Source organism: Oncorhynchus masou, chromosome 18, assembly GCF_036934945.1.
Source record: "Oncorhynchus masou masou isolate Uvic2021 chromosome 18, UVic_Omas_1.1, whole genome shotgun sequence".
Lineage (NCBI taxonomy): Eukaryota > Metazoa > Chordata > Actinopteri > Salmoniformes > Salmonidae > Oncorhynchus > Oncorhynchus masou.
The window spans coordinates 25,215,958-25,276,905 of NC_088229.1; the positions used below are offsets into that span (position 1 = coordinate 25,215,958).

The 60,948-nt window shown below is 44.1% G+C and overlaps 2 protein-coding genes and 1 pseudogene across 9 annotated transcripts; 2 read left to right on the forward strand and 1 right to left on the reverse strand.

Moving 5' to 3' along the window:
- Positions 1 to 7,130: 7,130 nt before the first annotated feature.
- Positions 7,131 to 39,059, forward strand: LOC135504289 (uncharacterized). Of its 7 annotated transcripts, none has more exons than XR_010450123.1 (25): positions 7,131 to 7,396; positions 21,051 to 21,248; positions 21,461 to 22,901; positions 22,990 to 23,166; positions 23,270 to 23,393; positions 23,490 to 23,583; positions 25,232 to 25,318; positions 25,450 to 25,566; positions 26,482 to 26,580; positions 26,680 to 26,831; positions 26,936 to 27,074; positions 27,160 to 27,282; positions 27,403 to 27,597; positions 28,924 to 29,867; positions 30,050 to 30,299; positions 30,411 to 30,500; positions 30,611 to 30,829; positions 31,013 to 31,183; positions 31,387 to 31,564; positions 32,191 to 32,307; positions 32,400 to 32,657; positions 33,023 to 33,270; positions 33,430 to 33,487; positions 38,450 to 38,729; positions 38,812 to 39,059. XR_010450123.1 is itself a non-coding variant. In XM_064922709.1 (24 exons), exons 1-23 carry the CDS (start codon positions 7,394 to 7,396, stop codon positions 33,469 to 33,471), a joined length of 5,466 nt encoding a protein of 1,821 aa, XP_064778781.1. In that variant the 5' UTR covers positions 7,131 to 7,393; the 3' UTR covers positions 33,472 to 33,487; positions 38,812 to 39,059. The 7 variants fall into 7 exon arrangements, 5 of the variants coding, with proteins under 5 accessions (XP_064778781.1, XP_064778780.1, XP_064778782.1 ...); XR_010450124.1 differs by having other exon boundaries at positions 38,450 to 38,615; XM_064922709.1 differs by lacking the exon at positions 38,450 to 38,729.
- Positions 39,060 to 50,039: 10,980 nt separating this feature from the next.
- LOC135504292 (regulation of nuclear pre-mRNA domain-containing protein 1B-like) lies at positions 50,040 to 57,490 on the reverse strand. 2 transcript variants are annotated; one of them, XM_064922713.1, is made up of 8 exons: positions 57,311 to 57,490; positions 56,781 to 56,992; positions 56,521 to 56,650; positions 53,235 to 53,374; positions 52,953 to 53,074; positions 52,538 to 52,664; positions 52,173 to 52,348; positions 50,040 to 51,388 (listed from the first exon to the last, which is right to left on the reverse strand). In XM_064922713.1, exons 2-8 carry the CDS (start codon positions 56,929 to 56,931, stop codon positions 51,239 to 51,241), a joined length of 996 nt encoding a protein of 331 aa, XP_064778785.1. In that variant the 5' UTR covers positions 56,932 to 56,992; positions 57,311 to 57,490; the 3' UTR covers positions 50,040 to 51,238. The 2 variants fall into 2 exon arrangements, with proteins under 2 accessions (XP_064778785.1, XP_064778784.1); XM_064922712.1 differs by having other exon boundaries at positions 56,781 to 57,489.
- On the forward strand, positions 56,611 to 60,252 carry LOC135504291 (TELO2-interacting protein 1 homolog; annotated as a pseudogene).
- The last annotated feature ends 696 nt before the right edge of the window (positions 60,253 to 60,948 follow it).

Below are 60,948 nucleotides of genomic sequence, written 5' to 3' on the forward strand. Positions count from 1 at the left end.
GCTTGGGCTCATACCCACCTCTTTTACCACCTTGATGGGGCCCATGTCCACCTCTCTGAGGGGCCCCTTGTCCACGAGCTCTTTGATTTATTCCTCTTCCTTGTTGTCTATCCTGTTTCAATGTTCACACATACCCTTTTATATGGTGACCAATTGTGGCCACCACTATGTGAAATCAATTAGCGATAACGAGTAGTCATTATGTATGGTTATCATATATGATACATGTCATTTAGCTGTTTATACTTAACAAACACACATATTATTTTTGTATTTCCCCAAATCCATATATAGTAGACAAGCCAGTTTAAAATCTATAGGTTTACCAAAGCGGTTATGTGATTAAGCATTAAGCACAGTTTAATTAAGTGATGGTCAAGTGTATTTAAGCAAATGAGAAGATAATCATATGAAACGTAGCATGAGCATTACATTGTAAAAGGCAATTTCTTTATATGAATGGTATTTCTATCTGAATTTGATTAGGTTTGGTGAAAAAATGACTGTGTAATTTGGTGTGTTGTACCTAGTCAATTGAAAATGTGCTCAGAGTTGTGAAAAAAATGACCTTTTTGATGATCTGTTTAGAGTTTTGTGCTGCATTTTACCACATACAGTACATGTGAAAATAGTACCAAAGCATTAAAAAACGGTAAAACGGTAAGCCCGTTAGAGGGAGCTACACTTTCCCTATAACCTATTACAACCAACACCAGAACTGTCCAGGTATGAGAAAATTAGTCATTTGCTTCACGAGCTCAGCTAAATATTATCCATCCTTTTCTATTTCCATTACATATCTTCCATCCCTCCAATGGTCCCCCACTGTACTGCTTTTTCTCTGTTCCTTGCAGGCTGTTGCTGTCCGTATCTCTCCACTAGGACTGCCCCTGTGCAACAAGTTATAAATAAAATGCCAAGAAGTGCATCCCAGCAAGACATTCAGCCATTGTGTTGTTTAAGCAGCTGCACACTGTCAGTCCAATCGTTCTATTAGAAAAGGAGGAGAACAGCTAGGGGTGGGGGAGTGGAGAGAAGGAGAACAGCTCGGGGTGGGGGAGAGGTGAGGAGGAGGAGAACAGCTAGGGTTGGGGGAGAGGAGAGAAGGAGGAGAACAGCTAGGGGTGGGGGAGAGAAGGAGGAGAACAGCTAGGGTTGGGGGAGAGGAGAGAAGGAGGAGAACAGCTAGGGGTGGGGGAGAGGAGAGAAGGAGGAGAACAGCTAGGGGTGGGGGAGAGGTGTGAAGGAGGAGAACAGCTAGGGGTGGGGGAGAGGAGAGAAGGAGGAGAACAGCTAGGGGTGGGGAGAGGAGAGAAGGAGAAGAACAGCTAGGGATGGGGGAGAGGAGAGAAGGAGGAGAACAGCTAGGGGTGGGGGAGTGGAGAGAAGGAGGAGAACAGCTAGGGGTGGGGGAGTGGAGAGAAGGAGGAGAACAGCTAGGGGTGGGGGAGAGGTGAGAAGGAGGAGAACAGCTAGGGGTGGGGGAGAGGAGAGAAGGAGGAGAACAGCTAGGGGTGGGGGAGAGTTGAGAAGGAGGAGAACAGTTAGGGTGGGGGAGAGGAGAGAAGGAGGAGAACAGCTAGGGGTGGGGGAGAGGAGAGAAGGAGGAGAACAGCTAGGGGTGGGGGAGAGGAGAGAAGGAGGAGAACAGCTAGGGGTGGGGGAGAGTTGAGAAGGAGGAGAACAGTTAGGGTGGGGGAGAGGAGAGAAGGAGGAGAACAGCTAGGGGTGGGGGAGAGGAGAGAAGGAGAAGAACAGCTAGGGGTGGGGGAGAGGAGAGAAGGAGGAGAACAGCTAGGGGTGGGGGAGAGGTGTGAAGGAGAAGAACAGCTAGGGGTGGGGGAGTGGAGAGAAGGAGAACAGCTAGGGGTGGAGGAGAGGAGAGAAGGAGGAGAACAGCTAGGGGTGGGGGAGAGGAGAGAAGGAGGAGAACAGCTAGGGGTGGGGGAGAAGAGAGAAGGAGGAGAACAGCTAGGGGTGGGTGAGAGGAGAGAAGGAGGCCAGAGTGAGTCAGGGAGGAGACCTGCCCCTGGCAGCCTCCACAGAGTGCATGCTGGGCGAGCCAGACAGTGAATGTGTGTAGGGATGAGACCAACAGCAGGGTTGGCAGTCTATATGATCCATGGGTCATATTAGATTTAGTTTCGGGTACATGAGGAGGGTTGGGGTCATAGTGAAGCCTTATTACCAGCAGACTCTCCATGCTGTTAAAATGTGATTGGGTTGTCCATGGGTGAGTCATAATAGAGAGGGCATCATTAGAGATAACCTGGAGGACATGTATGAGTCAAAAACAAGGCTGTCAATTAGCCTGAAGGAAGACAGTGATGACTCATAGTTACCTTGAAGTAAATTGTCTTCTAATTCAACATGGATTCTTTATTCATCAGTAACCCTGCTTAGATAAAGGGTTATGGTTATATTCAGCATTTCAGCTGGATATTTAGAGTGAGTGAAGATTGCCCAATGCCTCCCCTTCCTCCGTACTTAGCTCGTCTAACTTGTCTTGTAACTCACCATCATTACATTCCTATCCATCAGTTTTGTCATTTATTGTGTCATCTAGAGTTCTGTGGTCTCTGAGGTTTTTTCCAGGCGGTTCCCTCTGATGCCTCAACTACCAACTGTCTGGATGCAGCTGGACGTGACAGTTTAACAAACATTTCTTATCAAGTGGCTGAACTCCCCTCTATGTTGTTCCAGACCAGACACAGGTCAGTTCAAAAAACAAAGTACATGCACAGCAATGTGAAGACTTACAAAAGGGATGCAGCTGCTTTTCAAGCCAGACCTTTTGAAACAAACCAAACAGGCGGGTGATTTACAATGACAGGGTCAGAGTTCAGCCTAAGAGGCTGGGTCAGGGTTTCACACAGCCAGTTAGATGAATGCCAAAATAGACCTCTCCCACTGAGTCTATCTATCTCACTCATCATATCTGTCATAGAAAAACAAATGTAAATGTTAAAGTGCTTTCAGTTTCCTAATTAGGCCTCTATTGTAAATAATACAATCAGCCACTGATTGCTTATTCAAGGCATTTTGTCTCGTATGTTAACTGCTTTGTTAAATGATAATGTCGCGTTAGCTGCTTTAGCCAAGTGTTTGGTTCATACATGCCATACGTTCAATGGATTCTCAAGTCAAAAATAGTGTGGAGGTGCAAGGTCAGTTTGTTTCTGAAGGACCAGCATTAACAACACTATGACCATAAATAGTCCATTCCACAGTGCTACTGTTATAGACACCTGCAGACTACTGGCAGTGTTCTTTGTGTAGACTGTCTGTGACTGTCGACTCCTGTGGGTCACAGTGGAACTGTGGTCACCCGTGGGATATCAGGTCAATGATACAAGGTCAACCAAGACTTGGCTAACTAATGCATAAACCAGGGACAACTCCCCTGGCCATAACATGCTGGTCCAAATGCCAGAAATGTGGCAGGACATTCTCCATGTTGGCCATGGGCCTAGCCAGAGATGATGTAGGGAGAGAGTGAATGTTTTTATGCCCAGTATGTGTTAGTCAGAGCAATGCACTGCCTTCTAGCATGAGCAAACAAGCAAAGGCCAAGGAAAAGTGAGTAACGTACTTATTACACACATATTACAGACAACAGGAAAGCCTGGTCACTAGGACACATTGGCTGGTGACCGTCACAAGGTAGCCTGCTGAAATGCAACCATAATGGGAGTATAAACTTGATCATATCATCCTCACCATGGATTAAGATGTCTCTCTGATGGCTATGGGGGTCAACATTTACTTCATCATCCCGTGGCCAGTCTCTGGATTGTTTGATAGGATAATGGAGAATTACTATATGCTTTGTCTCATGTGACTGCATGTATAGTACTAAGTCAGGTAATACTTAATAACGGCTAATTTCATTTTCATTTTTGTGAAAGAATGATTTTGCTATTACACTGAATAAGCCGTGACAAACACTTAAACATTCTCCACAAGGGAGAAGCTGACTCCTTTAATGTGTTTAGATATTAGCGCATTATAAGGCCTGTGGAATGAACCTGCAAACTGGGAAACGTGTAGATATCTATCCCTTACATATACTGTAACCACACACACACAGACACAAACACACTTCCTGTCCTTTGGATGACCTGAGCGGTGCTGTAAGCTGTAGAGGAATGTGCCGGTTGGGTCTTCTCTCCCACGGCCAGGGTCAGATTCAATGCTCTCCCCTCCCTGGCTGGCTCTCCAACTACTCTCTCTGGCCAGGTTTGCTTATTCAGCCGTACGGACCAGATACATGTTCCACTTCCTTTAGAACAGTTACTCTCAACTGCTGTGAGTTATTAGGTATTTCATCACACACCCCTTTCTGTTTGTACAGTTCCACCCTTTAGACCACAGAGTTAGGACAAGGAAATGGACTGATGACTTTCTCCACTCCTCCCCAGTGTGTCTTCCTGTCTGGAGTCTCTACGTACATATTGTGTAAAGGATTGGCCAGAAAACGCTCCTGGTATTCTAAACTCGATCTATCCACATAATGAAAATGTACATTTACCGCAGGGAAAAGGGGTCCAATCAGTGCACACTAAGCAGAGAGAGAGGGATGGAGGCTCTGTTAGAATGTAGTCTTAGAGGGTTATCTTGTTTCTTCAAAGTATGTTTCTTCAAAGGACTATAATTTATCTCTCAACACACTGTCATTAAGTTCAGGATGTCTGGGTATAAATTAGAGATCTCTCTCCCTGTGTGCTCTGCAAGAGCTGGTCCATGGGAGAGTGTGTTTGCACACAGCTTTCTATACAGAGATAGTATAGGGCCGCTGGGAGGGCAACAATGACTGTCCAAATCCACATACATTTGCAAGAAAAAGTATGTGAACCTGGATTTCTGCATCAATTGATCATAAAATTTGATCTGATCTTCATCTAGGTGACAACAATAGACAAACACAGTCTGCTTAAACTAATAACACACAAACAATTATATGTTTTCATGTCTTTATTGAACATACCATGTAAACATTCACAGTGCAGGGTGGGAAAAGTAGGATTGACCCTCCTTTGGCAGCAATGACCTCAACCAAACATTTTCTGTAGTTGCGGATCAGACCTGCACAACGGTCAGGAGGAATTTTGGACCGTTCCTCTTTACAAAACTGTTTCAGTTCAGCAATATTCTTGGGATGTCTGGTGTGATCTGTTCTCTTGAGGTCAGCATCTCAAACAGGTTGATTTACTTCTGTGTTTTGGGTCGTTGTCCTGTTGCATCACCCAACTTCTGTTGAACTTCAATTGGCAGACAGATAGCCTTACATTCTCCTGCAAAATGTCTTGATAAACTTGGGAATTATTTATTTTTGTCGATGATAGCAAGCTGTCCAGGCCCTGAGGCAGCAAAGCAGCCCCAAACCACGATGCTCCATCCACCATACCTTACAGTTGGGATAAGGTTTTGATGTTGGTGTGCTGTGCCTTTTATTCTCCATACATATTGTTGTGTGTTCCTTCCTTCCAAACAACTCAACTGTAGTTTAATCTGTCCACAGAATATTTTTTCCAGTAGCGCTGTGGAACATCCAATGCATTTTTGCAAACTTCAGACGTGCAGCAATGGTTTTTTTAGACAGCAGTGGCTTCTTCCGTGGTGTCCTATCATATTTTACGTATCATAGACTCTTCAACAGAGATTTTTGCATGTTCCAGAGATTTCTGTAAGTCTTTAGCTGACACTAGGATTCTTCTTAACCTCATTGAGTATTCTGCGCTGTGCTCTTGCAGTCATCTTTGCAGGACAGCCACTCCTAGGGAGAGTAGCAACAGGGCTGAACTTTCTCCATTTATAGACAATTTGTCTTACCGTGAACCGATGAACATCAAGGCTTTTAGAGATACTTTTGACTTTTGTAAACCTTTCCATCTTTATGCAAGTCAACAATTCTTAATCTTAGGTCTTCTGAGATCTCTTTTGAGGCATGGTTCACATCAGGCAATGCTTCTTGTGAATAGCAAACTCAAATGTTGCGAGTGTTTTTTATAGGGCAAGGCAGCTCTAACCAACATCTCCAATCTCAATCACTCCAATTAGCTTTTGGAGAAGTCATTAGCCTAGGGGTTCACATCATTTTCCACCCTGCACTGTGAATAATTAAATGATGTATTCAATTAAGACAATTAAAAAAATACAATAATGTGTGTTATTAGTTTAAGCACACTGTTTGTCTATTGTTGCAACTTAGATGAAGATCAGATCCTAATTTGATGACCAATTTATGCAGAAATCCAGGTAATTCCAAAAGGTTCACATACTTTTTCCTGCCACTGCAGATGCCATGTATCATTTTAGTCTTTGTCAGGACCTGCAAGTGCTTGTCCACAGTAAGGATACCTTGTCCAATGGCAGGACATCAATGACAGCAAAGTTCATCAGTGGCTACATTGTTTGTCTGTCTCACTCTTAATGGTGAAATTAGTATAGTTTCTGGTTGTTTCTCTCTCACCTCACAGCTGTGATAGAAAACCTGGTCATATATTGTCCATGAGTTTAATGTGCACGGTAATGTGAGCTTGAGAAAGCTGGTTAGAATGCCAATATGAATAAATAAAAAGAATAAACCACAGCTTGGCCTCCTGAGTGAAATCACCTGTATCTACAGTATATCCACCCTGTTCACCTTCTCTATGCTCATAGTGCCATACCAACAAGCAAATGTAGTTAATATGCAGACACCCAAAAGAAGACAGGAATGTGGAATGGGATGAGAGCCAAGGAATGGAAAAGTGAAAAGGTGCATGTGTGAGAGAGAGAGAGAGAGACAAGAGGATAGGTAGCGATAAAGAGAGAGAAAAAGAGACAAGAGGATAGGTAGCGATAAAGAGAGAGAGAAAGAGACAAGAGGATAGGTAGCGATAAAGAGAGAGAGAAGGAGAGGGAGAGGTGAGATGGAGGTTAAGAGTAATGCCAAAGAAAAGTAAGAAAGAATCTTGATGCGATTTCCTTCTCCCCTCCCCTCCCCTCCCCTCCCTCCCCCTCCCCTCCCCTCCCCTCCCCTCCCCTCACTCTCTCTCTATCTCTCTCTCTCTCTCTCTCCCTTACTCCTACATGCTTTTTCTCATACTCTGCATGGGTCATGCTGCCTCCTCTCAAACTGTGGGCAGACAAACATAGCACCAGGGAGAGCTATTAGCAGCAGCAGAAGATCACCCAGGAGCTCTAAGATGTTTATTTATTAGAGTTTTCCTGTTGCTTAAAGTCCTGACCTCCTCACTAAGCAATTTGGAGTCAATGTGGATAGAATGGCGAATAGTGTGATCAGTTTGTCAACTTCTGAGACCCGTCGGTCTAATGATTATTCTCCTGACTGGACTCCGTACTCACAGTCGTTCCTGCTTGACTGGACAACCAACACATTGTAGGAAACATGGTAATGTAACTGTTGCTCAACATGGCCTACTTTGACTTTATGCCATTCCATTTCATATGTGTTTATTATCAGTATTTGCTGTTTTGATATGATTTTCATCATTGTCCATCATGTTTCTACATATGTTACATTTACATTTACATTCAAATGTCTAAATTGGCCCTATAATCTCTGTCATTACAAACACACGTGTAGGTTTGATGCTCCTGTGCTCCCACTTAACATAGCTAGCGACACAGCAAAATCTTTTGACTCAAGGTGAGGGTTTCAAATTACTGTGCATTCCCAGTGATTTCACAAAACACTCGCCGTATTGGTTGGCCTGCATCTCCCCTTTTAAAAGCAAGGCATGAGTCTAGCACATAGAATTACAAGAAGGATCCCTTTGGGAAAAAATTACTGAATTAATGTTTTGCTGTTTCAAGTGCTACTCAGACTCTGGAGAGGGGATGGCTATATGTTTATATTCTTTATAGCTCTGGATGAGAGTACATTGGAGAGGTAGGCTTAGGAACTGAAGTGACCATCATACCAGTATGTTTCCACTGAATCACCACATGAAAACAAAAGTTCTCTCTTCAGCAGTAAAAATGATGTACTGTCTTGCCTGGTTACCTCAGTAAGCTCTCAAACATTGAGGTCACTCATGGAACATCATACAATTCAGGCTTTAAGTTAATGCTCTCTGTGTACTTGTTATATCTGTGATTATGGGAGGGAGGGAAAACTGGCAGTTTGAATAACACTATGTTCAGCTGTGACTTAATTACAGGTAGGACGTTGTGCAACTGATCCCCCACTTTTAATATAATGAAGTGTTTTTAAGATCACTGCTACTGCTGGACTACTGGTTTGCCACCAACTTCAAGCCATTCTGCTGCTCAAGGCATCATAATTAGCATTTGCACGCAAGAAAGGCCACATTTGCAAAGCAAACTGAATATAACATCTGCTTTAGTGGCTAAGTGATGGTTTACAGTAGAGCCACAAGATTAGGCCTGTGTTTATTTTCTCTCATGTCATTTGGCGTGTTCTCATGGAGGGCATTAGCACGTTCTAACCTGAGGTGGTTAACTAAGATGTTTAGGAAATCTGCTATGTAATTAAATGCTGTAGAATCTGTAAATTTTGCTGTGTAATGCAAGATACTTTTATTTTACCTTTATTTTACTAGGCAAGTCAGTTAAGAACAAATTCTTATTTTCAATGACGGCCTAGGAACAGTGGGTTAACTGCCTGTTCAGGGGCAGAACGACAGATTTTGTACCTTGTCAGCTCGGGGATTTGAACTTGCAACCTTTCGGTTACTAGTCCAATGCCCTAAACTAGGCTACACTGCCGCCCCTTCAGCATGTCATACTTCAGCATGTTATGCGCCCCTGGCCAATTTACTTCAGGTAACATGTAGCATGACTTTGTTCCGGTATTATCAAGTAGAAGTTATCTTTAAATTCTACCCTCTATTTAATAATATAGCTAGTTCCATTATTATGGGGACAAGCACAGTTTTCAAGGAGACAATTTACCTGGAGAGTTGAATTAGTGTGTAAAAGTGCAGCAGTCAGTCTGCCCCCCTGAGGGTAACCATTTATGGAACCCAAAAGACACTAAACCTAGACAGCTCCTGATTAAGTGTCTGTAATGATTCGGCCGTGTGTCTTTAGTGCAGTTGGGCTGAGTTTTGTTTCAAATTATGCAATGAGATCATTCTGTTAACTGGCCCGCATCCCCAGTCGCGCCCTCAGAGCATGCGCAGACCAGCTGGCTGGTGTGTTTACGGACATATTCAATCAATCCCTATCCCAGTCTGCTGTTCCCACATGCTTCAAGAGGGCCACCATTGTTCCTGTTCCCAAGAAAGCTAAGGTAACTGAGCTAAACGACTACCGCCCCGTAGCACTCACTTCCGTCATCATGAAGTGCTTTGAGAGACTAGTCAAGGACCATATCACCTCCACCCTACCTGACATCCTAGACCCACTCCGATTTGCTTACCACCCAAATAGGTTCACAGACGATGCAATCTCAACCACACTTCACACTGCCCTAACCCATCTGGACAAGAGGAATACCTATGTGAGAATGGTGTTCATCGACTACAGCTCAGCATTTAACACCATAGTACCCCCCAAACTCGTCATCAAGCTCGAGACCCTGGGTCTCGACCCCACCCTGTGCAACTGGGTACTGGACTTCCTGATGGGCCGCCCCCAGGTGGTGAGGGTAGGTAACAACATCTCCACCCCGCTGATCCTCAACACTGGGGCCCCACAAGGGTGCGTTGTGAGCCCTCTCCAGTACTCCCTGTTCACCCACGACTGCGTGGCCACGCACGCCTCCAACTCAATCATCAAGTTTGCGGACGACACAACAGTGGTAGGCTTGATTACCAACAATGACGAGATGGCCTACAGGGAGGAAGGAGGTGAGGGCCCTCGGAGTGTGGTGTCAGGAAAATAAAGTCACACTCAACGTCAACAAAACTAAGGAGATGATTGTGGACTTCAGGAAACAGCAGAGGGAACACCCCCCTATCCACATCGATGGAACAGTAGTGGAGAGGGTAGTAAGTTTTAAGTTCCTCAGCGTACACATCACAGACAAAATGTATTGATCCACCCACACAGACAGCATCGTGAAGAAGGCGCAGCAGCGCCTCTTCAACCTCAGGAGGCTGAAGAAATTTGGCTTGTCACCAAAAGCACTCACAGACTTCTACAGATGCACAATCGAGAGCATCCTGTCGGGCTGTATCACCGCCTGGTACGGCAACTGCTCTGCCCACAACCGTAAGGCTCTCCAGAGGGTAGTGAGGTCTGCACAACGCATCACCGGGGGCAAACTGCCTGCCCTCCAGGACACCTACACCACCCAATGTCACAGGAAGGCCATAAAGATCATCAAGGACAACAACCACCCGAGCCACTGCCTGTTCACCCCGCTATCGTCCAGAAGGCGAGGTCAGTACAGGTGCATCAAAGCTGGGACCGAGAGACTGAAAAACAGCTTCTATCTCAAGGCCATCAGACTGTTAAACAGCCACCACTAACATTGAGTGGCTGCTGCCAACACACTGACTCAACTCCAGTCACTTTAATAATGGGAATTGATGGGAATTGATTTAAAATATATCACTAGCCACCTTAAACAATGCTACTTAATATAATGTTTACATACCCTACATTATTTATCTCATATGTATACGTATGTACTCTATGTCATCTACTGCATCTTTATGTAATACATGTATCACTAGCCACTTTAAACTAAGGCACTTTGTTTACATACTCATCTCATATGTATATACTGTACTCGATACCATCTACTGCATCTTGCCTATGCCGCTCTGTACCATCACTCATTCATGTATCTTTATGTACATATTCTTTATCCCTTTACACTTATGTGTATAAGGTAGTAGTTTTGGAATTGTTAGCTAGATTACTCGTTGGTTATTACTGCATTGTCAGAACTAGAAGCACAAGCATTTCGCTACACTTGCATTAACATCTGCTAACCATGTGTATGTGACAAATAAAATTGGATTTGATTTGAATTAAAACAATGTTACAGCAATATTGATTTATTTAGATCACAGATATGAATGTCACTGCACGCCAGTACATTTAAATAGTCGAAATCTGGGCACAAAACCCAAACAGCACAGATGATTGAGCTTACAAAGAAAACTTGTTAAGTACTGTGTTAGTTTGCATTATTTGCCTTAAGACTAAAGCACATAAGACTAAAGCACATCATCAACACAGGGAACGTAAAATGAACGCCAGTGTACTTTTCTTACGTATTCACTCCCATATTGTATTGAAAGAGGTTCCTTCTAAATACAAGCGCTGTCGCTTTATGTTAAGATCTTATACTTTGGATACATGGTAGGTGCTTCTTAGCTTCTCAACTGAACAGATGTATAGCATCTTGGTTGGTTATTGACAGGCAGCTCATCCTAACTAAACAATACACACTTTTGTTCTCATCTCCAGTGTGAAGCATTCCTAAAAAGCTAGTATGTGTTGGTTGCTTAGTGGTTGCCACAGCAGGCTATAATTTGATTCAAAAGCAGTCACACAGAACTGACCCACGTGCTAAAATGTTGAATAGAAACGTGAATAATGTAACAGAATGTAGGATATCAGAGATACACAGGGACGGATGCTATAGCAACCCTCTATTTGTCACGCCCTGGTCTAAGTATTTTGTGTTTTTCTTCATGTATTGGGTCAGGCCAGGGTGTGGCATGGAGTTTTTGTATTGTGGTGTGTTTTGTCTTGGGGTTTTGGTGTGTATGTATTTGGGATTGTAGCTAGTGGGGTTATCTAGCAAAGTCTATGGCTGTCTGGAGTGGTTCTCAATCAGAGGCAGGTGCTTATCGTTGTCTCTGATTGGGAACCATATTTAGGCAGCCATATTCTTTGAGTTTGCCATGGGTGATTGTCCTTAGTGTCTTGATGTCCTTGTGCTGTGTTATTTGACACCAGTTTAGGCTGTTTCGGTTTTCGTTTATTTGGTTTGTAGTGTTTTGTATTGATTCGTGTTACGTTTGTTTTATTAAACATGGATCACAATAGACACGCTGCAGTTTGGTCCGACTCTCCTTCACCATATGAAAACCGTGACACTATTGGTCAAGCTGCTATTCCAGATCACCATTCATTTTGTGTGTTTGTGCCTGTCTGCCCTGGAGAATCACTGAGAAGGATGTGTGGTATTTGGACGGTCATCCTGGGGGTGGCTGACAGGACAGTGTTATCTCCTGATGACCATTAGAGAGCTGTTGCTCAGACATCACAAAGTTAGTTGGTCTGGTCTGGGAGAATCTGGATCCGATTTGTTGAACAGACAACACAGGAAATGTAGCTTTTGAAGTTACATTGGTGTCAGAAATGGCTCAGATGCTCTGCTAAATTACATAATCCATGGGCTCGCTATTATACATAGTATTTCTCCCAGACATTATGTATACAAGATAATTTATACTGAAATACTTGAAGATACTTCAAAGTCTGCCCCCGGCTTAGAAGGAGTTGTTTGGGTAAGCTGGTAAGTGAAGAAAAATGTTAAATATCAGAATGTACTCTACCCACACTGGGATATCCTAATGCAATAAACTGCAATCTGAGACAAGACATTTATTTTAGTGACCGAGTGTGAGGGATGTGTATTTATTTAGTCCCCAGTGTTTCTTCAGCAAAATGTCAGCACTCAGGAGCAGACCGTTAGGCAGGCTTGCTGTTTACACCCACAGGGTGCTCTCTTGTTGCTCAGACATAACAGTAACCATGAGTCATGAACCTGCTAGCCCTGCTAATGCCACTTTCCCACATTACAAACCCTTGGATGCGCTCATCTTTTTTTCATTTCAAACCAGCAGTGACCTGTCATGCTTTTCTTAGAGCTTGTCATCATGCCTTGATAAAATAGCACTGTAGGGCAGGTTACTTATGTGCAGAGATCAAGAAGCATTCAACCATAGTATGACATAACACGAGCTTTATTCAGAACCCCCTACAGGTGCTGGAAAAGTGTTTTCAGGTCAGTGACATGTTCCAATGGGTCAGCCCAGGATATGATTTTCTATTGACCCAACATCAAGCTCCATCCTGCATCACATCCCACTTGGCACAGATGTCAGTTTAACGTCTAGTTTGGATTTACACTCGGTTGAGTTGTGAACTAACGTGAATTCAATGCGAAATCAACTAAAAATGTCTCCCCATCATTGGATTTAGGTTCAAAGTTGGGTGAAAAAAAGACAAAAATTCCCTTATGACTTTCTGCAAATCCAATCAGTTTTCTGCGTTAATTCAACGTCATCACATAGAATTTTTGGGTTGAAATGACGTGGAAACAATGTTCAGACTATGAAGAACATAACAATCTTTCACAGAAACTCTCTGGACCCCGAAGAAGGTGTTTCTATCACCTTCAGGAGAAACACAGCTTTCCAAGACAATGATCCAAATATTTATAAAATGAAAATCCCACATGTACGGAATCTCCACCACATTCTGAATTCTAAATACTTATGAGCCCACCACCGGATACAGGGGACCCCAGTCCAGTGTGATGTCCTATCTCCTCTACACTTTACTGGGGAACGGTCTGAACTGTGGTGACCCAGTCATGCCAGATGGTTGTTGTCTTTGGAGGTATCAAGAGGGAGTGTCCATGTTGTTTGCAGAAATGGTCCTGAGATTTAGGAGAGGGTTTTAGAGGACTAGTCTCTTGTTTCATAAAAGTGTACAAATTGAGTAGCCAGAATGCAGATTTGGTTACTGGGTGCACTGCTGCCAAGCCAGCAGCTACTCTTCCTGGGGTCTGGCAAAATTAAGGCAGTTATACAATTTTAAAACATTACAATACATTCATAACAGATTTCACAACACACTAAGTGTGTGCATTCAGGTCCCTACTCCACTACCACATATTTGCAACATAAAATCCAGGTCTGCGTGTGTTGTATGAAGACTGCCCAAATGTGCTTAATTGGTTTATTAATACATTTTCAAGTTCATAATTGTGCACTCTCCTCAAACAATAGCCTGGTATTCTTTCATTGTAATAGCTACTGTAAATTGGGCAGTGCGGTTAGATTAACAAGAATTGAAGCTTTCTGCCCATATCAGATATGTCTATGTCCTGGGATATTTTTTGTTGTTATTTATAACCTCATGCTAATCACATTAGCCTACGTTAGCTCATCTGTTCCGCGGGAACGACACCGATCCCGTAGAGGTTAAGCGTTGCAGTCATTTCAGTCGCTGTAGTAGCTGACGTGTATAGTGTTTAGTCATCTGCCTTTACTCAAAGCCAGTGGCATGTCGTTAGCAAAGATTGAAAAAATGAAGGGGCCTAGACAGCTGCCCTAGGGAATTAGACAGGTAACTTTTTATCCACAATATAGCAGGGGGTGTAAAGCCAAAACACATACTTTTTTCCAGCTGCAGACTCCGATCGATAATGTCAAAAATCACACTGAAGTCTAACAAAACAGCTCCCACAATCTTTTTATCATCAATTTCTCTCAGCCAATCATCACTAATTTGTGTAAGCTTGTTGAATGTCCTTCCCTATAAGCGTGCTGAAAGACTGTGATCAATTTGTTGACTGTATAATAGCATTGTATCTGGTCAAACACCATTTTTTACAAAACTTTACTACAGGTTGGTAAGAGGCTGATTGGTCGGCTATTTGAGCCAGTAAAGGGGGCTTTACTATTCTTAGGTAGCGGAATGATTTTTGCTTCCCTCCAGGCCTGAGGGCACACATTTTCTAGTAGGCTTAAATGTAAAAAAAAATAAAAAAGGGAAATAGGAGTGGCAATATCGTCCGCTATTAATCTCAGTAATTTTCCAATCAAGTTGCCACCAGAGACTATGGGTTCGCGCCCAGGCTCTGTCGTAACCGGCCGCAACTGGGAGGTCTGTGGGGCGACACACAATTGGCCTTGCGTCGTCCAGGTTAGGGAGGGTTTGACCGGTACGGAAATCCTTGTCTCATCGCGCACCCATGACTCCTGTGGCGGGCCGGGCGCAGTGTGCGCTAACCAAGGTATACGGTGTTTCCTCCGACACATTGGTGCGGCTGGCTTCCAGGTTGGATGGCGCTGTGTTAAGCGGCTTGATTGGGTTGTGTATTCGAGGACGCAAGACTTTCATCCTTTGTCTCTCCCGAACCCGTACGGGAGTTGAAGCGATGAGACAAGATAGTAGCTCCTAAACAATTGGATACCACGAAAAAGGGGGGTAAAAATTCAACAAACAAAAAAAAAGTTGTCAGGTGTTTTGTCATTATTGATAGACAACAATAATTTTTTCACCTCATCTACACTCACTTTACAGAATTAAAAAATTTAAAAAATTTCTTTCATCATTTGGTCAGATATACTTGATATGTAGTGTCAGCATTTGCTGCTGGCATGTCATGCCTAAGTTTGCTAATCATGCCAATTAAGAAACAATTAAGTAGTTATATCAATATCAGACGGTTTTGTGATGAATGAGCCATCTGATTCAATTAATGATAAAGCTGAGTTTGCCTTTTTTCCCAAAATGTAATTGAAGGTGGTCCAAAGTTTTTTACTATCATTCTTTGTCATTTATCTTTGTTTCATAGTGTAGTTTCTTCTTCTTTTTATTCAGTTCAGTCGCATGATTTCTCTGTATGTTTGCCAATCGGTTGTGCAGCCAGACTTATTTGCCATTAATTTTGCCTTATCCCTCTCAACCAACCAATTTTTCAATTCCTCATCAATCCACGGGGAGTTTTTACAGTCATTTTCTTAATGGGTGCATGCTTATTAGTAACTGGGATAAGCAATTTCATAATTGTGTCAAGTGCAACATCTGATTGCTCCTCATTACACACCATCAACAAATATTATTTACATCAACAACATAGGAATCACTACAAACCGTATTGTATGACCGGAAACCTGAATACACTATATTAGAACCAGCTTTGGAGCTTTGGTTTTCCTAGATATGGCTACTATATTGTGATTGTTACATCCGATGGATCTGGATACTGCTTTCAAGCACATTCATAAAGCATTAGTAAATATGTGATCAATACATGTTGATGATTTCATTCCCGTGCTGTTTGTAACTACGCTGGTAGGTTGACTGATAACCTGAACCAGGTTGCAGGCACTGGTTACAGTGAAGCTTTTTCTTGAGTATGAATGTCATACGTTACAAGCAAGTGATTAATTTCATGAACCTTGTTTCTTAAGCTACATATGTTAACGTGGGCTATTTTTTGCACTTTTCTGGGATGCTTGTTTGTTTTCATTGCTTTACTGGGAAGCTTAGTAGATATTGTCATGTTATTTATGTTAGTGCAGGGTGACCTGCACACAGTGGACCTCCTACTAGGGCACACAGCCTCAGTGCTAACAGCAAAAATCTGGTTCATAGGCACATGATTGCTGCATACCATAGCTGTAGGATCAGCAGAGGCATGCAGGGCAGTTAGAGGGACATAAATTACGTTACATGTACATTTGCTAAAGCGTTGCAATGACTCAGCGACATAATGGTAGGGATTAACTGAGCTGGGCTTGGGTCATTGATAAGTCATTGTCTCAACACAGCCTTATAATGCCCTGAAAGGATCCAGGAACCCAAATGATTTGGGTGGATCCCATCCTCCTTATAAAACATGTTGTTTCCAAAAGGTATCAAAATTGTCAACAAAAGTTACAACTATTGAGCTTCAATAATCACGTAGCCAGTCATGAAGAAGAAACCTGCTAAAGTGTTCAATGCCACAATTCAGAGAGGGTATAGGGCCAGATATGATGGCTATTTTATTAGTGTCTAGCAGAGAGTCAATCAGCTCTTTGATATCCAGTTTCAACTGCTCAGAGCTGCCCTTCATAATGTCATTAAAACCCACGTAGACTATGATAGAAACAATGTCCATGTCCTGAAGTAGTACATTCTGGAGCAGCTTAGTAATGCTGTTTCCTCCAGCTCCAGGATAGGACATTGTTTTTGCACCAGTCACATTCCTTACCATGGAGCTTCCCAAAATCAGGGCTGGCAAGAAGGATGAGGAAATCTGCCCACTCCCATGCTTCACAGGATTCTGAGAACCCTTTAAGGACGGGCAAGAGGCAGGATAACTTGAGCCCGTAGTTCCCGGCGCCTGGTGCAGGACTCCGATAGATGGAGAAACCCGCTCGATCCAGAGCAGGGACAGAAGGTTGCGACGTCGACTTTGAAATGGTAAGGGAAGGAGTAGGAGTAAGCCATGCGACCACAGACACAGGTACCCCCAGCGACCAATGTGCAGGAAGATCAGGCTCCAGGGCGATGAAACTATTCGTTGTTTGTATCCACTCCAGGACTCTCTTGCTATGTTCCTTCGACTCCGGTATCGGATGGGGGAAGAGAGGCAGGAGATGCCTCCCCTGGCGAACGAACTCTGGGCAACACCGGCCAGCCTGATAACAACAAACGACAAAGGTTAGATTTTTCTCCTGTCCAACATAGACTAGTAGATGGAGTAATGACGGAGAGCTTTAAAGGAAGTAGGCTAGTCAGCCAGACAAGGTCCAAAGGGATCATTCTGATCACGACCTGATATGCCCAGACTCTCCCTCCATCTCCACACCGGAGCTGGGATGCACTGAGTTCTGTGGAATGATCTGTGGAATCATCACAGTGGTATTTCTCCATTCAAGGTGCATCTTCTTTGATGCACCTTATGTCTAAACGTCTTTACAGTGGAATGATCTTGATTGGTGATCTCAACTGGTGTTGGTTAAAGCCGGTGTCTGATGAATTAAAAATGTTTTGTAATTCTATGAATCTTACCCAGTTGATTAACTCACCCACTCGCCAGAATCTTAAATGCCCAGATAAATCTACCCTGATTGATTTGATATTGACAAATGTTCCACATAAATATTCTGCGGTTGGTGATTTTTGTAATGATTTAAATGACCATTGTGCAGTTGTTGCTGTTAGAAATAATAAGGTTCCTAAGACAAACCCACATTTTATTCGTAAGAGAAATTTGAAGTGTTTTAATGAGCAGGCTTTCTTTCGTGATTTGTTTTATTTTGACTGGAGCAAGATTGAGCTTATCCCTGATGTGGAAACTGCCTGGAAAAGATTTCATGATGTTTTTTTCCAAATAGTAAACAAACATGCCCCATTCCGCAGGTTCAGAGTTAAAGGGCGGTATAATCCATGGTTTTCTTCTGAGTTGTCTTGTATTATTCACGACCGTAATCTAGCCTGGGCTAAAGCAAGGAAATCATTTTCTGATGGTGATTGGCTTATTTTTAGGCAGTTAGGAAACAAGTGTTCTTCTCTTCTCAGTAAGGCCAAGTCTGAATATTTTATGTCTGTTACCACTGATAACCTGAATGACCCTAGAAAGTTTTGGAAGGCTATTAAGTCTATGTCTGGTAACGGTAATGTTCATGAATTATCGTCATGTGTTTTGAAGGACTCTGTTGCTGTATATGACAAAACTGAAATGCTGAATTGTTTCAATGAGCACTTTGTATCATCTGGTAGGCTGTTTGATTCAGTGTCCTCTGTCTCTGTACAACCCTGTGTGGATGAACCAGTGAGAGCTGGTCAAACTTTTAGCTTTTTGCCATTTACAGTGCAGGTGGTACATAAAACCCTGAAATCCTTAGATCAGAGAAAGCCTGCAGGTCCTGATCTTTTGGATCCCTGCTTTTTAAATCTGGCAGCTGATTTCATAGCTGAACCACTGACATATCTGTTCAATCTAACCCTGGAATGTAATGCAATTCCAAAAATCTGGAAATCAGCATTTGTGCTACCACTTTTAAAAACTCTTTTAAATAATTATAGGCCAATCTCAAAGCTATCACCCCTGGTGAAAATACTTGAAACCCTTGTGAGTGAACAGCTAAAAGAGTTTTTATTTACTAACTCTATTTTATCAATGTACCAATCGGGCTTCAGGAAGAAGCATAGCACAATTACAGCAGCCATGAAGGTTTTAAATTATATCACTGAAGCCCTTGACAAAAAACAGCAGTCTCACTTTTAATTGATCTCTCTAAGGCTTTTGATACAGGAGATCATGCTATACTAAGGCAGAGATTGTCGAGTGTAGGTCTTTCAGAGCATGCAGTTGCATGGTTTGCTAATTATCTGTCTGATAGAACTCAGTGCACTCAATTTGATGGGCTTATGTCTGTTAAATTGTCTGTCTTTAATGGTGTGCCCCAAGGCTCTGTACTTGGTCCTTTCTTATTCACTATTTTTATAAATTATTTAGACAAAAATGTCCAAAATGCGCCACTTCATTTTTATGCTGATGATACTGTCATTTACTGTTGTGCCTTGTCTCTTACAAAAGCTTTCCAGAACTTGCAAACTGCTTTTGATACTGTTCAACATATCTTGTGTCAATTGAAGCAAGGAGATTGAGGTTGTAACCTCTTATAAATATCTTGGAATTTTAATTGATGATGGCCTCTCTTTTAAATTGCATATTCAGCAACTTACAAAATAATTGAAGCTGAAATTGGGATTTTATTTTAGGAATAAGGCCTGTTTTTCTTTTGAAACCAGAAGGAGGCTGGTATCCGCTACATTTATGCCTTTACTTGATTATGGGGATATTTTATATATGAATGCTTTCGCTCAGTGTTTGAGATCAATTGACACCCTTTATCATGGCACTTTGAGACTTATTTTAAACTGCAAAACCCTTACGCACCACTGCATTTTGTATACCCCGGTTGGCTGGCCTTCTCTAGACACTCGTAGGCTCAAGGCACGGGTATACTTTCATTTACAAAGCCATTTTGGGTTTACTACTTTTCTATTTGGGCATTTTTATTGTTCAGATATGTGGTGGGTACTCTCTTCGTTCGCTCGACTTTATCCTGCCAACTGTTCCAAATGTCCGAACGTAATTTGGTAGAAGGTCTTTTATGTACTCTGCACCATCGTCTTGGAACTCCTTACAAAATACTTTTAAACTGGAAGAACTTGTCCCGATTAGTATTTTAAATCACTGATGAATGATCTTGAGACTGATTCCCTGACCTGTCAATGTTTTTGAATTTGCTGTTTTTGATTTTGTTATACTCTTGTGAATTTTATGGTTTTTACTAGCATACTTTTAGTTTTTCATGTTGTTTGTCTGTAATTTTTGTAATGACTTGGTGCTGCCTATCTTGGCCAGGACGCTCTTGAAAAATAGATTTTAAATCTCAATGAGACCTTCCTAGTTAAATAAAGGTTAAATACAATTTTAAAAAAAACAAAAACAAACTCATCACTATGAGCAAGTAGGCAACATATTTTCCATTGAGGAAAATGTGTATTGTTGATTAAATGGCTTCATAACTCTATTGTGTAAATGAACAATAAAGAGGGTGGTGTCTAGTAACATTTGCCAGTCATAATATCCCTACAATTATATTGAAATCAGTCTACGTAGCTTGGCAAGGCATGGTAACCACATTGCACCAGGGACCATAAGAACCATGTTTCCTCCTACAGAGACTCTCCATTGAGACAAGAAACATCCACATATACATTTACCTCCCACAGCAGATGCATGGCTTTCACAAAGCTAAATTAAGCAGGGCCTAAAAGTGGTTGATGGGCCACCACGGAGGTCAGAGAGAATGTGAAACCATAAACCAGGCCTCTCCTCTAGCAGAGACCCCCAGTCTGTTTATGGATGCTTGGTATCTGCCGAAATGCTGCTTATGCTGCTCAAATATCTCATGTGATACTGTAGCCACCCTGACATCCACAGCAACTTTGTCCTTGTCAACGTCTCTGGTGAATGATTATGGATTGTTCTGTGTGAAGGAAGAAGGAAAAAGGTCTGAGGTCTTACTGGAAACATACTAAGAGATGCCAGGAACAAAGGATAGCAGACAATGGTGTTTGTGTGTTTTATGACCTTATGGATGTCAATTAAGCTTTTCTTTAAAGGGATGCAGAACTGCTTTAAGATGTTCAAAATTCGATATGTGATGCAAATGTACCGCAGCCTATGTATGTGAAAAACAACTCCTGTCTGTATCTAATCTTTATCTCCATCTTTTCTTGGGCCAAAAAAAACGTTTGAATATTTTAACTTATGTTTGTGCTGACCTCAGGCCTGTCTCTTATGTTAATAGAACCCTGAGTCTCTGGACAGGTCCATCCAGAACACCCTCTCAGACCTCTACCCTCCTTTCGAGGCCACAGCCCCCACTGTCCTGAGCCAGCTCTTCCAGGTCATAGAGGAACGTTACCAAGGAGACGCACTCAAGTGTCTGCTGGACTTCCTCATTACAGCCAAACACATCCTTGAGAGTGTTCAGCAGGCTGCCTGTGTGAGTCAGCAGCCTCTGAGTTATACACATCAACACAGATGCTACACAAAAAATACATAACAGTTCACCATACACATTATATACAGGCATTTAGGCTCAAATAAAGACCACCTATACAAAACAAAGTTACCTCAATTACAAAGCTTGCAAAGTAATGCTAAGTGTAAAGACAAATGAAATGGTAAAGAAATGTCTGTCATTTTTCCCATCAGGCCCAGTACTCTGATGTGGTGTTCCGCTGTGAGGGCTGGCCTCTGTGTCTGCATGAGAAGGTGGTGATCCAGCTTGCCTCCATCAACCCCTTATTGCTGCGCCCAGGGGACTTCTACCTGCAGGTGGCACCCTTTTCTGAACAGTCCGCCCGCATTGTGGTCCGGAGCCTGCTGGGGGAGGAGGAGGGACAGGGTCGGGAGGTAGAGGAGACACCCATCCCTGAGACCTCCTACCCCTGCATCTTCACTGAGGACTGGCTGGGGGAACTCAACCATGGCCGCCATGGCACCCTTCTCAGCCACTGTATCCTCTCCACAGACCAGGGCATGGTGAAGGTGCCATGGGCACAGGTGGCTCTACCTGAGTTTGTGGATAAACCCAGAACTATGGCCTTGTCATCTCCTAACCCTGCTGCTATTCAACAGGAGAAAGTGGCAAGGCCAGTGCCCTCGTTGGCGCTGCCTCCCCCTGCCTCTGGGTACTCTGTGGAGACCAGGATCTCTCCTGCTAAACATGGCATTGCGGTGTCGCTGTGTCTGGTGGACAGTAACTGCTCCAGGCTGGTTAAGGTGGATCAGGATAGGCCTGTGGCTAAGCCAATCGGCTGGGTGTCTCCCAACACATGGGACAGCCGCAGCAACAACACCTCTGAAGTTGAGGGGGAATACATAGACTTGTTGGAGTTCACTAAGCAGAAAGAAGCGTTGCTCAGTGGGGCTCACAGTCACACACACCCCAGAGCACCCATATTTAGGCCTGTTACCCTCAACAGGCCTGGTGTTCCTTCGGCTCCAGCCCTGCCCCCGCCCCCGGCCTTGGCTCCTGCCCCCCACCGGCCCCTCAGGGAACCGTTACACTGTGGCCGGACCGTCCGATTCCCCGAAGACTCCCCCTGCACCCCTTGCATGAGGAGGAGAATGGGCCAGGTGTCCAAAGCACAGGAGATCAGGTGCCGGTACAGAGAGTCTTACCATTCAGCGCTGCAGAACCCTGTTACCTTTGAGAGAGACAATAGACTGAATACACTGGTGGTTCTGGAGGAGGCTAGTCTATGTGAGGGGAGACTGGGACCAGAGGGTAAAGAATTATGTCCTGGTCCCTCCCAGCAGTGCTACTATCCAGACCCAGGTCACCATAACCAGACTCCCCCTGTTAGCACGGTTCCCTGTTGGAAGTCTGGAGAAAGAAACACTATATCCAGTGGAATTTTACAAGGCCTGAATGACACCATAGAGGATGATGGGAGATGTCCCTCCTCTCTGTCGACCACTATTGTGGACATATCAGAGAAGTGTGAAGTTGCGATACAAGGAAGAAAAAGAAGGGACATTGACTTCAATACAAAGATGATTCCCAGCTTACATGTAGTGAAATGTAAAAACACGACAGCTTTTGGACTGGTTTCCCAAAAGATGAACAGGCGGAGACTGCCCAACCAAGGTAAGAGGTCTACAGCATGGCATGTTGTTGTTATTCTGTAGTATATTAAATATATCACATACCTCTGTATGATCCCTCCTTCCTAAAGATGTCTCCCAGGCTGGCCAACCCTTCATACCCGTTACAAACGGACACCAGACCCCTCCACTTGAAATTACCCAGCAGCCCCTGGGTCACTATGCTGTGCCCAGTTCTAAGGTCCTGTTACCAGCCTCAGCAGAACACAGCACTCACCATCTCCAGATGGGAGTCGCATGTCTAACTGGTATGGAAAACCCCCTTACATGGTTTGCCTCAGAGACAGAGGTGTATGATATCTGTCCAGGGAAAGTGTATCAGATCCTCATGTTCCCCTCTCCCATACTCAGGTGGCAGAGACAGGACAGGTCGGTTGGTGGTTGAGGTGCACGGAGACAAGGAAGGATGGAGATCTCCTTTGGTGTCAAGTCTGGAACTCAGCAAACTTCTGCTCTATCTCCACTCTGTAATCAAGTATGTATGATACCCCCTGGGCGGGTCCCTCTCTTATGTAGCCTGAACCATTGGATTGTATTCTTAATTCATTGTTTTCATCTTCATAATTTATAGGCGAGAACTAAGAGAACTTGGAATGACACTAGTTATTGATGCTCGGAAGACTCCACCTCCACCACAGTTCAATAAGGCCTTGTTGGTGGTTCAGGTAAGAAGACTTGGCATCTTCCTTGTCATTTTGGAATCATCACTACACAACATCACCACAAGAGGGTAGCAACTATCTAAAGAAGTATTCCCTTGTAATGTCGAGATCACAATTTATTTATCTCAGTTGTTATGTCGAGATCACAAGATAATGAAAAGTACCACGCATCATCCATTCATTTGTTCTGATGCACAACAACCAATTCATCAAGGAGCCTTGTGGCCGCATTGATCGCAATGCACTCCTGGGGCATGTCTCCCAGGCTCCGTAACAGATACATTTAAAATTATAAGAGACACTTGTTTTGTGGATAATATTTACATTTACTGTGGGTGAGCTCCATTCAAGACAGGCTGATCAGATTCAATTTCAGCCTCTAAGGCTGAAAAGTCAGGATGCTGCGTTGTAGGCTGTTTTATAATTAAGGCTCCTTGCCGGCAGATTAACTGTCTAAGTGCTTTATAGGCAGATGCATATAATCCAGAATGGGTGAGCTCAATTCCTGGCAGGTTGATCAGATTCAATAGTTGCCCCAGAGGCTGATCAATCCTAATTGTGCCTTTGCTGACAGATTCCAAGGCTAAAATTATCAGCCTCTGAGGCTGAAATTTAATCTGATCAGCCTGTCAGGAATGGATACAGCCACTCTTTAAATGTAAATATAATCCATAAAACATTAAGTGTCACTTACAATTATACACATACTGTATGAGTTATGCAAGCCAACAACCAGAATAGTTAACAAGCTAGTCTAGCTAACAGAACTCACTAGCTAGCTCGTACTCAGTCACTCATTCACTCACAAATCTAGCCAAGTTAGCTGTGATGTTGCTTGGGGGTGGCAAACAGGCTTGGCCTGTCAGACATCGTTCTGGGGTTAAACGCCTCAGGTAAGGCCTCAGGTAAGGCCTCAGGTAAGGCCTCAGGTAAGGCCTCAGGTAAGGCCTCAGGTAAGGCCTCAGGTAAGGCCTGAGGTAACGCCTCAGGTAAGGCCTGAGGTAACGCCTCAGGTAAGGCCTCAGGTAAGGCCTCAGGTAAGGCCTCAGGTAAGGCCTCAGGTAAGGCCTGAGGTAACGCCTCAGGTAAGGCCTCAGGTAAGGCCTCAGGTAAGGCCTCAGGTAAGGCCTCAGGTAAGGCCTCAGGTAAGGCCTCAGGTAAGGCCTCAGGTAAGGCCTCAGGTAAGGTAAGGGAAATTTAACTTGCTAACATTCTAAGTTATACACTGATAATGAGCGGCAAACACAAATGAAAGTGTGATGTTAGCATGAAATGTACCATCCCTTAGTGTAGCAATCAATATAAACGTATGCGCTGATCCACCATGGGCTCTGCTGCCTCAGCCATACTGTCAATCTGTCATCAATACATCCACAATATGTCCACTCCTATTTTGCTATGTCGTAATCATGAGAAAATTATTGTGATCTCAACAAAATAACTTTCGTTATGTAGTGATCATGAGATAAATAAGTTGTGATCTTGACATAATGAGGGAATTATTTTATTCCTACCCGGACTCTAGACTATTCCCTCTGTTCATTCTTGTCTTTACTCCCCAGATTGCTCAGTTTTACCTGCAGTTATAGGCTACTGTATTTACTCATACCTATTTATTACTGTGAGGTCTCCTATTTGGATTATGTTACAGGAGCAGATTCCCCATGCAATACACAGTGTCTTGATCCTAGTGGAGAAGGAGAGCTGCCATCGCACAGAGAAATGTCCTAGACTACAGGTCAGATCTCAATCAAGGGTTTCCTCTAATGATTTCCATCAAGCTTAGAATTTTATAAATAGTTAATGCATTCATTCTGGGTGGCTTGCTCTCTGATGTCACTGAATGTGCCATTCTCTATCTATAAGTAGATTGCTGTGGTGACCTCACTGAAGGGGTTGCACAAGCTAGTGGAGGGGAGTCAGCTGACCTCAGGCCTAGAGGGCACCCTTCCCTACAACCACATTGACTGGCTACAGCTCCATCAGGTAGGCCACCCTGTCCTAAAGCCACCAGGACTGGCTGCAGCTCCATCATGTAGGCCCCTAGAGGGCACCCTGTCCTAAAGCTACCAGGACTGGCTTCAGCTCCATCACGTAGGCCCCTCGAGGACACCCTGTCCTAAAGCCACTAGGACTGGCTGCAGCTCCATCATGTAGGCCCCTAGAGGACACCCTGTCCTAAAGCCACCAGGACTGGCTGCAGCTCCATCATGTAGGCCCCTAGAGGACACCCTGTCCTAAAGCCACCAGGACTGGCTGCAGCTCCATCATGTAGGCCCCTAGAGGACACCCTGTCCTAAAGCCACTAGGACTGGCTGCAGGAGGACAGTCAGGTAGGACAGTCAGAGCATCAAAGCAACCTCAGACTAGGTTCTGTTTGCTCCTAGCAGAACTCGTCTAGGCTTTAGTGCACGACTGTGATTGCATACTCCCTTAGAGACCTTCCCTTGAAAAATGACCAGTTGATCAATCACCAACTGTGATTGCATACTCCTTAGAGACATTCCCTTGAAAAATGACCAGTTGATCAATCACCGACTGTGATTGCATACTCCTTAGAGACATTCCCTTGAAAAATGACCAGTTGATCAATCCCCGACTGTGATTGCATACTCCTTAGAAACATTCCCTTGAAAAATGACCAGTTGATCAATCTCCGACAAAGGGGCTGATTGGACATACATTTGACTAAAGTATACTTCGGCTACCAAACGTCAACTTGCCTTAAGAAAATAAATTGTGTGCGCCGAAGAGCAACAAAAATAACACCAAAACGAACAAAACTGGCACAACATTTAGTCACGTTTCGACTGGATATTATGCCACGGGCTTTTAACACACACTACAGAACTCTTGTTTGTTCTGCTTTGACGTCTGATGTTCAGAACATTTATCTTTCAGAAACTTCATCCCTTTATGTCAGATCTCCAGGAGGCCTCAGGTTTGCTACTAACAGCCATCAGGAAACTAGAGGAAGGCCGTAAGATTGACACAGTGCAGGTATTGGATTTAACCTTGACGACACTGTATTATTGAAAACATGTTGGAATGGACTAGGGGTTCTTATTATCCTCAAACCCTTCTCTCCCTGTGTGGCAGGATGTACAGAGGTGTATTCTAGAACAGAGAACTCTGATGAAGGATGTTCTGGAGGACAGACGGTTGGTCGTTTTGCAAAGGGAGGGAGGAGCCATGCTGGCTAGACTGAGAAGGGAGAGTGACCTCAGATACTCTCACTGTGAGGATTACAGGTATACTACCTCTCACTGTTTATTATGAGCAGGATAATTGTGGGCCTTCTTCAAAGGATGCTTATCAATATATTATTCCCTTGACCTATGACCGCTTTGTGCAGTGTTGCAGTGGATTCTGTGACCTGCATGTACAACCATGTAGAGGAGCAGGCCCATGTGCTGGTGCACAGATCCAACATTTCCCTGGAGCACCTTGAATACCTGCTCCAACTCAGAGAAATGGAGGGCCATTTCTCTAAGGTACATTCAGAGGCTCCTCATATGGTATACATACTTTATATCCATTAGGTAAACACTTATTTAGTAACCCCCCTCCCTTCTGTAGATCAGGGAATGGTTTGATGCAGAAGGGGAACGGCGGTTGTTGGAGGCAGAATCCGTGGAGGACTCTAGAAAAAGAGTGGAGCAGACTCTCCGTAGTTTCAGTGCATTCCTCACTAAAGCCAATGTAAGTCATCTCCACTCACCCAATGACGCAAAGTGGTGACACTGTTTCATGCAGAAATTGAAGTGCACATGAAAGTCCATGTTTCAATTGAATCACATATTTACTGTAACTGTCCATTAGGAGCATAAGCACAAGGCTATGGCCCTGGTGACGGAGGCAGAGAAGATCCAGGGCCCATCCCCATACCCTGAGACTGAGGTGTTCAGGACCATGGTCTGCACCTTCAAATCTGGCCTGGCTGACTTCCTCTCCCGGGCAGAGAGGTGCTGTAGTGAGCTGGAGACTATGGTCACTGTGTGCAACTTCTGTGAGCAGGTTGGTGTCTATACTGAAAACTGGATTGGTTGTTGTTCCACATTGTTTAGTAAACATTTCTGTCAACTCAGTTGTCTCTTTCAAGGTTTTTGAATAGGCTGAGTTTCATGGGGATATGCATTTAGATCTTCTTCAGTTACAGGCTACAGTTCCGATGTAGTCTACACTGTTGTTTTGAATTATGTACAGTGAGCGAGGCATACCCGACCTGTGTTTAGTTTCAATCGAAGCACATATTTGGCCTGCTGTCGCGCGCTGTTGAGTTTTGTCCACATGAAAGAAAAATGTGACCATTTGATCTCAATTATCCTAAAATCAGCCTCCCGGGTGGTGCAGTGGTTAAGGGTGCTGTACTGCAGCGCCAGCTGTGCCACCAGAGACTCTGGGTTCGCGCCCAGGCTCTGTCGTAACTGGCCGTGACCGGAGGTCTGTGGGGCGACGCACAATTGGCCCAGCGTCGTCCGGGTTAGGGAGGATTTGGCCAGTAGGGATATCCTTGTCTCATTGTGCACCAGCGACTCCTGTGGCGGGCCTGGCGCAGTGCACACTAACCAAGGTTGCCAGGCGCATGGTGTTTCCTCTGACGCATTGGTGTGGCTGGCTTCCGGGTTGGATGGCACTGTGTTTAGAAGCAGTGTGGCTTGGTTGGGTTGTGTATTGGAGGACACATGACTTTTAACCTTCATCTCTCCCGAGCCCGTACAAGAGTTGTAGCGATGAGACAAGATAGTAGCTACTAAAATAATTGGATACCATGAAATTGGGGAGGAAAATTTCATTTTTTTAAAAGAATTATCCTAAAATCTTATAAGAAATTAGGTGGTGTTTTTATCTTACAGTAGCAAGGTTATGCTATTATATTCGGTTCTGTTATGTAGAATACTATCATTATGTGATCTTGCAGACATTGATTCAGCTTTGATCTAACTTTATTAAAGGGATACTTCTGGAGGCCCCTTGTCTATTTCCCCAGAGTCAGATGAACTCGCGGACACCATTTTTATGTCTCTGCTCGCAGTTTGAAGGAAGTTACCAACTAGCTCTTGTACAATTGCTAATTGCTGGACACAGGGAAAAAAACATGTTATCTACAAGTTCATCTCACTCTGGGAAGTAGATAAATGGGCTCATTGCCAAAATCACAAAGGTTCCCTTTAAACAAGCACCATTCACCAGAGTAGCCTGTTCTCTACGAGTAGAGCAGAGACTGTGCGTAAAGTAGAGAATCACACAGACACTTCGGTAACTTTAGCTGTCGGGGAGAAAGTTCCAGAAAGTGGGATCCACAGCCACTCCATTTGGATAAGTATTTTGCCTTTCTTCCAGGCTACTGAGCTGGCCAAAGACTGCAGACAATACCTGGACCAGGTTGTCAGACGCCCAGAGACGGATGATGTCTCTACACTCCAGGTGTACCAGGAGAGCTTTGTCCAGTTCTCCCCAGAGCTCTTCCAGGAGGTGAAGGGCCAGGCGTGTGCTTTGAGGGGCTCCAGGGGCATGCGGGTGTGGAACGTAGCGTGGCTAAAGTGTCAGGAGGTCAGGCAGCAGCTAGAGGAGAGACTACAGGATGTGGACAGGGCCTTGCGGAACACAGGCCCCTGGCATGAACAACTTAGAGCTCGTGAGGATGAGGCCTTGGTTCATACAGTGACTCATCGTGGTGGAGTTCTGGTACTGCCCAGACCTGGTCTACCACACTGGTACAATCCGCCATCAGGCTCTATGATGGGAAGGTATCACGGGGCCTTGGAGAGCAGGAACAACTCTGTGACCTGCTGTAATATAAACTTCAAGCCTGAGAATAACAGACCTTGTAAACGGTCAAAGACCACCACAATGCCGGCCTCTCCCCATATCAGATCCATTAGGAGAGCGGAGAGAGAGCCCAGTGGGAGAGAGGCCTGCCGAGGGAGGAGCAGAGAGGACGCCACCCTTGCCGACTTGCACACTGTGGGCTGTGAGTGGTTCCCGTGGCAACGCGGGGGCCTTGTCCGGTCCATGAGCGAGGACTCGTGTGCGACCGCCACTTCCAGTCAGTCTGAGTCTTGCGTCCAGACGCCTTCCTGCTCCCACGGGAAACCCTCCTGTCGGATCCTGCAGGCCGCTCAGAAGTTCCAGATCTCACGGCATGGCAGCTTCTGCTCAGAGGAATCCTGTAGTGTCCGAGAGGGGGCAGAGAGGACCTCTTCAAGGAATGTTAGCCCATCAGTGAGGAGGTGTGAGGGAACAACATCATTGGCAAGTTCAGAGGAGAAGGCTGGCAATATTATGTGAGTTCCTAATGGAGCAAGACCTTCACCTTAGATTGACTCAATGTGTTTTTACTTTTGCTTCATCTACTCTAAGCTTGCACTATCTTGACAAAGGTACATTTCAATGATTCATTTTCTGTTATACCCAGAGGACTGAAAATGTGTGTTTGGCTGTGTTGTTGATGTAACTTTATCTGTAGAAAGCTACAGCGGATCATGGCGGAGCTACTGTTGACAGAGAGGGAGTATGTGCGCTCCCTGGGTTACATCCTGACTCATTACCTCCCCCTGCTGGAGAGGCCTGACGTGCCACAAGACCTGCGGGGCAAACGTGGAGTCATCTTTGGGAACCTGGAGAAGCTGTATGACTTCCATGGCCATTTCTTCCTCAGAGAGCTGGATGCCTGTCAGACAGAGCCTTTACAAGTGGCTCGCTGCTTCCTAAGACACGTGAGTTACATGTTTGTGTCCTATAACTCTGTTGTTTAGCTGAATTTGCTACTGAAGTTGAATACATTTAATATTCCTGTTGTGACTGTAAACTCTTCCTCCTATATGTAGAGAGACAGTTTAGGCCTCTATGCTCTCTACAGCAAGAACAAGCCTCAATCAGATGCCTTAATCCTTCACCATCGCCCTGACATCTTCAAGGTGAGTTACTCCCATCAATGCTCAATGTCAAAGATCAATGCTCACTTCGTATCAATGCTCTCGCCATCCCTACTGTGGCCAATCCTCTGTCTCCTCTCCTTCCACCCCAGAGGAAGCAGCAGGAGCTGGGGGATCACATGGACCTGTCCTCCTACCTGCTGAGGCCCATCCAGAGGATCAGTAAGTACAGCCTGCTTCTGCAGGACATGCTGGGGATGTGTGGGCCTCAGAGAGACAGGGAAGAGCTCCAGGCTGCAGCCGAAGTGGTCCGCTTCCAGATGCGTCATGGCAACGACCTCCTCACCATGGACGCCATCCAGGACTGTGACGTAAGTTTACCATCCAAAATCATCACGACATCCAAAATGTCTCACTTATGAACAGCTGTCCAAATGGGGGGTAAATGTGGGCATATAAGTGGGAAATGATCACACATTATTGAATGAACAGTATTAAGGATTTTCAGGACTAAACATGAATGTATTTGTCTCCACTCCTGCCTCCGCCACCAGGTGAATCTGAAGGAGCAGGGCCAGCTGATTCGCCAGGATGAGTTCATCGTGTTCTTCAGAAAGAAGAAATGCTCCCGCCGTATTTTCCTCTTCCAGGATCTCATCCTCTTCAGCAAGACCAAGAAGACCAATGTGGGCAATGATGTGTACATCTACAAACAGTCTTTCAAGGTGTGTATACCATATTATAAAAACATAAGACCCAATTTACAGAATGGATTTTGAGCATTGTAATTATTGTTCAACAAAAATAATGCTATCTTAACGGCCTTTATGTTTGTTATACAAAGACCAAGTCATCCAGCCCTTATGTTGACATTGGTAACAGCAAGCATTCTTTATTTAGTATTTCTTTCACTTCTGTTTCTGTCTAGACATCTGATATCGGGATGACACATAACTCTGGAGAGAGTGGTTTCTGTTTTGAGATCTGGTTCCGGCGGAGGAAGTTCCAGGACACGTACACTCTGAAGGCTGACAGGGCAGAGGTGAAAAGGGCCTGGACCAGAGACCTGGAGCAGATCCTCTGGGAACAAGCTGCCTACAACAGAGGTGAATCCTCATTTTTGGGGGGGAACTCAGTCTGGCTTTCAACTTAATCTTGAAAGTTGTAATAGTAGAATCACAAGGTGCTATTTCAAAATTGGGTCGTGCATCATCAGTTCCTCTTGTCATGTTAGTCATTACATTCCTTAGAGAGATATTTATAACTTGTTATAAATGTCCAGATCAACTAGCCCATGTCAGCTAATGTTCTGTAGCTAGGTTTTTTAGCCCATCGATTTTCTTGTAATGTTTGAGTCACTCAAATATCACACGAATAAACATTAGACATAGAAAAATGTATAGAAGTGCAAGAAAATTTGCTTAAAACTGCACTATTTTCTCTGCACACCATGACAAAATGTGTAGAATTGCAGTAAATAAGCTTTAAACCTACACATTTTTTTCTCCGCCTACAAGAGGGGTGTGAACAGTGTGTCATGAACAGTGATTGTGTCCATAGAAATAGATGTGGTGCCACGTTGGGGATTTTCCCCAATGCTGGAATGGGAGCCCGAGTGAAAAGATTTGGGAATTGTGAAGAAATGCTATATCAGACACTAAATACATCCAATTTATGTTTTGGTTGAGTAAGTTTGAGCATTAAGACAAGTGTTGTGTTTGGTGTGTTGTAGAACTGAGGATACAGGAGAGAGTGTTCATGGGCACGGGGAGGAACCCTTTCATGGACATACAGCCTAACGAGGCAGCCATCTGTGACAGGGCCACCAACTGTGTCCTGCTAGGAAGAGGTAACAAGTCCACAGCCAAGTCCCATACCCAGGAACTGACAACACAAATGTGTAATGTACTCACTGACTGAATTGTCTCTTTGCTTTATCAGCTCCTGTGCCGTCTTTTCCACAAACAGATCTTGAATGTCTCCGGCCCAACTCCATTGGTTCAGGCAGTAGTGCCTCTACCTCCTGCAGCCACTCATCTTCCTCCTCTGGACGAGGTTCTTTACCTCCTGTAGGTTACCCTGGTAACCAGATACAAGGTGGGGAAACCAATCACATTGTCTATTCCTCCCCGGAGACTATGACTGAAGATGACCCCAATAACCATCATAATCACCAGAAACAAAACCTTCATCTTCTCAGTGAGTTTTCTTGTTCTTTTATTAGGGCCCTGTGTTTTGGCTAATCGTGCCAAATTACCTGAATTTTAACCTTTGCTTTATGTCTTTTCTAAAAATGAGAATTAGACCAAAGTAAGTAAGTAATTGTCTGAGGATGGTGCTGGACCATCTGACATAAAAAGAAAAGGGGACAGTGATGAAAAATCTTTAAATAAAAGGTTGAAATCCAGGTAATGTGACATGATTAACCAAAACACAGGGCCCTATGCATAGTGCATGACTGCAGACTAACACAAACAGACATACAGAACATGACACTTGATATGTGCAAGCATGTGACTAAGCGTGGGTGATGCCATATCTACTTACCTTTCTGTTGATTCCAGTGGACAGCATGGAGTCGTCAGGTGAGAGTGGCAGTGTGTTCAGCAGCTCGGAGTGCAGCTGCCTCTCTGCCATTGGTGGAGAGGTGGAGGACTCGTCATCTGTCCTGTCCCAGAGCTCCCAGTCCCGTGTCACCCAGAGAACAGCAGCACCCAATCTCAGGAAGAACCGCTCTCCTGCTACGATCAGGAAGAAGCCCTCCATTGCTCCCAAACCACCAGTGCTGGCTGCTCCTCAGAGCCTGCAAAAGGTGTGGTGAAATGATGTGATCATGCCAGTAATTGGACCTAATAGTAAACCTTCATAATAATTACACTGTACATTTTCAAATGGATAATATTAGTTACATATTTTATATAAAATCTCTATAAAGATCAAAGAAAACTTACAGCCAATAATTTCTTCACAGGGCAAAAACATGGTTGCTATAGGAAAATCAACAGAAGTTTAACCAGTGGATTTAATGGGTGAGTTGAGACCAAATACAGTACTTTTTATTACCATACAAGGTGCATACATGTGCAATGTAGTTGTTTAACATATTATGGGATTGATTTCCTTCTAGATGGTTCATCCTGTGGATCTCTGAGCAGTGATGATAGAGAGCAATCAGGCTGACAGTCAATTAAAAACTATGATAACAGACTGAATGGACCACTAGTTGACAAGCACTGAAGAGAAAGTGACTTTTTGTCTTTGAAGAACTAATGTATCTGGAATATTCTAGCTGAAATATCATGAAAAGGAACACATGATGGATTGTGGTCAGTTTTTAAAGTGCTTATGGTGTCCATTTATCTAATAATACTTCTTAAGCAACCACTTCTTTATCAGACTACTGCTTTAACTGAATGGCTATTGTTTTGCTGTCATTGGTTCATAGAACATACTTTTTTGTCTTTGTAATACTAGTAGTATTTCAGCTGTTAACTTTTACAAGGGATTTCTTTGGAATTTACACATCATTCTCACCATGTCATGTTGACTGTCTTGATGACCCCATATTGATGACCCCATCTCTTGATGACCCCATATTGTTGACCCCATCTCTTGATGACCCCATATTGATGACCCCATCTCTTGATGACCCCATATTGATGACCCCATATTGATGACCCAATATTGATGACCCCATCTCTTGATGACCCCATATTCCCATGAAATGTCAAATATGGGTTAATATTTTTTTCTTCAAATTACACACATTTAACACTGTTTATAATGTACTGGTACACATGTCAAACTCTAACAACTGACTATAGAAACACTTGTTCCCATCAGTATTCTCTGCAGGCTCAGGACAACTTGCCAGTGGCACTCTGACATAATTTCCTGCCCAGATTTATAGATAAATTAGGGATCAACTATTGATGTCCAGGTGGGATAGCAGAGGAGCAGCAAGTTACTTAATATTTTTTTCCCATTTTTCCCCAGCTTTGTACTATATTGCTGTGAAAAATATCTGGAAAGTGAGATTGGAATAATTTAAGGGGTCCATCTGGCTGGCATTTTCAAATAATCAGAAACCAGTGTCTTCAGACTTCTCCAGTTGTTCTAATAGTCAACATATTAATTTAAAATATTCATTACAAACCATGTATATTATTGAGATCTTTCTTTTCTGTGAAAACTGAATGAGAATTTTGCTAAGAAGGTTCTATAAGAACTGTGGTAAACACCATCTGCATTGCGGTTGTTTTGGCGATGTTGTTTTTGGGGAGGGGGGGGGGCCCTTCATGATGAGTTCAGATTTTTGTGGCCCCCACCCCCATCAAAGTTGCCCATCCCTGTTCTAGGCTATTGTCTACACTTCAAACAGGCTATAAATACCCCCATTTAAATGAACATGAAAACATAAAACATTAGCCTGTCATTATTTCTATCATCGATAGCACCTACACTTTCTATCTCTGTTTTGAACACACGAGCAGCCGCTCTCCAATTTGTCAACTCAACCTGCATTGGCCGTAACTGCAGGACAACTCTTGATCTGATTGAATCACAGTCTATCTTTTTAACATGTCAATATGGTGAGACTTTCTTTGAAACCATTGTCATCAATGTTAGTTTTGTTCATTGTCCACACTTTTTGGGTTATATTTTGTTTTTTATATAAAACCCAATGTATATCATTCTCACTGAAAAGCTATTTATTATAGGATCAGTGCCATTTTTGTAGAGAATTTAGTACTTTTTCCTGTATTTCTCCAGCAGCTGGTTTGAACATCAACTCACACTGATGTTGTGCAATCAGAAGAAATGGGAACAACCTCTTTCAATGGAATGTGAATCCTGACATCTCAGAGGTCACAGGCCATGACTAAACATTGTGACCTGACTGACCAAGCGTAGCCCTTTTGGTCAGCACATAGCCATCGGTTAAGCATCAGATAACATTGTTGTGTAGGTCACCCTGTTGAACTGAATGCTCCTCTACCATAGCCCCCCTCCGCTGTACTGAACAGTTTGTGTCACAAATGGGTTACATACAATATCAGTAAACAAATTACTCATTGAGATATTCTTTATTTACATCTGGGTAGTCATTTAATTATAACCTCTGTGTTTATTCATGTATGTGACATAAAACAATAAAAGGTTCATGAATTTTTAAAAAGTTAGTTATTCTTTTTCAGAAGTTAAATTTTTTTTGTTATAGTATATGCAGACCTGCATGCAGGTGTGAAGTTTAGATGTGAGTCCTTAAGATTAGAGATTCTTCAAAGTAGCCACCCTTTGCCTTGACGACAGCTTTGCACACTCTTGGCATTCTCTCAACCAGCTCCACCGGGAATGCTTTTCCAACCGTCTTGAAGGAGTTGCCACATATGCTGAGCACTTGTTGGCTGCTTTTCCTTCACTCTGCGGTCCAACTCATCCCAAACCATCTCAATTGAATTGAGGTCGGGTGATTGTGGAGGCCAGGTCATCTGATGCAGCACTCTATCACTTTCCTTCTTGGTCAAATAGCCCTTACACAACCTGGAGGTGTGTTTGGTCATTGTCCTGTTGAAAAACAAATGATAGTCCCACTAAGTGCAAACCAGATGGGATGGTGTATTGCTGCAGAATGCTGTAGAAGCCATGCTGGTTGACTGTGCCTTGAATTCTAAATAAATCACAGACAGTGTCACCAGCAAAGCACCCCCACACCATCAGACCTCCTAATCAATGCTTCACGGTGGGAACCACACATGCAGAGATCATCCATTCACCTACTCTGCGTCTCACAAAGACACGGCGGTTGGAAAAAAAATCTCCAATTTGGATTCATCAGACCAAAGGACAGATTTTCACCAGTCTAATGTTCATTGCTCATGTTTCTTGGCCCAAGCAAGTCTCTTCTTCTTATTGGTGTCCCTTAGTAGTGTTTTCTTTGCAGCAAATCGAACATGAAGGCCTGATTCACGCAGCCTCCTCTGAACAGTTGATGTTGAAATGTGTCTGTTACTTGAACTCTGTGAAGCATTGATTTGGGCTGCTTTTTCTGAGGCTGGTAACACTAATGAACATATCCTCTGCAGCAGAGGTAACTCTGGGTCTTCCTTTCCTGTGGCGGTCCTCATGAGAGCCAGTTTCATCATAGAGCTTGATGGTTTTTTGACTGCACTTGTAGAAATGTTCATGTCTTAAAGTAATGATGGACTGTCATTTCTCTTTTCTTATTTGAGCATTTCTTGCCATAATGTGAAATTAATGTGAAATTCCACAAATTAACTTTTAACAAGGCACACCTGTTAATTGAAATGCATTCCAGGTGACTACCTCATGAAGCTGGTTGAGAGAAGGTCAAGAGTGTGAAAAGCTGTCTTTTTTTTTTTTTACCTTTATTTAACCAGGCAAGTCAGTTAAGAACAAATACTTATTTTCAATGACGGCCTAGGAACAGTGGGTTAACTGCCTGCAGAACGACAGATTTGTACATTGTCAGCTCGGGGGTTTGAACTCGCAACCTTCCGGTTACTAGTCCAACGCTCTAACCACTAGGCTACCCTGCCCAGCTAAGAGAAAGGGTGGCTACTTTGAAGAATATCAAATATATTTTGATTTGTTTAACACTTTTTTGGTTACTACATGATTCAATATGTGTTATTTTAAGGTTTTGATGTCTTCACTTTTATTCTACAATGTAGAAAATAGTGAAAACAAAGAAAAACGCTTGAATGAGTAGGTGTGTCCAAACTTTTGACTGGTATTGTATAGTAAGTGGTATAGCTTTACAATAGGCTGAATTTACAAACTTACATTTCACTATGGCATCTATATGTGATGAAAACCATTTGAACCATGTTGAGGAAGGAACTAACGTGATCAAAAAAAGCTTCAAGGAGGACGTGGCTTGACAGACAAAATGGTCATATTACAAATACTACAAGTATCCCTGGAGTAACATTGAAGCGAGGATATCATTCAAGCACACTCTCTAAACCAGTAACACCAGACATTATTTAAACTATTGGATCAAGTTACAGACTTACTGCCATGCTCTGATCTGTTTCACTTGTCCTTGTGCTTGTCTCCACCTCCTCCAGGTGTCGCTCATCATCCCCGGTGCATTTATCCCTGTGTTTTCTGTCTCTCTGTGCCAGTTTGTCTTGTTTGCCAAGTCAACCAGCGTTTATCTCTTAGCTCCTGTTTTTCCCAGAAGCACGTTTTTCCTAGGCCTCCTGGTTTAGACCCTTGCCTGTCCTGGCCAGTCTTCCTGCCCTGACCTCGAGATTGTCTAATGCCCTGTACTGTTTGGACTCTGACCTGGTTTATGGACTCTCGCTTGTACCCGACCTGCCTACCCCTGGTGTTATAATAAATAACGGAGTTCAACCATCTGCCTCCTGTGTCTGCATATGGGTCTCGCCTTGTGCCCTTATACTTACAGTAGATAAAAACGTACTATGGTTCTACAAACAAATGTCTGGTGTTTACTGATGGAAACACTCCAAGGTTGACACGTTGGTTGACAGGTTGTTAAACAATTGATGACTTATTTTGCAATGAAATACCATCAGCAGAAAATTAAATTAACATTTTGGAAGTTGTTGCAGATGAAAATTGATGTCACTTGTTTAATCCACTTCAAATCAGTGTAGATGAAGGGGAGGAGACAGGTTAAAGAAGGATTTTAAGACTTGAGCCAATTGAAACATGGATTGTGTATGTGTGCCGTTCAGAGGGTGAATGGGCAAGACAAAAGATTGAAGTGCCTTTGAACGAGGTATGGTAGTAGGGGCCAGGCGCACCGGTTTGAGTGTGTCAAGAACTGCAACGCTGCTGGGTTTTTCATGCTCAACAATTCCCTGTGTATATCAAGAATGGGCGGGGGGGGGGGGGGGGTGCAACTCTATATTAGGAAGGTGTCCCTAATGTACATTACTACTTCAGAAAATGGTCTTCATATGATTGAAATGTTTTTTATTTGGCTTCTTTCACAGCCTTCGATATAGAACAATGCATTTTAGAGAGTAAAATCAGCATGACTACTCACCACACCGAACAGAATGGGTTTGACCGACTGATAGTGAGAAGAGGCCTGCCATTCACCATCACTTTGCACCTAAAATCTGGGAGTCACTTCCAAGCAGGCGTCAGCACCTTCAGGTTCATAGCAGAGAGAAGTACAGTACTGTGGACACAATATAAAGACCTCATTAGTCGGGGAATCCTTGCTTGAACATTCATTTAGACAGCAAGACTGTAGATATGAGTTTACAGGTATGTACTTTTAGGTGTCTCCTTTCTGCATACTGTCCACTGATATGTCCTGAACACATCTGTCCTGTGTATCTATCTACAGGGCTGTTGCCAAGAGAGGAGTTAGGCACCAAGGCTACCTTCAGCCTGACTGACTCTGCATCAAAGACAGGCTGGAGTGCATTCGCTGCTACTCCCTCTGGGAATGTCATCTCAGTATCTGTGTCCTCTCCTCCTGATGTCCCCATTGGACTGTACTTCTTGACTTTGGACCAGGGCCAGAAAGTCAAACTGTGAGAGTTTGTACTGCTGTTCAATCCATGGTGTGCCAGTAAATCACATTATTTTTAATCCCTGGTGTGCCTGTAAATCACAATATTTTGTTACAAAGTGCTATACAGAAACCCAGCCTAAAACCCCAAACAGCAAGCAATGCAGATGTAGAGGCACGGTGGCTAGGAAAAACTCCCTAGAAACGCAGGAACCTAGGAAGAAACCTAGAGAGGAACCAGATTCTGAGGGGTGGCCAGTCCTCTTCTGGCTGTGCCGGGTGGAGATTATAACAGTACATGGCCAGGATGTTCAAATGTTCATAGATGACCAACAGGGTCAAATAATAATAATCACAGTGGCTGTACTGTAGAAGGTGCAAAAGGTCAACACCTCAGGAGTAAATGTCAGCAGGTGCGGTAGAGAGAGAGAGTCGAAAACAGCAGGTCTGGGACAGGTAGCACTTCCGGTGAACAGGTCAGTGTTCCATAGCCGCAGGCAGAACAGTTGAACTGGAGCAGCAGCATGACCAGGTGGAGTGGGGACAGCAAGGAGTCAGGTAGTCCTGAGTAGTCCGAGGCATGGTCCTAGGGCTCAGGTTCTCCGAGATAAGAGAGAAAGAGATAGAGAATTAGAGGGAGCAGACTTCAATTCACACAGAATATAAGACAGGAGAAATACTCCAGATATAACAGACTGACCCTAGCCCCCCGACATAAACTATTGCAGCATAATTATTGGAGGCTGAGACAGGAGGGGTCGGGAGACACTATGGTCCCGTCTGACGATACCCCCGGACAGGGCCAACCAGACAGGATATAACCCCACCCACTTTGCCAAAGCTCAGCCCCCACACCACGAGAGGGATATCTTCAAACCACCAACTTACTACCCTGAGACAAGGCCGAGTATAGCCCACGAAGATCTCCCCCACGGCACAACCCAAGGTGGGGAGCCAACCCGGATGGCATGGAAGAGCACCAGTAAGCCAGTGACTCAGCCCCCATAATAGGGTTAGAGGCAGAGAATCCCAGTGGAGAGAGAGTGGAACCGGCCAGGCAGAGACGGCAAGGGTGGTTCGTCGCTCCAGTGCCTTTCCGTTCACCTTCACACCCCTGGGCCAGACAACACTCAATCATAGGACCTACTGAAGAGATGAGTCTTCAATAAAGACTTAAAGGTCGAGACCGAGTCTGTGTCTCTCACATGGATAGGCAGACCATTCCATAAAAATTGAGCTCTATAGGTAAAGCCCTGCCTCCAGCTGTTTGCTTAGAAATTCTCAATCAAATCAAATGTATTGGTCACATACACATGGTTAGCAGATGTTAATGTGAATGTAGCGAAATGCTTGTGCTTCTAGTTCCAACAGTGCAGTAATATCTAACAAGTAATCTAACAATTCCCCAACAACTACCAAATACACATAAATCTAAAAGGGTGAATGAGAATATGTACATATAAGTATATGGATAAGCGATGGCCAAGGGGCATAGGCAAGGTGCAGTAGATGGAATAAAATACAGTATATACATGTGATATGATTAATGTAAGATATGTCAACATTATTAAAGTGGCATTATTTAAAGTGGCATTGTTTAAAGTGGCATTGTTTAAAGTGACTGGTGATCCATTTATTAGTGTCCAGTGATTGGATCTCAATGTAGGCAGCAGCCTCTCTGAGTTAGTGATGGCTGTTTAACAGTCTGATGGCCTTGGATCTGTTTTCAATCTCTCTGTCCCAGCTTTGATGCACCTTCTGGATGAAAGCGGTGTGAGCAGGCAGTGCCTTGGGTAGTTATTGTCCTTGGTAATCTTTTTGGGTGCTGTAGGTGAAGGACAGGTAGTTTTCCTGATACTAAAGTGGAGATGTTGCTATTCTAACTTCCGCGACGCATATAAGGCCCTCCCCCGCCCTCCTTTCGGAAAAGCTGACCACGACTCCATTTTGTTGCTCCCTGCCTACAGACAGAAACTAAAACAAGAAGCTCCGGCGCTCAGGTCTGTTCAACGCTGGTCCGACCAATCTGATTCCACGCTTCAAGACTGCGTCGATCACGTGGAATGGGATATGTTCCATATTGCTTCCAAGAACAACATTGACGAATACGCTGATTCGGTGAGCGAGTTCATTAGAAAGTGCATTGAAGATGTAGTTCCCATAGCAACGATTAAAACATTCCCAAACCAGAAACTGTGGATTGATGGCAGCATTCGTGTGAAACTGAAAGCGCAAAGCGCAAACCACTGCTTTTACCCAGGGAAAGGTGAATGGAAACATGACCGAATACAAACAGTATAGCTATCCCCTCCGCAAGGCAATCAAACAAGCTAAGTGTCAGTATAGAGATAAAGTAGAGTCACAATTCAACGGCTCAGACACAAGAGGTATGTGGCAGGGTCTACAGTCAATCACGGTTTACAAAAAGAAAACCATCCCCGTCTCGGACCAGGATGTCTTGCTCCCAGGCAGACAAAATAACTTTTTTGCCCGATTTGAGGATAATACAGTGCCACTGACACTGCCCGCAACCAAAACCTGCGGACTCTCCTTCACTGCAGCTGACTTGAGTAAAACATTTAAACGAGTTAACCCTCGCAAGGCTGCAGGCCCAGACGGCATCCCCAGCCACGTCCTCAGAGCATGCGCAGACCAGCTGGCTGGTGTGTTACGGACATATTTAATCAATCCTTATCCCAGTCTGCTGATCCCACATGCTTCAAGAGGGCCACCATTGTCCTTGTTCCCAAGAAAGCTAAGGTAACTGAGCTAAACGACTACCGCCCCATAGCACTCACTTCCGTCATCATGAAGTGCTTTAAGAGACTAGTCAAGGACCATATCACCTCCACCCTACCTGACACCCTAGACCCACTCCAATTTTCTTACTGCCCAAATAGGTCCACAGACGATGCAATCTCAACCACACTGCACACTGCCCTAACCCATCTGGACAAGAGGAATACCTATGTGAGAATGCTGTTCATCGACTACAGCTCACCATTTAACACCATAGTACCCTCCAAACTCGTCATCAAGCTCGAGACCCTGGGTCTCGACCCCGCCCTGTGCAACTGGGTACTGGACTTCCTGACGGGCCACCCCCAGGTCGTGAGGGTAGGTAACAACATCTCCACCCCGCTGATCCTCAGCACTGGGGCCCCACAAGGGTGCGTTCTGAGCCCTCTCCTGGACTCCCTGTTCCCCTACGACTGTGTGGCCATGCACGCCTCCAACTCAATCATCAAGTATGTGGACGACACTACAGTGGTAGGCTTGATTACCAACAATGACGAGATGGCCTACAGGGAGGAGGTGAGGGCCCTCGGAGTGTGGCGTCAGGAAAATAACCTCACACTCAACATCAACAAAACAAAGGAGATGATTGTGGACTTCAGGAAACAGCAGAGGGAGCACCCCCTATCCACATCGATGGGACAGTAGTGGAGAGGGTAGTAAGTTTTAAGTTTCTCTGCGTACACATCACGGACAAACTGAATTGGTCCACCCACACAGATAGCGTCATGAAGAAGGCGCAGCAGCGCCTCTTCAACCTCAGGAGGCTGAAGAAATTTGGCTTGTCACCAAAAGCACTCACAAACTTCTATACATAAACAATCGAGAGCATCCTGTCGGGCTGTATCACCGCCTGGTACGGCAACTGCTCCGCCCACAACCGTAAGGCTCTCCAGAGGGTAGTGAGGTCTGCACAACGCATCACCGGGGGCAAACTGCCTGCCTTCCAGGACACTTACACCACCCGATGTCACAGGAAAGCCATAAAGATCATCAAGGACAACAACCACCCGAGCCACTGCCTGTTCACCCCGCTATCATCCAGAAGGCGAGGTCAGTACAGGCGCATCAAAGCTGGGACCGAGAGACTGAAAAACAGCTTCTATCTCAAGGCCATCAGACTGTTAAACACACTGACTCAACTCCAGCCACTTTAATAATGGGAATTGATGGAAATTTATGTAAAATATATCACTAGCCACTTTAAACAATGCTACTTAATATAATGTTGACATACCCTACATTACTCATCTCATATGTACATTTACATTTACATTTAAGTATATATCCAGAGCGACTGGTGAATTCACCTTCTGATATCCAGTGGAACAGCCACTTTACAATAGTGCATCTAAATCATTAAGGGGGGTGGTGAAAGGATTATTATCCTATCCTAGGTATTCCTTGAAGAGGTGGGGTTTCAGGTGTCTCCGGAAGGTGGTGATTGACTCCGCTGTCCTGGCGTTGAGGGAGTTTGTTCCACCATTGGGGGCCAGAGCAGCGAACAGTTTTGACTGGGCTGAGCGGGAACTGTACTTCCTCAATGGTAGGGAGGCTGGATGAACGCAGTGCCCTTGCTTGGGTGTAGGGCCTGATCAGAGCCTGGAGGTACTGCGGTGCCGTTCCCTCACAGCTCCGTAGGCAAGCACCATGGTCTTGTATGCGAGCTTCAACTGGAAGCCAGTGGAGAGAGCGGAGGAGCGGGGTGACGTGAGAGAACTTGGGAAGGTTGAACACCAGACGGGCTGCGGCGTTCTGGATGAGTTGTAGGGTTTAATGGCACAGGCAGGGAGCCCAGCCAACAGCGAGTTGCAGTAATCCAGACGGGAGATGACAAGTGCCTGGATTAGGACCTGCGCCGCTTCCTGTGTGAGGCAGGGTCGTACTCTGCGGATGTTGTAGAGCATGAACCTACAGGAACGGGCCACCGCCATGATGTTGGTTGAGAACGACAGGGTGTTGTCCAGGATCACGCCAAGGTTCTTAGCGCTCTGGGAGGAGGACACAATGGAGTTGTCAACCGTGATGGCGAGATCATGGAACGGGCAGTCCTTCCCGGGAGGAAGAGCAGCTCCGTCTTGCCGAGGTTCAGCTTGAGGTGGTGATCCGTCATCCACACTGATATGTCTGCCAGACATGCAGAGATGCGATTCTGGTCATCAGAAGGGGGAAAGGAGAAGATTAATTGTGTGTCATCTGCATAGCAATGATAGGAGAGACCATGTGAGGTTATGACAGAGCCAAGTGACTTGGTGTATAGCGAAATAGGAGAGGGCCTAGAACAGAGCCCTGGGGGACACCAGTGGTGAGAGCGCGTGGCGAGGAGACAGATTCTCGCCACGCCACCTGGTAGGAGCGACCTGTCAGGTAGGACGCAATCCATGGGCCGCGCCGGAGATGCCCAACTCGGAGAGGGTGGAGAGGAGGATCTGATGGTTCACAGTATCGAAGGCAGCCGATAGGTCTAGAAGGATGAGAGCAGAGGAGAGAGAGTTAGCTTTAGCAGTGCGGAGCGCCTCCGTGATACAGAGAAGAGCAGTCTCAGTTGAATGACTAGTCTTGAAACCTGACTGATTTGGATCAAGAAGGTCATTCTGAGAGAGATAGCGGGAGAGCTGGCCAAGGACGGCACGTTCAAGAGTTTTGGAGAGAAAAGAAAGAAGGGATACTGGTCTGTAGTTGTTGTATATACTGTACTCGATACCATCTACTGCATCTTGCCTATGCCGTTCTGTACCATCACTCATTCATATATATTTATGTACATATTCTTTATCCCTTTACACTTGTGTGTATAAGGTAGTAGTTTTGGAATTGTTAGGTTAGATTACTTGTTGGTTATTACTGCATTGTCGGATCTAGAAGCACAAGCATTTCGCTACACTCGCATTAAATCAAATCAAATTTTATTTGTCACATACACATGGTTAGCAGATGTTAATGCGAGTGTAGCGAAATGCTTGTGCTTCCAGTTCCGACAATGCAGTAATAACCAACAAGTAATCTAACTAACAATTCCAAAACTAATTTCTTATACACAGTGTAAGGGGATAAAGAATATGTACATAAAGATATGAATGAGTGATGGTGCAGAGCAGCATAGGCAAGATACAGTAGATGGTATCGAGTACAGTATATACATATGAGATGAGTATGTAAACAAAGTGGCATAGTAAAAGTGGCTAGTGATACATGTATTACATAAGGATGCAGTAGATGATAGAGTACAGTATATACGTATACATATGAGATGAATAATGTAGGGTATGTAAACATTGTATTAGGTAGCATTGTTAAAGTGGCTAGTGATATATTTTACATCCTTTCCCATCAATTCCCATTATTGAAGTGGCTGGAGTTGAGTCATTGTGTTGGCAGCAGCGTGGTTGCTGTTTAACAGTCTGATGGCCTTGAGATAGAAGCTGTTTTTCAGTCTCTCGGTCCCAGCTTTGATGCACCTGTACTGACCTCGCCTTCTGGATGATAGCATTAACATCTGCTAACCATGTGTATGTGACAAATACATTTGATTTGATTTGGGCAACCACTCTGACAAAGTTAATTGACCCACAGTCCCACATGCCGAAAAAAATGCACATTTAAAGAGGAGCTCGTAACTTTCTTTCTAATGCTCATGATCTTTTCATCAAAGAAGTTCATGAATTTATCACTGCTGAGCTGACTACACTGACTGTGCTCGTGGCAGACTCCACTAAGCTGGCAGGCTGGCTAACAGCCTGCTGCCTGTCCCGCACCCTATCTCATTGTGCAGCTATGAGATGGTACAAAGTAAAAGGGTTTACTTTGCACCATCTGTCGCCATCATTAGACCAAGGAGCTGTGTAATGAATATGATCTGTAACCCAGATGTCTATTTTTCTTGGCTACAGAGGATGCAGTTTACATGGAGAAAGAGAGAGACAGGTAGGAGTATGTGTTATCCCAGGCTCGTCTCATCTACAAATTTACAACAAAACAAATCAAAGCCTCCCCTTGGATGTTTTGCTAGGTACAGGAGGTTGGTGGCAAAAATTGCTTCTGGATATCAGAACAGAGATTGCTCACCTTGTACTGGACAAAGATTTTTCTTTAACAAGTCGGACACGAAGGATTTTCATACACCTACCAAAATCCCTATAATTCTTATGAAGAAGAGACAGAGATATAGGGGGCACAGGCCGTGGTGCCATATGTTTCACAGAGTCGTGGCTGAACGATGACATGGATAACATACAGCTGGCTGGGTTTACGCTGCATCGGCAAGATAGAACAGCTGCCTCCGGTAAGACTGGGGTGGCGGTCTGTGTCTATATGTCAATAACAGCTGGTGCACAAAATCTAATATTAAGGTTTTGCCTGCCTGATTTCGAGTATCTCATGATAAGCTGTAGACCACACTATTTACCAAGAGAGTATATTTTTCATAGCTGTCTATTTACCACCACAAACCAAACCTGGCACTAAGACCGTTCTCAACAAGCTGTATAAGGCCATAAGCCAATAAGAAAATGCTCATCCAGAGGCTGCGCTCCTAGTGGGCGGGGACTTTAAATGCAGGGAAACTTAAATCCGTTTTACCTCATTTCTACCAGAATGTTACATGTGCAACCAGAGGAAGAAAAACTGTAGACCACCTTTCGTCCACACACAGAGTCACGTACAAAGCTCTCCTCGCCCTCCATTTGGCAAACCTGACCATAACTCAGAGACCTGGCAGTGTGATGCCATGATAACAACCTCTCCCTCAATGTGAGCAAGACAAAGGAGATGATCGTGGACTACAGGAAAAGGAAGACCGAGCACGCTCCCATTCACATTGACAGGGCTGTAGCGGAGCAGGTTGAGAGTCTCAAGTTTCTTGGTGTCGACATCACCAACTAACTATCATGGTCCAAACATACCAAGACAGTTGTGAAGAGGGCACGACAAAACCTTTTCCCCCTCAGGAGACTGGAAAGATTTGGCATGGGTCCTCAGCTCCTCAAAAGGTTCTACAGCTGCATCATCGAGAGCACTCTGACCAGTTGCATCACCGTCTAGACTGTAATCTGCACCAACTTGTAATATATTCACTGCCTTTATGGGTCAAGCGATATGAAGGTGTTGATGTGTGACTTAGTGCCTTCAGAAAGTATTCACACACCTTGCATTTTACACATTTTGTTGTGTTACAGCCTGAACTTAAAATCAATTCAATTTAGATGCTGTGTCACTGGCCTACACACAAAATCCCATAATGTCAAAGTGGAATTATGATTTAGCTAAGTTAATAAAAATTAAAAGCTGAAATGTCTTGAATCAGTAAGTATTCAACAAATCAAATCAAAATCAAAATCAAATTTATTTATATAGCCCTTCGTACATCAGCTGATATCTCAAAGTGCTGTACAGAAACCCAGCCTAAAACCCCAAACAGCAAGCAATGCAGGTGTAGAAGCACAGTGGTTAGGAAAAACTCCCTAGAAAGGCCAAAACCTAGGAAGAAACCTAGAGAGGAACCAGGCTATGTGGGGTGGCCAGTCCTCTTCTGGCTGTGCCGGGTAGAGATTATAACAGAACATGGCCAAGATGTTCAAATGTTCATAAATGACCAGCATGGTCGAATAATAATAAGGCAGAACAGTTGAAACTGGAGCAGCAGCACGGCCAGGTGGACTGGGGACAGCAAGGAGTCATCATGTCAGGTAGTCCTGGGGCATGGTCCTAGGGCTTAGGTCCTCCGAGAGGGAGAAAGAAAGAGAATTGGAGAGAGCATATGTGGGGTGGCCAGTCCTCTTCCGGCTGTGCCAGGTGGAGATTATAACAGAACATGGCCAAGATGTTCAAATGTTCATAAATGACCAGCATGGTTGAATAATAATAAGGCAGAACAGTTGAAAATGGAGCAGCAGCACGGCCAGGTGGACTGGGGACAGCAAGGAGTCATCATGTCAGGTAGTCCTGGGGCATGGTCCTAGGGCTCAGGTCCTCCGAGAGAGAGAAGAGAGAGAGAAGGAGAGAATTAGAGAATGCACACTTAGATTCACACAGGACACCGAATTGGACAGGAGAAGTACTCCAGATATAACAAACTGACCCCAGCCCCCCGACACATAAACTACTGCAGCATAAATACTGGAGGCTGATACAGGAGGGGTCAGGAGACACTGTGGCCCCATCCGAGGACACCCCCGGACAGGGCCAAACAGGAAGGATATAACCCTACCCACTTTGCCAAAGCACAGCCCCCACACCACTTTGTTATGGCAAGCCTAAATAAGTTCAGGAGTAAACATTTGCTTAACAAGTCACAATAAGTCGCATGGGCTCACTCTGTGAGCAATAATAGTGTTTAACATGATTTTTGAATGACTACCTCATCTCTGTACCCCACACATACAATTATCTGTCAGGTCCCTCAGAATTTAAAACACAGATTCAATCACAAAGACCATGGAGGTTTTCCAATGCCTCGCAAAGAAGGAATACAATTTGTAGATTGGTATAAATAAAATAAAAAGCACACATTTAATATCTCTTTGAGCATGGTGAAAATATTCATTACACTTTGGAGGGTGTATCAATACACCCAGTCACTACAAAGATACAGGTGTCCTTTCTAATTCAATTGCCGGAGACGAAGGAAACCGCTCAGGGATTTCACCATGAGGCCAACGGTGGCTAAAAAACAGTTTCAGAGTTTCAGAGTTTAATGTTTGTGATAGGGGAAAACTGAGGATAGATCAACAACATTGTAGTTACTCCATAATACTAACCTAAATGACAGAGTACAGGATACAATTATTCCAAAACATGTATCCTTTTTTACAATAAGGCACTAAAGTCAAATTGAAAAAAATGTTGGCAAAGAAATTAACTTTATGTCCTATAATTATATTTGGGACAAATCTAACACAACACATCACTGAGTACCACTCTTCATATTTCCAAACATGGTGGTAGCTGTATCATGTTATGGGTATGCTTGTCATCGGTAAGGACTAGAAATAGAGCTAAGCACAGGCAAAATCCTATAGAAAAACCTGGTTCAGTCTGCTTTCCAACAGACACCAGGAGACGGATTCACCTTTCAGGAGTACAAGTGTAAATAACACAAGGCCAAATATACACTGGAGTTGCTTACCAAAATTAAATTGAATGTGTTACAGTTTCGACTTAAAATCGACTTATAAACCTATGGCAAGACTTAAAAATGGCTGTCTAGCATTGATCAACAACCAATTTGACAGAGCTTTAAGAAATTTGAAAAGAATAATATTGTACAATCCAGGTGCGCAAAGCTCTTAGACTCACCCAGAAAGACTCACAGCTGCAATTGTTGTCAAAGGATATTATAACATGTATTGACTCAGGGGTGTGAATACTTATGCATTTGTGAGCGCTACTTTCAAAACTACTGGTTTAAATATACAAAACCTATAACACATCATTAATAGAGTGCCACAGTATGAGTCATAATACCTATAAAACCTAGCGGCCAAACAGGGAAATGGTTCCAATCGTTTTTCCACCATTCATTTTTTCCCCATAGGTGATTTCAGAATTTAAAAAAAAAGGGCTGTGTTTTGTGTAGGCTTACACTGGCGTGGGATTTTGATACCATTGTAAATCTTCTTGGACAAGGTGACATTTATCAATGTTTGCCTGTACGCACTGCCAAATTCTCAAAAATGACATTGAAGGCAGTTTATGGTAGAGAAATAAACATATTCTCTGGCAACAGTTCTGGTGGACAATCCTGCAGTCAGCATGCCAAATGCCAACTCAAACATGTAAAGACATATGTGGTATTGTGTTGTGACAAAACTGCACATTTTAGTGTGGCCTTTTATTATCCTCAGTACAAGGTGCCCCTGGCTAATGACCATGCTGTTTAATCAGCTTTTTGATATGCCACACCTGTCAGGTTGATGGATTATCTTGGTAAATGAGAAATGTTTACTAGCATGGATGTAAACAAATTAGTGGACAACATTTTAAGAGAAATGTGCTTTTTGTGCATATGGAACACTTCTGGGATCTTTTATTTCAGCTAATGAAACATGGGACCAACACTTTACATGTTGTATTTCTATTGTTGTTCAGTATATATATATTTTTTTTCGTGAACGCTGTGAAAGTCCATCGTCTTCATGGATGAGTGACGCCACCTGTCGGAAGACGCTGGTGAAAGTCGATAGATTCCAAACGTCCACCCCAAACAATTAACAGGTCCAGCGTATCAATGTCACATTACTCAGAGTATAAACCAGTCAGCACATCTCTTTCCAAATGGTTCCATTTTATTTGTATCCATGGAATTATTTTATAAGTGAAATTACTGCTGAAGTAAAGCATCGGCAGAGAGAAATACATGCCACACAGGTCTACCATCTGTAGTAAAGCAACATTTCCATGGCCAGATGTCGTATTACTATTCTTCAACATGGGAAACACTTATCTCTCAGGTCTGTGCCCATAATCCAAACTAGTGACAGAACGAACCATGTTAACTTTCTGCTACTCTTCAAAAAAGTCTGAATAATGCTGAATAAGTAGTGGCTGGGCCCAGTCCTGAAAAGCCTCTTAGTTTGACATTTGTACCAAGTGATACAATCATCTGTGACAAAGGATGACATCAGCAGAGCTCAGCAAAGACAGTGAGCATCTCAATCTGCCCCAAGTTTGCTCAAATAATTTCAATCAGTCACTTGTCTGAGGGCTAAACTATTTCACAATGGATTGAGAAACACCACTACATGGATGAAATGTTATTGACCGATGATTGGCCACTCAGTGCTATGTATGACAAAACTGAAGGTAAGGATATTGTTGTGTGTTGAACTGGAATTACAGAGAATGGTAAATAATGACACCTACATGGAAAAACAGGCCCCCTCCCTACATACACCCTAACAAAAAAAAAAAATCACCTGAAATTTCATCAACATTAAAAAGCAACCAACTTAAAGCCGTTAAAATAAATGTGATGTGTCTCTTCACAAAGCTGTCTCAACGATCTAGTGCAGGGGTGTCAAACTCATTCCATTGAGGGTTTTTGCTTTTCCCTAAGACACAGAAACAAGGTGAGTGGATTTCTTTACTAATAAGTGACCTTATTTCATCAATCAGTCCACAGACAGTTGACCCTCCGTGGAATGAGTTTGACACGTGATCTAGTGCGTGTGCGAGCCACCATCTCACCATATGAATACAAAAATGGGGATTGGCTAATGACCCAACATTTCTCTTCAACACAGAATCAGTTTGCTAGCGTTTGACTGGCGTTCAGAATAAAAATGTAAAGGAGATTTGTCCAAGCTGGTGGAACGGAATCTTCAACAACCATAGTCTCTCCCACCAGGGTGTCCCCAAGCTTCCAATGTCCCTCTCAGTCTCTCCCTAGGGTTCAGTAGCTAGTGAGCGGGTTCGACAGGGAGTGTGTGCCCTGGCGAGAGGCAGGGTGTGACAGGGAGCAGGAAGCTCAGTCGGTGGAGAACAGGTCTCCAGCAGAGGGTAGAGGGGCCAGGCCTCCCGTCACATTGGGCAGCAGAGAGAGGTCAGGCAGGCTCTGGATGTGAGACTTGAGCTCCTTGCGCACCTGCGTGACTCGTGCCAACTTCTGTTTGTACTCCTGCAATACAAAGAACAGTACCCATGTCAGACAATACAGTTCCGGTGGGTCCACTTTCTACTTCTTTTAAACAATCCCAAGTGACTCACAAAGCTGCCCTAGTTGGATAATGGGAAAATATACACTACCATTCAAAAGTTTGGGGTCACTTAGAAATATCCTTGTTTTTGAAAGAAAAGCACATTTTGTCCATAAAAATAACATTAAGTTGGTCAGAAATACAGTGTAGACATTGTTAATGTTGTAAATGACTATTGTAGTTGGAAACAGCATTTTTTTTTTATTTACATAGGCCCATTATCAGCAACCATCACTCCTGTGTTCCAATGGCACATTGTGTTAGCTAATCCAAGTTTATCATTTTAAAAAGGCTAGTTGATCATTAGAAAACCCTTTTGCAATTATGTTTGCACAGCTGAAAACTGTTGTCTGATTAAAGAAGCAATAAAACTGGCCTTCTTTAGACTAGATTAGCTAACATGTGTCATTGGAACAAAGGAGCGATGGATGCTGATAATGGGCCTCTGTACGCCTATGTAAATATTCCATTTAAAAGAAAACCTGCCGTTTCCAGCTACAATAGTCATTTACAACATTAACAATGTCTATACTGTATTTCTGGTCAATGTTATGTTATTTTTATGGACAAAATGTGCTTTTCTTTCAAAAACAAGGACATTTCTAAGTGACCCCAACATTTTGAATGGGAGTGTACATTTTTCACATTCTAATTGCTTGTTTGTAACAGACAAGCAAAACAATGATTTTGATGGTTTAGACTTGCTTCGAGTTTCTTCTCCCTCTCTGTGAGGGCTTCCTTCTGGCTACCGATGTACTCTGTCAGCATGCGCGCCAGCTGCCTCCTGTCCTCCAGCTCAGCAGCCAGACGTCCGTTATACTCAGCCAGCAGTAGACAGGCCTCATCCACTGTCTTGGACAGTTTATCAGCTGCCTCTTTATCTATAGGGACAGGGTGAGTCAAGTCAAATAAGGTGGAGTTTTTACTTAGGCATAATATTGAAACAATTGAATAGAAACAACATTAAGTTTGAGAAAACACAATGCCTTAGGCCTACAATACACATTGAGGTTGGAGAAAGGTGGGGGTCAAATTTCCTTGTGCTTCAGGTACCATGAAGGCTTCCTTACCTGTGATCTTCTCCAGCAGGGACACATCCTGCACTTCCTGTGGCAGAGAGGCAATCTTCTGGCGCACCGCAGCATCACCCGAGGCTGCATTCTCCAGGTCCTGCAGGGCTTTGACCAGCTCCTCTGTCTGAGGGGAGAGGGAGGGAAGGAGAGAAGGGTATGTGAAAGCTCTGGCCAACAATATCCAATTTTCAAGCTAGACCATTTTTCTAAACAACAATTCACAACCAGAGCACAAACTAAAAGCTAGAATCTTCCAAATCAAGAGTCCATGGGACAACCTTTGTATCACTGACACCTAGAGAGTTGGGAGATAGCTTTTCAAACCAGCTGAAGTTGTCACAAATTGCAGTGTAATAGACAAAGTACTGGTGAATGAGCTAAAGGCTTATGGAGTTGTGTTTGTTTAGCCTACCAGCTGTGGCCCTGAGAAGTCTGAATTCTGTGGGGACATGTTGCCCCTGTAGTCATCTTCTTCCTCTTCCTCCGGCTCTTGGATCATCTTCTGATAGGTCCGTTTAGGGGCCTTCTTCTCCTCTGCAAAAGATACCACAGATTTAGAAAGAAAACACCCATATTCACAAAAACAACCAATTGAACGTGCATGTTTCTTGGAAATTCTGACATCCAAAATGCCTACATAGGAAACAAGCCTATGTAATGCTGAACTGCTCCGTCAGTGTGTCTCTGACTGTACCTGTGGGTTGGTGTTGGGGGCTGTTTGAGTCTTCGATAGCGAGCTTCAGCTGCTGGATGAACTCTGCTTTGTAGAGGTTGCGCTCCTGCCAGATAGTGAGCAGCCTGTCGATGGGCCTTCTACAGCCATCATCTGCCTCTCTGAAGGAGGGAGAGAAAGAGACAGAGATTCATCATGAAATTCAACTCTCCCTCACCGAGCAACTCAAGAACTTATTTGATCCTCTTTGTCCTTGTCTTGTTATGCTGCTGTAGAAGACTGTAGCAGTGTAATCCATTTGCCAATGTTTTGAAGCAGGTTAATGTCAAACCAGGGCCTAAAATTAACACCCCCAGGTAAATTTTGGCATTGTAAAATATTGTGTTCTTTAGCTTGCAAACAAATGTGACTCTAGGTGATAACATAGGGCTGTTTTTTTCCAACACAAGGACTGTTTTCCTTAAGGCATTAAGTCTGCTTGATGTTTGTTTCCTTTGCTTCTTTACTTCCTAGTATCACGATATTGTTATCGTGACAACATTAATTAGCCAAATACTATAAACCCCTGAGGTGACTTGATGCTATTATAAACTGCTTACCAACATAAATAGAACAGTAAACACGTATTTTTGCATCATACCCATGGTATAGTGTTGGATACACACATGGCTGAAATGCTGTTGAAGCTAATCAGCATCCGGTACCCTAGCTCTCAAAAACTCTAGGCGACATTCTGCTTTCTCTCTACAGTTTTCAGCCATTATCTTTGCCCACGACTAATTCATGTGAACTACAATCCCGACGCTATGCTTTAACGTTTCGTAACGTGAATAATCATTGCTTGCGATACGGCTTTCGAAACATATGGTCCTTATCTTTCATCAGCGAGAAAGAATCCTTAAAAAAAAATGTATTTAAAAAAGGTACACTTACTGTAGCAGTTTTTCACAGAACCATACAGCTATGGGTTCCTTCATCCGATGACACTACACTTCTGATTTACTCTCACAAACAGGTGTTCGGAGCATGCCATGTACCTAATTGTATGTAAACTTTATTTAACGAGGCAAGTCAGTTAAGAACAAATTCTTATTTACAATGACGGCCTACACCGGCCAATCCCAGACTACGCTGGGGCAATTGTGCACTGCCCTATGGGACTCCCAATCACGTCCAGTTGTGATACAGCCTGAAATCGAACCAGGGTGTCTACAGTGATGTCTCAAGCACTGAGATGCAGTGTCTTAGACCGCTGCGCCACTCGGGAGCCCCTATTTATCACAGGTGCTCGCCTCATCTTCCATAAACAAGCCCTGTAACATGGAGATATGGCCATGTGAGAACACTAATCCTATCAAGGTGTGTATCAATTTAACCTTTTGATTTTTGAAACATTCTAGCTGATATGAAAGTCCTTATACTTCCAAAACCGTACCGCACGCGATGGGTGTTAATGTTCAGATTGAGCGTAGGGGCTCTTACCAAAACTCCCCTGTACAGAAGATGCCTTTGTCTAATGACTTATGTGTAATGTAATGGAACTGAAAGTCCTGATCAAAGGCTACAAGTACCCAAACTACCCAGTTTACAGGTCACTGACCATCTCGAATCCCACCGTACCTTCTCCGCTGTGCAATCTGGTTTCCGAGCCGGTCACGGGTGCACCTCAGCCACACTCAAGGTACTAAACGATATCATAACCGCCATCGATAAAAGACAGTACTGTGCAGCCGTCTTCAACGACCTTGCCAAGGCTTTCGACTCTGTCAATCACCATATTCTTATCGGCAGACTCAGTAGCCTCGGTTTTTCGGATGACTGCCTTGCCTGGTTCACCAATTACTTTGCAGACAGAGTTCTGTGTGTCAAATCGGAGGGCATGCTGTCCGGTCCTCTGGCAGTCTCTATGGGGGTGCCACAGGGTTCAATTCTCGGGCCGACTCTTTTCTCTGTATATATCAATGATGTTGCTCTTGCTGCGGGCGATTCCCTGATCCACCTATACGCAGACCACACCATTCTGTATACTTCTGGCCCGTCCTTGGACACTGTGCTATCTAACCTCCAAACGAGCTTCAATGCCATACAACACTCCTTCCGTGGCCTCCAACTGCTCTTAAATGCTTGTAAAACCAAATGCATGCTTTTCAACCGATCGCTGCCTGCACCCGCATGCCCGACTAGCATCACCACCCTGGATGGTTCCGACCTTGAATATGTGGACATCTATAAGTACCTAGGTGTCTGGCTAGACTGTAAACTCTCCTTCCAGACTCATATCAAACATCTCCAATCGAAAATCAAATCAAGAGTCGGCTTTCTATTCCGCAACAAAGCCTCCTTCACTCACGCCGCCAAACTTACCCTAGTAAAACTGACTATCCTACTGATCCTCGACTTCGGCGATGTCATCTACAAAATTGCTTCAACACTCTACTCAGCAAACTGGATGCAGTTTATCACAGTGCCATCCGTTTTGTCACTAAAGCACCTTATACCACCCACCACTGCGACTTGTATGCTCTAGTCGTCTGGCCCTCGCTACATATTTGTCGCCAGACCCACTGGCTCCAGGTCATCTACAAGTCCATGCTAGGTAAAGCTCCGCCTTATCTCAGTTCACTGGTCACGATGGCAACACCCATCCGTAGCACGCGCTCCAGCAGGTGTATCTCACTGATCATCCCTAAAGCCAACACCTCATTTGGCCGCCTTTCGTTCCAATACTCTGCTGCCTGTGACTGGATCGAATTGCAAAAATCCCTGAAGTTGGAGACTTATCTCCCTCACCAACTTCAAACATCTGCTATCTGAGCAGCTAACCGATCGTTGCAGCTGTACATAGTCTATCGGTAAATAGCCCACCCATTTTCACCTACCTCATCCCCATACTGTTATTATTTATTTACTTTTCTGCTCTTTTGCACACCAATATCTCTACCTGTACATGACCATCTGATCATTTATCACCCCAGTGTTAATCTGCAAAATTGTAATTATTCGCCTACCTCCTCATGCCTTTTGCACACAATGTATATAGACTCCCATTTTTTTCTACTGTGTTATTGACTTGTTAATTGTTTACTCCATGTGTAACTCTGTGTTGTCTGTTCACACTGCTATGCTTTATCTTGGCCAGGTCGCAGTTGCAAATGAGAACTTGTTCTCAACTAGCCTACCTGGTTAAATAAAGGTGAAATAAAAAAATAAAACAAAAAACAATAAAACATAGGCCTGCATCACAAACCTGCACATTTCAGTGCTAGACAAGTTTTGCCCTGAAACTGTATCATACCAGACCACATACCTTGCAACATGAGAGCAAGCGTCAACAAGGACTGTCTCAAAGTCTTTGGCGAACTCTGGACCTTTCTTCTTGCTGTTTTGAATCACGTCATTGGCAAGATACAGGAAAGTCAACTTCCTGCTGCTTTTTGCTGAAAGACAAATACAGAACGTAGACCGGGTAAATATGGTTTGGCATACTTCGCGTGACATCAACGTTTCAGTGTATAAATAGCAGTTAAAGAATGCTGTCGAGGTGGCGACGTTCGTAAGTTCTCTCACCTTTCTTCAGTTCTCTGTGCCATACTTTGACGATGAGCGGCGAGTGTTTGCGATGATGAATGATCCACAGAGACAGCGTCTGTACGCTTTGCTGAGAGTTGCTGAGCTCCGAAAGCTTCTTCTCCAACGCAGACTCAGAAAAAGAAGACATGATGTGCCCAGAAAGTACTCTTTGATGTACTGTTACACACCCCACAACTTTTTGAGGTTAACTGAGGAAACCAACAATGTCCACAAAAACAAAGTTCCCGCCAGTTAAACACGCAACCTGCTGCATAAAACTGTCTAGCTAATCGTCTGTCTATGCTTCTCTTCGCTAACAGGATAGCTAGGAACCCGTGTAAAATATACATGCGCATTTACATTGATGAGTGTGTAAGCTTGTTTACCTAGCGAGACAACTATAATAGCTATCTGTTTACAAATGGCCAACTAGAAAGTCCTAGATAGGTAGCCTAGCAAGCGAGCTAATCTATCCACTTGCTTTGTTTACTAGCTAGCTACTACGATACTAGATGTAAGTTACTTACCAATACATCTATTTATAATTTAGTAATGTGCCGTTTGAATACATGTAGCTGTAACGTTACTTTGAAACGTACGTTTCTTCGTTCGCTACAGTACTAGTATAGGTGCTAGTTAACTAGCATTCTAGAAACCACCACCACAGCTCTCTGGATCGCTTCAAAGATGGCCGCTTGACCTTTCACCCGACACACAGGGTTCAAAGTCTGTTCAAAACCCTTTGTGAATCTTGTGAAATTAGATCATGACTAGAAACATTATTCAAACGACTTAAAATTACATGCAAAGTTGCTATCTTGATCAACCGACGTCGGTCAAGACTATGCTATTATGTTATTGACTACGTTTGTTTATGTGTAACTCTCTGTTGTTGTTTTTGTCGTACTGCTTTGCTTTATGTTGACCAGGTCGCAGTTGTAAATGAGAACTTGTTCTCAACTGGCCTATCTGGTTAAATAAATGTGAAAAAAAACTACAGTATCATCAGCAAAAATGTTGCGCTAGCTAGCTTACTGTTAGTAAGTTAGCGTAGCCAAAGAGTATCTCAGGCTACTCGCTTAGCTACCTGGGCGAAGTGAACTTTAATCTGAAAACCGTTGCAATATCTTTCTTTTAAAGTATGAAGTGCACCAAAGCTCGCTAACAAGCATGGGAAGCATACACAACTGTATGCGTCGCAGAATAGTGACGCTTGTGTGACGGACAGCAAGGACCATCAGTGGCTGGACAGATTACCTGTCTTCATTTAGTTTCAGTGCTGTATCTCGAAATGAGTTCGTCTCAGATGTCCGTTACGAAATATATACTAGCAAAGGTAAGCTTATTTGAATCTTACTTTGTTAGATTGTTCTAGCTTTGTCATTTAAGCATTCCATTAGCTAACTAAGATAGCTCGATACTGTATATCTGGCTAGCTAGCTAACTAGCTTTAACAATGATGGTAACTAGCTTTAGCAAGGGTGGTCAGACAAAGTTCTGCTTTGGGTGATTAGCAACAGACCAAATTTGACTTATAAAATGAACATTTAGGTAACAAAGATATACCTCTAAGCTATTATCCTGATAAAATGAATTTGCTAGAGTGCATTGAGCAGGCACACTGCTGAACAGTATCCTACTACTTTCCTAAAGAGTAAATGGTAGCTATGATTCGAATATCTTACTTTTCTGTTTCAGTGACTAACATCTGTCTTCAAAGAATGGACCATCTGATTGATGACCCAAAGCTTGCTTTTGCTTACCTCCGTCCAGCCTGTGTGCTTCTGGCTCGTGAGCCCACGGTGGGCAATGTGGAGCACACAGCTGAGGCATGTAAATGATAGTCCTGCAGCTGCTGCAGGGTTTCATGTCCTTTTCACTCTCTGCTTCGCCCTAAAAAACCCTGGCCCCAAGCGGGATGGTTTGGTCCAGGCTGTGGCCGAGGCCATGGACTACGTCCTGGAGAACAACTGTGTATGGAGCTAGGAGACGCTGAGGGATCTCCTTTCTGAGCTTCTGCCTCTGCTCCCCCATGGACCCAAGGAAGCCAGCACCCGCCTCAGAGGTGCTGAAAGCTGCAGTACTGAGGTACATGGATGCTCTGCTGCATGCAGCCTACCGTGACGTGGTCTTCAAGCTGTTTGAGGCTGCCTGGCCTTGTGGCCGCTATCTCTCTGCTGCTTGCGCTGGGAGAGCAGGAGAAGTCCTTCACTGCACTGAAATGCCTGCAGGCCCTGACCCTCCAGTGTGACTGTTCTCTGGACCATGTGTCAGTAAGAGAGGCATATCCTAGGCAACACCGTGGCTTCTTTCTTACCTTGGATCGCTGTGAGCCATGTGATCACTGGGAATATTAGGCATGGACACGCTGTTATTGTTAGGGCAGTAAAGGTGTGGTTCAAGACAGTGGGACTGGTGATGGCTGACGACCAGCTACAGAACAACAGGGCTGGGAAGATACAGCCCTGGGAGCTGGGGAGAGTAGGGGAGCTAGTAGTGCAGAGGACTCGGGACTGGGTGAGAAACACCCCTGGGAGGCTAGCCTTACTGTTAAAAAAAATTATAATATCCTGCACCTCAGCTCATCAGCACTGGAGAGTGAGGCTTGACATGGTCAAATTCTCAGACCACCAGCGGGTGTCCAAGGTCCTGATACAGGTGTTGGAGTTGAACGTGATGGATATCCGCATCGTGGAGGAGAGAAACTCTTTGGTTACCATGGAGACAGGGCCCCACGGGGCACATGCTCAGAAGAAACATTTCCTCTACTTCAGAGACCAAAGGATCTTCTCCATTCTCAAGGAGATATGCAGGATGTTAGGTTACTATGGAAATGTGTATCTCCTAGTGGATCACTTTATGAATCTGTACAAGGTGTCGTCGGTCTACTGGAAGCAGGCTGCCATGGTGATGAATGAGATGGTCACAGGGACAGCGAGCATCGGGGTGGCAGGGGGCATGGACAAGCAGGATGTGCCCAGTCAGGAGGACTTGAAAGCAGCATTGGATTCCATCATAGAGGAGTAAACCAGCCTGAGCCACTGGCACCTGTCAACCCTTATTAGTGAGGAGTCTGACAGAGTGGCACAGGAGCAGCTAAGTCAGTCTAGTTTCCTCTCCATTTCTAATGGGGTTGAAGGGAAAGGGAATCCCCTCCAGTTGGTCCTAGTAGTCCACAAGAGCTCCACAATCCACGAGCTGAACAGCAGCATCTGGCATTAACCAGGCCTGTGGATACTACTCCCTGAAGGATCTGATCAATGAGAACTCTGGCTACCTGCTGAACAATGTGTCTCTGAACCTCCGAGAGGCTGGGCGTCCACCCCCAGAGTCCTCACCGTCATGTTTAGCCACTCCAACCCCAGCCTGCTGCCTCTGGTGGGGGGACATCGTCCAGGATGTGTTTGCTGGCTCTGGACATGAGTTACGACGAGATGTCCCCTCTGTTCTGCACTCCCTTATGAAGGCTCTCGGTAAAGTTTCCATATCCACTTAAATGTTTTCCCTAGTTTATAACATTGTTATCACCATGTTATGCAATACTTTTTAATAGGAGAACTCAGAGGAAATTGAAACACAGGACAGAAAATGACAGCCTTTAGCTATAACACAGCCTAAGTAACACAATCTTAATCATGTTTCTTTTCAAGTACAGCGAGATGGTTCCTCTCTAGTGTTAGGGGAACCAGTGAGAATAAAGGAACCAAGAAGGCGTGGCGTGAGCAGGACCAGCTGAATGTGCACCGGTTTCTCCTGGACTACCACAAATAGAAAGATCTGGTAGAGCAGTGCACAGAGCACCCAGGTTAGTTGGGGCTCTCTCTTTCTGGCTGCCACACTATTCCCCTGGGAGATCATTTCTCAAACTGATGCACAACTTTAATGCTATGCTTGGTGAAGCTTCTTAGTACTACTGTGCCATGTCAGACCTGAATAAGTTTCACTCATGCTGTTTTCCTCACAGCTGGGTCCCAAGTCAATGCACGGCTTTTTAGAGATCGGCAGATTTTGTGTGGTGTACTTCTCCCAGTTCAAGTCGTGTTTCACAAATGTCTATTGAAAGCTGTTCTACAGAAATCAGAATCCATTAGTGTTATGACTCGCTACGTTCCTTGCACTGCATTGAAGTGTTCTGTGGATATTATTTCAGAGAAGACATTGATAG

Bases quoted from the DNA above. Each gene is read 5' to 3' on its own strand.
- LOC135504292 (XM_064922713.1), bottom strand. From the start codon at position 56,931: ATGTCTTCTTTTTCTGAGTCTGCGTTGGAGAAGAAGCTTTCGGAGCTC. The intron at 56,651-56,780 runs GTGAGAGAACTT...TTTGTCTTTCAG, and splicing joins GCACAGAGAACTGAAGAAAG to CAAAAAGCAGCAGGAAGTTG. The intron at 51,389-52,172 runs GCAAGTCTAAAC...TTTGTATTGCAG, and splicing joins AGAGGGAGAAGAAACTCGAA to GAGTACAAACAGAAGTTGGC.
- LOC135504289 (XM_064922709.1), top strand. The intron at 25,319-25,449 runs GTCAGATCTCAA...ATCTATAAGTAG, and splicing joins AGAAATGTCCTAGACTACAG to ATTGCTGTGGTGACCTCACT. The intron at 31,184-31,386 runs GTGTGTATACCA...GTTTCTGTCTAG, and splicing joins TCTACAAACAGTCTTTCAAG to ACATCTGATATCGGGATGAC.